This window comes from Spinacia oleracea, chromosome 4, assembly GCF_020520425.1.
Source record: "Spinacia oleracea cultivar Varoflay chromosome 4, BTI_SOV_V1, whole genome shotgun sequence".
Taxonomy (NCBI): Eukaryota; Viridiplantae; Streptophyta; class Magnoliopsida; order Caryophyllales; family Amaranthaceae; genus Spinacia; species Spinacia oleracea.
In genome coordinates, this window is record NC_079490.1 from 60,850,034 (window position 1) to 60,922,122 (window position 72,089).

The window sequence follows — 72,089 nt, forward strand, 5'->3', positions numbered from 1 at the left end:
GTTGCCGGAAACGGAAACATGGTACGTGTCGGAAAATATTATCGGAAATGGAAATATTGCCAGAATCGGAAATATTGCCGGAAACGGAAATATTGTCAGAATCGGAAATATTACCGGAATCGGAAAATAATTCCGGAAACGGAAATATTAAATATTTGTTCGAAACGGAAATTAATTCCGGAATCGGAAATATTAAATATTGTTCGTATCGGAAATGAATTCCGGAATCGGAAAATTTAATCGGAAGCGCATCGTACGAATAAGCATCGGACGAGGCCTGCCGGACGAGGCCCAGCACGAAGCCAGGCCATCGCCCAGCAAGCCAAGCGCGCCGCACAAACAGCCATGCCAGGCCCAGCGCAAGGCCAGGCCCAGCAGGCTGCGCGCAGCGCGCAGCGCGCACAGCACGCGCAGCGCGCAGCGCGCGCGGGCGCTGAGTGGGCTGCTGCTCGCGCGCACGCATGGGGCCCATCGTGGCTGCCGTGCGTGTGTGTGCAAGTGTTTGTGTTCATGCACGTTTCCTAAAACATGCAGAGTTCGGTTAATGATTAAATTCCTAATTCTATTTGATAAATTAATTAAGTTAGAGTTCTTGTAGGATTCTAGGTTTAATTAATTTGTATCTGAATAGGATTTCGATTCCCTTTCCATACCGCTATAAATATGAGGCTAGGGCTCACAATTTATAACACAAGTTTCAAAGTATTCAAAGTGAGTTTTTTGAGAGAAAAATTCAGTCACACATTTGCCTATAAAGTGCCGAAAATAATAGTACCTTAAGGGCGATTCTAGTTGGTCAATCTTAAGGCGGACCCGGACGTGCTGTGGACTATCTACGGAGGGACGACACTTGGAGTCCTAAAGACTTGTTCTTGTTCGGTTCGGGCGCAGCTAGGGAAGGCACGCAACAAAGAGTATGCATCTAATCTATGCTAAATGATTATGTGTAAATAATATGTTTTCCTGGGTTTATGGTTTTTCCGCATGATTTATGAATTGTCATATGTATCATAACCTAACAGTGGTATCACGAGCCCCTTATTATTTTCATAATCTAAATTGCATGAACATGGTTAAATATTACAAATTTGCAAGAATTAAAAGGGGTGATTAATTTTCGTAATTGTTAATTAATTGCAAATTGCGTTTATTTAATTATACGTACGCAGTTTTTCGGCAGTTTCTTCGTTACTCATCCGAATTGAGTGATTTTTGTGTCAATTCCGCATGTAAAAGGCATTCTAAAATTCGAAGCCCAACTATGACTTTTCGAAGGTTTTAGTTTTTCGAATGCAAAATTTCGTAAATTTAAGATGTTAAATTAAATATTTGCGATTCTTGTTGATAAATCTTGAATTTTTGATTGACCTACTGCATATGTTTAACAAGTTTGAATGCCTAGTCTTGTTAATTATGCAATCTAATTTGTAATTATGATTAATTTGTTGAAAATTAGAATAATTTAGAATTAATTTGATTTTCATAATTAATTGTAATTTAATTAGAAACCTATGATTAAAAACCACCATAAAAATTGTAAATTTACGATAAATTTTAAATTTTTATGACCTAGACTTGAATCCATAACAATCGGAAATCAATTGGATAATAAATTTTCGATTTTTCGCCCTAAAATTATGAAATTAATATTATTTATTAATTTGTCATTAATTTTAAATATAAATTTTAAATTTTTATGCGATTCGTTCATATAACTTGCACGCACAAAGCAATGGACGCTTCGTGTTATCCTTAAGGGGTGTTGCATAATGCGGGCATGCGACGACGAGCAAGGGAGCTCGTCGCCCATGCGGCACGAATGCAATGAGCAAGGGCGTAGTGCACGAGCACAAGGCAGCAGCCCTGCCTTGTGTCGTGTGCCACGACCAATGGACGAATGGGCATGGGCGTAGGGCGAGCCAAGGCAGTCGCGTGTGGGCAGCAAGCGAGCTGCGCCACAACGCGCGCTGCCTCGCACAAGAGCGCGCAGCCTCGCGCGCAGCGAGCGCAAGCTCGCGTGCCACGAGCGCTGCGCCTAGCATTGCTCGCACGCACAGCGAGCGATGTCGCCCGCCCAGCGAGCGATGTCGCGCGCCCAGCGAGCGATGGCTCGCGCGCCCAGCGAGCGATGGCTCGCGCGCCCAGCGAGCGATGTCGCGCGCCCAGCGAGCGATGTCGCGCGCGCACTGCGAGCGATAGCTCGCGTGCGATGAGCGCTGGCGCGCGCAGCGAGCACCAATGCGTGCGGAGGCTTGCGATAGGGATGCAGCAGCTATGCGACGAGCGCATGGGCTGCGCGCACATGGCCAGCAATGGCTGTGTGCGTGCGGCCCATGGGCGTGCAATGCGTAGGGTGTTTGCGTTACGATTAGATCGTTTTGAATGTTTAATTTGAAAATTTCAGTTCACGTAATTTTAATTAATTTTAAAATTAATAATTTAAATTATTTTCTTGGATTTTAATTTTGAATATTATAATTATAATAAATGTAATTTATTCTAATTATTTTACTAAAATTAAAATCATGAATTAATTTAAATGCGACTGAAATTAAATTAAACTTTTTGGATTCAATTATAAATTTATATGAGCTTTAAATTTTAATTAAATTTGTATGTTTCCGGTTAGACTAGAAATACATTTTTATGTTTAAAATTGGTAAAGCATATGAATTTATTGGTTTAAGTGGGAGCGCTTTTTAGTCATAAACTCTTGAGTAGGTCTACAAATCCTTAAGGTTAAAACAACTTGATTAGAATTAATAAGGACTGAATAATTGGTAGATTATTGGTGCCCTTGATTAATTGCTGCAAATGTTTACGTGATGCATAATGTGTTTTACTAACCAGCTATGTGGGCCATTCATGATAATGAATGGGTGAATGGTATATATTGTATATGTACTGTTTTGCAGGTTATGAAGTGACTAGTATGGCCCAAATAGGATAGAAAATATGGTCTGCGTACCATTAATTTGAATGTAATTGGTCTAAAGTACCAAAGTTATTTTTCAATTCAAAAATGGTCTGCGAACCATCAAATAGTTGTAATTAGTTATAGCTTATCCTATTTGAAGAAAATGGTGCCTCCCACGGAGATTTTCAAGACGGACTTTGAAGTCAAAGCTTCAAGATGAAGTCGGGCAATACTAGATCACAAATATCTTATGCATGTTTTAAGTTATTTATTGTTTTAAATATGTCTTAAAATGCATGAGATCAAAAGCTTGATTATGTTGCATGATTAAGGATTTTAGTTCACTTAAAATCTAACCAACATAGTAAGAGCCTTAAGTTCCAAACTTAAAAATTGAGTTAAAAGGTGCCATGCCAAAATATACACTTGCTTGGATATCCTTTACATCAATCTAGTAATAGTTTTCGCTCAGCGAGGTGTTACTTATTGGTCCTAAAGGGGCAAGGTACACAAATAATTGTGAGTACATGTTAGTTTTGGTGAAACTCAACGATATAAGTAAGGAGTCCTTTTATGTCGTGGCAAATTCGATAGGTTTACCTAATAAGTTCTTAGACGTACCTATCAACCAAGAATAGTTTCTAGACTATTAGCAAAAGGCTTTTGCTTACCTAAGATGTTCTAGGATTAAGTCGACAAACTGTGCTTAGTTCTTCAATGATTTTAGGATCTTGGAATCATTTTATTCACACCTGCCGGAACACATAAATTGAATAAAATGCTTAATAAACATTGAATTATGCATGTATGCTAGAATTTAAGTTTATTAAGAGAAACTGTGAATGGTTATTTATTTGTTTATTCTTTTCAATTGTAGTTTTTTAATATGGCAAACAACAATTCATTCAACATTCGATCAATTCTCGAAAAGGAGAAGTTGAACGGGAAAAACTTCCTTGACTGGCAAAGGAACTTGCAAATAGTTCTTATGCAGGAAGAAAAGGAGTATGTCCTAGATGAGGCGATGCCCGAAGCTGCAGGCGACGGGGTCACTCAGGCAGCCCTCAATCGTTGGATTGATGCCAACAAGGATGTGAAATGTCTAATGCTCGCCACCATGAGTGCGGATCTGCAGAAAACGTTCATCAACTCAGATGCTTTCACAATCATCAGTGAGTTGAAGAACATGTTCCAAGATCTGGCTCGAGTCGAAAGATTCGAGACTCATAGGCAAATTCTTGAGACCAAGCTTAAGAAAGGCGAGCCCGTAAGTCCACATGTTCTCAAAATGATTGGACTCATTGAGAATATGAGTCGGCTGGATCAGCAATTTTCTCAGGAAATGGCTATAGACACCATCCTCCATTCTCTTCATAGCGGGTATGATCAGTTCAAACTGAACTACAGTATGAATAGTCTGGACAAAACGCTCACTGAGCTTCACGGTATGCTGAAGACCGCTGAAAAGACGCTCAAAAGTGATAAGCAGGATGTGCTTATGGTGCGTGGGGGCAAGTTCAAGAAATCTGGAAAGAAGAGGAATGCTAAGAAAGGTGGCAACAAAGCCAGCCCAACTAAGCAAACTGGCGCCAAATCTGCAAAGAGAAAGGTCAGTCAACCCACTTCTGAATCCGAATGCTTCTACTGCAAGAAGAAGGGGCATTGGAAGAGAGATTGCTTGAAGCTAAAGGAAGATCAGAAGAACGGAACAGTCGTTCCATCTTCAGGTATTTTCGTTATAGACTGTATACTTGCTAATTCAACTTCTTGGGTATTAGATACAGGTTGTGGCTCACACTTATGTTCCAATCCACAGGGACTAAGAAGAAGTAGAAAGTTAAGCAAGGGTGAAGTCGACCTACGAGTGGGAAATGGAGCACGGATTGCTGCATTAGCTGTAGGAACTTACTATTTGTCGTTGCCCTCCGGGCTAGTTTTGGAACTGGAAGAATGTTTCCATGTTCCAAGTCTTACTAAAAACATCATTTCAGTTTCTTGCTTAGATGCTAAGGGATTTTCCTTTATAATAAAAGACAATAGTTGTTCGTTTTATTTTAAAGAGATGTTTTATGGATCTGCTAGATTAGTCAATGGACTTTATTTATTAGATCACGACAAACAAGTATATAACATAAATACCAAAAGGGCCAAAAAGGATGATTCATATCTCACCTATCTGTGGCATTGTCGATTAGGCCATATAAACTTGAAACGCTTAGAAAGACTTCAAAAGGAAGGAATTCTAGAACCATTTAACTTAGAGGATTATGGTAAATGCGAATCATGTTTACTTGGCAAAATGACAAAGCAACCTTTCTCTAAAGTTGGAGAAAGAGCAAATGAACTATTGGGTTTAATCCATACAGATGTATGTGGACCAATGAGTACAAATGCTAGAGGTGGTTTCAGCTACTTTATCACTTTCACTGATGACTTCAGTAGGTATGGTTATGTCTACCTAATGAAGCATAAGTCTGAATCCTTTGACAAATTCAAGGAATTTCAGAGTGAAGTAGAGAATCAATTAGGCAAGAAGATTAAGGCACTGCGGTCTGATATAGGCGGTGAATATCTGAGCTATGAATTTGATGACCATCTGAAAGAATGTGGAATTCTATCAGAATTGACTCCTCCTGGAACACCACAATGGAACGGTGTGTCAGAACGGAGGAACATAACCTTGCTAGACATGGTCAGGTCAATGATGGGTCAGGCCGAACTTCCATTAGAATTTTGGGGACATGCACTAAATACAGCTGCACTCACTATAAATAGAGCTCCGTCTAAAGCTGTCGAAAAGACTCCATACGAATTATGGTTTGGAAAGCCTCCAAATGTGTCTTTTCTTAAGATTTGGGGATGTGAAGTATACGTCAAACGATTAATTTCAGACAAACTTCATCCAAAATCTGACAAATGTATCCTTGTGGGCTATCCAAAGGAAACAAAGGGGTATTACTTCTACAATACATCTGAGAACAAAGTGTTTGTTGCTCGAGATGGTGTCTTTTTGGAGAAGGATCACATTTCCAAAATGACAAGTGGGAGAAAAGTAGACCTCGAAGAAATTCGAGTCGAACAACAAACTCTAGAGAATGCTCAAGATGACATTCAGGATGAAACTCAGAGATCTTTAGAAGAATCTGGTGAGAATCATGGTCAATCTAGAAATGTTACCCCGCGTAGATCGCAAAGATATAGATCTCAACCGGAAAGATACTTAGGTATTTTGACGAACGAGAGCTATGACGTTCTATTACTTGAAAGTGATGAACCTGCGACTTACAAGCAAGCTATGACGAGCCCTAGCTCCAAGCAGTGGCAAGAAGCCATGCAATCTGAATTAGACTCCATGTCTGAAAACCAAGTATGGGATTTGGTCGATTTGCCAGATGGCTACCAAGCCATTGGAAGCAAATGGGTTTTCAAACTGAAAAAGGACAAGGATGGGAAACTTGAAGTTTTCAAAGCTAGATTGGTCGCAAAAGGTTACAGGCAAGTCCACGGTGTGGATTACGATGAAACCTTTTCACCAGTTGCAATGCTAAAGTCTATTCGAATAATGTTAGCAATCGCTGCATATTACGATTACGAAATATGGCAGATGGATGTCAAAACTGCTTTCTTAAACGGCGTTTTAACAGAAACTGTGTTTATGACACAGCCTGAAGGTTTTGAGGATCCAAAGAATGCTAAAAAGGTATGCAAGCTAAAGAAGTCAATCTACGGATTGAAGCAGGCATCCAGGAGCTGGAATATACGTTTTGATGAAGCAGTCAGTGACTTTGGTTTCATCAAGAACGCGGACGAATCTTGTGTATACAAGAAGGTCAGTGGGAGCAAAATTGCTTTCCTAGTATTATATGTCGACGACATATTGCTTATCGGAAATGACATTCCTATGTTGAACTCTGTCAAGATTTGGCTTGGGAAATGTTTTTCGATGAAGGATCTAGGAGAAGCACAGTACATATTGGGCATCAAGATTTACAGAGATAGATCTAAAAAGATGATTGGACTTAGTCAAAGCACTTATATCAATAAGGTGCTTGATAGGTTCAAGATGGCGGACTCCAAGCGAGGCTACCTACCCATGTCTCATGGAATGACTCTAAGCAAGACTCAGTGCCCAAAAACACTTGATGAGCGTAGACGAATGAATGGGATTCCATATGCATCATTGATTGGTTCAATAATGTATGCTATGATATGTACACGCCCGGATGTTGCGTACGCACTCAGTGCTACGAGCAGATACCAGTCAGACCCAGGAGAGGCGCATTGGACTGCTGCCAAGAACATTCCGAAGTACCTGAAAAGGCACAAAGATGACTTCCTGGTCTATGGTGGAGATGATGAATTAATTGTTAAAGGCTATACGGACGCAAGTTTCCAAACCGACAAAGATGATTTCAGATCACAGTCTGGGTTTGTCTTCTGCCTCAACGGAGGAGCAGTAAGCTGGAAAAGTGCTAAGCAAAGCACCATTGCGGATTCTACAACTGAAGCGGAGTACATTGCTGCACATGAAGCAGCAAAGGAAGCTATATGGCTAAGGAAGTTCATAGGAGAACTTGGTGTAGTCCCCTCCATTAAAGGACCAATAGCCCTGTATTGTGATAATAACGGAGCTATTGCACAGGCAAAAGAGCCTAGACACCACCAGAGAGTCAAGCATGTACTTCGTAGATTTCACCTTCTACGAGAGTTCGTTGAAAGAAAAGAAGTCGAGATAAGAAAAATTGGAACTGATGACAACATATCAGATCCATTAACTAAACCTCTGCCGCAGGCGAAGCACAACTCGCACACTGCAGCTATGGGAATCAAGCATATTGGAGAATGGCTTTGATGTCTCTGTTTAATGTTTTAAAGTTTTAGAGTTTAAATCTTTGTAAAACATTATTGGTTAATCATTCACAATAAATGAAAAGAATTCATTTATCCATTTAATTTGTGGTTTATTAAATGATGAGTCCCTTCAATTTGACGATATATTCAAGATAGACTGTCAGGACCAGTCCTGTGACTAAGAAATGTCTATCAAGTGAACTTGAATGTCAAAGGTTGAAAATGGTCCCTAATCGGAGTTTTCTATAAAATTGGACGCATAGAAAACGTTAGACGATTAGAATGCAAGATGACTAGTAGTTCTGTTTCTTGAACTATGTGGACATGGCAATGTCATAATCATTTGCATAGATACTTACTTTGGGAAGACTAGTATCGGACAAGACCTATGAAACTTTACTGTAAGAGATGAAAGTCTATCATAAGTAAATTTCATTAAATTATTAGACACTAAATCCTCAATACCTGAGTGATTTGAAGATTACTTGTTTGAGAACTGGTTGCTTTGACGTTGACCAACCGTCGCACCGTAAAAGGAGGCTATAAAGGCAACGCTCAGGTAATCACCTATCAAACGAAGTCTAATCTCAAGATCGCAAGATTGGGATTGTCCTCCCATAAATCGGGATGAGATGCTTAAAAGTTGTACAAGGCCACTCGGAGAGCTAGAAACTGTGAAATGCATGGCCGTTCTGTTTATTTGATCAGTTGAACTCTGAAACCGAGGAACACCTCTGGACATAATAAGGATGACAACTCTTACCTTATGTTCAAGAGCAAGCATCGAGCGACAAAGGAATTAGGAAATGCACACTTGTCCCTAAGGACAAGTGGGAGACTGAAGGAAATAATGCCCTTGGTCCAAGTATGCATTCTATGTTAAGTCTAATAAATGCGGTTCAGTATTAATTAACAAGTTAATAATTCAGTGAGATCAAGTGAGCTGAATGCCTAGCTAGAGGCCGCTTCAGTTCAAGTGGAATTAATGATATTAATCCACAGCTTACTCTTGACTGAACCCGTAGGGTCACACAAATAGTACGTAAACGGATCAAGTATTTAATGGCATTAAATACTCCATCTATGAATATTCGGAACCAACAGATCTTGGTTTCAGTGGGAGCTAAGATCGTCACAGGCAAGGAATGAATACTCCGGAAACGATGATATTGCCGGAAACGGAAATATGGATCGTATCGGAAATATAAATATTATCCAAGTCGTAGATGTTGCCGGAAACGGAAACATGGTACGTGTCGGAAAATATTATCGGAAATGGAAATATTGCCAGAATCGGAAATATTGCCGGAAACGGAAATATTGTCAGAATCGGAAATATTACCGGAATCGGAAAATAATTCCGGAAACGGAAATATTAAATATTTGTTCGAAACGGAAATTAATTCCGGAATCGGAAATATTAAATATTGTTCGTATCGGAAATGAATTCCGGAATCGGAAAATTTAATCGGAAGCGCATCGTACGAATAAGCATCGGACGAGGCCTGCCGGACGAGGCCCAGCACGAAGCCAGGCCATCGCCCAGCAAGCCAAGCGCGCCGCACAAACAGCCATGCCAGGCCCAGCGCAAGGCCAGGCCCAGCAGGCTGCGCGCAGCGCGCAGCGCGCACAGCGCGCACAGCACGCGCAGCGCGCAGCGCGCGCGGGCGCTGAGTGGGCTGCTGCTCGCGCGCACGCATGGGGCCCATCGTGGCTGCCGTGCGTGTGTGTGCAAGTGTTTGTGTTCGTGCACGTTTCCTAAAACATGCAGAGTTCGGTTAATGATTAAATTCCTAATTCTATTTGATAAATTAATTAAGTTAGAGTTCTTGTAGGATTCTAGGTTTAATTAATTTGTATCTGAATAGGATTTCGATTCCCTTTCCATACCGCTATAAATATGAGGCTAGGGCTCACAATTTATAACACAAGTTTCAAAGTATTCAAAGTGAGTTTTTTGAGAGAAAAATTCAGTCACACATTTGCCTATAAAGTGCCGAAAATAATAGTACCTTAAGGGCGATTCTAGTTGGTCAATCTTAAGGCGGATCCGGACGTGCTGTGGACTATCTACGGAGGGACGACACTTGGAGTCCTAAAGACTTGTTCTTGTTCGGTTCGGGCGCAGCTAGGGAAGGCACGCAACAAAGAGTATGCATCTAATCTATGCTAAATGATTATGTGTAAATAATATGTTTTCCTGGGTTTATGGTTTTTCCGCATGATTTATGAATTGTCATATGTATCATAACCTAACACGAAGAACTTCGAGTCGAACAAAAAACTCTAGAGAATAATCAAGATGATATTCAGGTTGAAACTCAGAGATGTTTAGAAGTATCTGGTGAGGTTCAAAGAACAACTGGAATTGTTGCCCCGCGTAGATCTCAAAGGTATAGGTCTCGGCAAAAAAGATACGTTAGTATTTTAATGTCTGAGAGCCATGAAATTCTATTGCTGGAAAGTGATGAACCTATGACTTACAAACAAGCTATGACGAGCCCTAGCTCCAAGCAATGGCTAGAAGCCATGCAATCTGAATTAGACTCCATATTTGACAACCAAGTTTGGGATTTGGTCGATTTTTCAGATGGCTACCAAGCCATATGAAGAAAATGGGTTTTCAAGTTGAAAAAGAACAAGGACGTGAAACTAAAAGTTTTCAAACCTAGATTGGTTGCAAAAGGATACAGGCAAGTCTATTAGGATAATGTTAGAAATCACTGCATGTTACGATTATGAAATATGGCAGATGGATGTCAAAACCGCTTTCTTAAACGGCGTTTTAACAGAAACTGTGTTTTTGACACAACCTGAGGGTTTTTAGGATCCAAAAATGGTAAAAGGTATGCAAGATAAAGAAATCCATTTATGGATTAAAGCAAGCATTAAGGAGCTAGAATATATGTTTTGATGAAGCGGTCAGTGACTTTGGCTTCTTCAAAAACGCAGACGAATCTCGTGTATACAAGAAGGTCAGTGGGAGCAAGATTGCTATTCTTGTGTTTTATGTCGATAACATATTACTTATCGGAAATGAAATTCCTATGTTAAACTCTATAAATAATTGGCTTGGGAAATGTTTTTCGATGAAGGATTTAAGAGAAGCACTATACATACGACGCATCAAGATCTATATAGATAGATCCAAGAAGATGATTGGACTTAGTCAAAGTACTTATATCAATAAGGTAATTGATAGGTTCAATATGGCTGACTCCAAAAGAGGTCACCTACCCGTGTCTCATTGAATGACTCTTAGCGAGACTCAGTGTCCAAAAACACCCGATGAGCAAAGACGAATGAGTGCGATACCATATACATCATTGATTGGTTCAAAAATGTATGATATGATATGTACACGCCCGGATGTGTCATATGCACTTAGTGTTACGAGCAGATACCAGTCAGATCTAGGAGAGGCACATTGGACTGCTGCCAAGAACATTTTCTTCTGCCTCAATGGAGGAGCATTAAGCTGGAAAAGTGTCAAGCAAAGAACTATTGAGGATACTACAACTGAAGCAAAGTACATTGCTCCACATGAAGCAGCAAAAGAGGCAATTTGGCTAAGGAAGTTCATTGGTGAGCTTGGTGTAGTCCCCTCCATTAAAGGACCAGTAGCTCTATATTGTGACAATAATGGAGCTATTGTGCAGGCGAAGGAGCCTAGACACCACCAAAGAGTCAAACATGTACTTCTTAGAGTTCAGCTTCTACGAGAGTTTGTTGACAGGAAAGAAGTCGAGATAAGCAAGATTGGAACTGATGACAACATCTTAGATGCATTGACAAAACCTCTGCCACAAGCGAAGCAGAACTCCCACAAAGCAGCTATGGGAATCAAGCATGTTGGAGAATGGCTTTGATGTCTTTTAATATTTTAAAGTTTTAAAGTTTTGCATACTTTGTAAAACATTATGGTTAACCATTCATAGAAATGAATTAAGTTTCATTCTTCCATTTAATTTTTATGGTTTTATTAAATGATGAGTCCTTTAAATTTAACAAAATTCAAGATAGACTATCAGGACCAATCATGTGACTAAGAAATGTCTATCAAGTGAACTTGAATGTCAAAAGTTTAAAATGGTCCCTGGTCGGAATTTTTCTATAAAGGTGGGCGCATAAAAAATGCTAGACGACTAGAATGTAAGATGACTAGTAGTTCTGTTTCTTGAACTATGTGGACATGAGGTACATATTGAGACGGAACAATTGTGACGGTCTGACAAAGAGTCGCAGGGAGGTTCGGGGCGCGAATATTAATTTGTAAATTGCGACGCTTTATAGAGCCGCAAAATATTTTGACGTTTTATAGCGTCCCTATTTACAAATAAAGACACGTGGAACACACGTGTTTACGAGGACGCAAACCAAATTAATTTTGGAGAAAAAATCCCACCTAACTCTCTCTGTTTTTTGGCAGAATCCCGCCTAACTCTGACTCCACCTCCCACGTTTTTCTCAACCTCCCACCGACGTCCTTGCTGCGCTGTGACACCTAACCACCCTCGTCAAATTTCCCGACGAATTCGTCTTCTCTCCTCCTCACTTTCAGCACCATTAACGAATTCCTTGAATTTCATCTTCAACCTTTACGTTAGTATAGTAAAAGCTCTCAGTATAAGCTATCTCATCCTATAAATTCATGAAAAATCCCAATTATTGAATTTACAATTCGCCCAATAAATTCAAGATAAATTCGTTGCTCTCTCTTGTTTTTAATTGGAGAAATTCGAGCATCCTCTAGTTTCTTATTTGCTGCTTCGTCCTCAGTGTTGCCGGATAAATTCGCCAGGTAATTTTTTTTATATATAATTTTGTTGCCAAAATTTGTCGAAATTATATGCTTTATTGTTAATTTTAGAGGTTGTTGATTGTCTAAGTTATACAAGCTCCATGATGTGAAGAAGTTTTATTTTCCCATTGCTTGTCCTTTGCGTTAACTCCCAGGAAAAGGAGGCTTTGCATAGTAAATTTAGAGTGTTTGTTTGATTGCAGGATGATTTAACTTAATCCTGGGTTGGGGGATTGGGAGGTGGAACTAGAAAAATCTGATTAGTTTTCTAAAGAAAATTCGGTTATTATTTATTAAGCACGACATGGTATCACAATATTGTCAAGCCTCGCAGTGGTTGATAGTCAAGGCATCTAGAGCAGGCGGTTAGGGGTTTCGAATCCTAGTTCATGAATTAGAATTTTATTTTATTATTAATTCTAATTTCATTATATTTTAGTTCTTTTGGTTTCAGTGTATAGTAGCAGCAGCTAGTCTGTGCTTTTGAAATTTGTTTTTGTTTTGGTTTTTTATCTGTAAATTATAGGGTTAGGGGGTTTTGTTAAAGTTAGATTAGTTCAATTCTTTATAATTGAGTTTGTTTATTTGCATTCCTTCCTCTGGGCCTAATTTTTATTTTATTTAGTTATCTTTAATATTATTTCATAACACATGTGCACCAGATATTCAATTTTATCATATTAGGACGGAAGTATACAAGTGAATAGACTGTGTAGTGCCAGTGTTGTTGTGTCGTTGATAGCTTCTCCTTTGATGTAAAACAATCCTACGAATAATTTACCTGGAGGCAGTTGCTTAACTTAGTGGCAACATCCTTGTGAACAAATATTTCTCTTATTGATGACAAAGGCTGTTTATTTATGCATAGGTTCGGATCCTCTAGAGTTAGAAGAAAACTCTATCTAGTAGAGTTAAGAAACTCAATGCCCTTTTATTCGAATTAACAGCAATTGGTGCTCCACTAAAAAAATCTCGATCTTTCTCTCCTGCCCTTCCTTTATAAGTTGCGTTCATATATTGAACATCAAATCAATGTGAGCATGAATATGACAATATAGAGGCAGAGTTGTGCTTGTTTCCGTTTCATTGATATATTTATTCAATCTGAACATTACAAGCTTAGTGACGTCTTATAGGCGTCTTCACACACAAAATTTTAACCCTGATTCTACGATGACGTCACTTCTTTAGGCAGCTAATGTTAGAGGAAAAACAAAGAAATGTTGTCATTACATGACAGTGCACAAAATGAAATGCAATAAATAGAAATTGACAGAAAGAAGAATAATATAAATCGGCTTCTTGTAGTTCTTGTTGATGGTCTAACCACTCTCTTTGCAGCTTGGAAGTGAACATTTGTCGGTGAGTGCATGAACTGTGTATGCAATATCTAGCTGTGGTGGGGGCTTGCTTTTGATTCCATCTCATAGTAATAAACCTGTCTTATTCTAATTTTTTTGGACTCGTGTTTTACAATACTTAGAAGCTTTCCTTCACACCTAAGATTGAGTTTCAATGTTTTGAAAACACATGTCTTCATGTTCTTGAATAAGCATTGTGTTTTTGTAGCTTTCCTCTTAATGGTCAATGAAACAAAAGACGATGTTGTATTCAGAAACTAATGTCTTCATTGAATAATGAGCTGGTTGATTTTTATAGAAACGAATTTTGCTAATTCCTGGAATTTTATGGCACGTTAGTCTTAAATAATGAGTTGGATGATATTTGGTGTTTTTTTAAATTTGTTGAAAGTGCTGGATTGTTTGATGTCTCTTATTCTCGTGATGTTGAATTGCAAATGCTCGTTGCTCTGAATATTGTTCTTCTTATCTGCTGCTTTGATCGGATTTTCTTTTTGGTTCTGTTCTGCTAATCTGCTGCCAATATACTGTTAGGACCAATGCCTTGACTTGCTGTTGCTATTCACCGATTAAGTTAAAAATCTGAAAGAAAAAAATTGGATCTTTCTTTTGTATTTTCTGCAAAATCAACAATCACCTAGTTGTGATCAGATCAGTGATGATAAAATCAGTTCTGATCATATCACTTATGATCAATCCTGATCAGTACTGATCAGTACCGATCAAATCAGTTCTGAACATTGCTTCCCTATATTTGTTCATTTTCATGGAGCGCATTAGTGGTTGATAGTCAAGGCATCTAGAGCAGGCGGTTAGGGTTTCGAATCCTAGTTTATGAATTCAAATTTTATTTTATTATGGATTCTAATTTCATTATATTTTAGTTCTTTTGGTTTCAGTGTATAGTAGCAGCAGCTAGTCTGTGCTTTTGAAATTGGTTTTTGTTTTGGTTTTTTATCTGTAAATTACAGGGTTAGGGGTTTTGTTAAAGTTAGATTAGTTCAATTCTTTATAATTGAGTTTGTTTATTTTCTTTCCTTCCCCTGGGCCTAAATTTTATTTTATTTAGTTGTCTTTGATATTATTGCATAACACATGTGCACCAGATATTCAATTTTATCGTATTAGGACGGAAGTATACAAGTGAATAGACTGTGTACCGCCAGTGTTGTTGTGTCGTTGATAGCTTCTCCTTTGATGTAAAACAATCCTACGAATAATTTACCTGGAGGCAGTTGCTTAACTTAGTGGCAACATCCTTGTGAACAAATATTTCTCTTATTGATGACAAAGGCTGTTTATTTATGCATAGATTTGGATCTTCTAGAGTTAGAATAAAACTCTAACTAGTAGAATTAAGAAACTCACTGCCCTTTTATTCGAATTAACAGCTATTAGTGCTCCACTAAAAAAATCTCGATCTTTCTCTCCTGCCCTTCCTTTATAAGTTGCGTTTACATATTGAACATCAAATCAATGTGAGCATGAATATGACAATATAGAGGCAGAGTTGTGCTTGTTTCCGTTTCATTGATATATTTATTCAAATCTGAACATTACAAGCTTAGTGACGTCTTATAGGCGTCTTCACACACAAAATTTTAACCCTGATTCTACGATGACGTCACTTCTTTAGGCAGCTAATGTTAGAGGAAAAACAAAGAAAAGCTGTCATTACATGACAGTGCACAAAATGAAATGCAATAAATAGAAATTGACAGAAAGAAGAATAATATAAATGGGCTTCTTGTAGTTCTTGTTGATGGTCTAACCACTCTCTTTGCAGCTTGGAAGTGAACATTTGTCGGTGAGTGCATGAACTGTGTATGTAATATCTAGCTAGGGTGGGGGCTTACTTTTGATTCCATCTCATAGTAATACACCTGTCTTATTCTAATTTTTTTTGGACTTGTGTTTTACAATACTTAGCAGCTTTCTTTCACACCTAAGATTGAGTTTTAATGTTTTGAAAACACATGTCTTCAAGTTCTTGAATAAGCATTGTGTATTTGTAGCTTTCCTCTTAATGGTCAATAAAACAAAAGACGATGTTGAATACAGAAACTAAGGTCTTCATTGAATAATGAGCTGGTTGATAATTATTTTTGTTTTATTGAAACGAATTTTGCTAATTCCTAGAATTTTATGGCACGTTAGTCTTAAATAATGAGTTGGATGATATTCGTTGTTTTGGTAAATTTTTTGAAAGTGCTGGATTGTTTGATGTCTCTTATTCTCGTGATGTTGAATTGCTAATGATCGTTGCTCTGAATATTGTTCTTCTTATCTGCTGCTTTGATCGGATTTTCTGTTTGGTTCTGTTCTGCTAATCTGCTGCCAATATACTGTTAGGACCAATGCCTTGACTTGCTGTTGCTATTCACCGATTAATTTAAAAATCTGAAAGAAAAAAATTGGATCTTTCTGTTGTATTTTCTGCAAAATCAACAATCACCTAGTTGTGATCAGATCAGTGATGATCAAATCAGTTCTGATCATATCAGTTATGATCAATCTCGATCAGTAGTGATCAGTACTGATCAAATCAGTTCTGCACATTGCTTCCTTATATTTGTTCATTTTCATGGAGCGCATTAGTGGTTGATAGTCAAGGCATCTAGAGCAGGCGGTTAGGGTTTCGAATCCTAGTTTATGAATTCGAATTTTATTTTATTATGGATTCTAATTTCATTATATTTTAGTTCTTTTGGTTTCAGTGTATAGTAGCAACAACTAGTCTGTGCTTTTGAAATTGGTTTTTGTTTTGGTTTTTTATCTGTAAATTATATGGTTAGGGGTTTTGTTAAAGTTAGATTAGTTCAATTCTTTATAATTGAGTTTGTTTATTTGCTTTCCTTCCTCTGGGCCTAAATTTTATTTTATTTAGTTATCTTTGATATTATTGCATAACACATGTGCACCAGATATTCAATTTTATCATATTAGGACGGAAGTATACAAGTGAATAGACTGTGTACAGCTAGTGTTGTTGTGTCGTTGATAGCTTCTCCTTTGATGTAAAACAATCCTACGAATAATTTACCTGGAGGTAGTTGCTTAACTTAGTGGAAACATCCTTGTGAAAAAAATATTTCTCTTATTGATGACAAAGGCTGTTTATTTATGCATAGATTCGGATCTTCTAGAGTTAGAATAAAACTCTAACTAGTAGAGTTAAGAAACTCACTACCCTTTTATTCGAATTAACAGCTATTGGTGCTCCACTAAAAAAAGCTGGATCTTTCTCTCCTGCCCTTCCTTTATAAGTTGCGTTCATATATTGAACATCAAATCAATGTGAGCATGAATATGACAATATAGAGGCAGAGTTGTGCTTTTTTCCGTTTCATTGATATATTTATTCAATCTGAACATTACAAGCTTAGTGACGTCTTATAGGCGTCTACAAACACAAAATTTTAACCCTGATTCTACGATGACGTCACTTCTTTAGGCATCTAATGTTAGAGGACAAACTAAGAAAAGCTGTCATTACATGACACTGCACAAAATGAAATGCAATAAATAGAAATTGACAGAAAGAAGAATAATATAAATGGGCTTCTTGTAGTGATTATTGATGGTCTAACCACTCTCTTTGCAGCTTGGAAGTGAACATTTGTCGGTGAGTGCATGAACTGTGTATGCAATATCTAGCTGGGGTGGGGGCTTGCTTTTGATTCCATCTCATAGTAATACACCTGTCTTATTCTAATTTTTTTTGGACTTGTGTTTTACAATACTTAGCAGCTTTCTTTCACACCTAAGATTGAGTTTTAATGTTTTGAAAACACATGTCTTCAAGTTCTTGAATAAGCATTGTGTATTTGTAGCTTTCCTCTTAATGGTCAATGGAACAGAAGACGATGTTGCATTCAGAAACTAAGGTCTTCATTGAATAATGAGCTGGATGATATTTATTTTTGTTTTATAGAAACGAATTTTGCTAATTCCTGGAATTTTATGGCACGTTAGTCTTAAATAATGAGTTAGATGATATTTGGTGTTTTTGTAAATTTTTTGAAACTGCTGGATTGTTTGATGTGTCTTATGCTCGTGATGTTGAATTGCTAATGCTCGTTGCTCTGATTATTGTTCTTCTTATTTGCTGCTTTGATCGGATTTTCTGTTTGGTTCTGTTCTGCTAATCTTCTGCTAATATACAGTTATGAGCAAGTCCTTGACTTGCTGTTGCTATTCACCGATTAAATTAAAAATCTTAAAGAAATTAATTGGATCTTTCTGTTGTATTTTCTGCAGAATCTACAATCACCTAGTTGTGATCAGATCAGTGATGATCAAATCAGTTCTGATTAATTCTGATCATATCAGTTCTGATCAATCCTGATCAGTCCTGATTAGAACAGTTCTAATCAGTACTGATCAGATCAGTTCTGATCAGTACTCATCAGATCAGTTCTGATCAGTACTGTTCAGTGCTGATCAAATCAGTTCTGAACATTGCTTCCCTATATTTGTTCATTTTCATTGAGCGCATTCATGGTCATGAATTGATATGTTTATAATGTTTTCTGTTTAAGTTGATAACTTCATCTACTATATTTTTTAGATTTTAAATTCCTGATAATGTTGTTGTCCTTATATTTTTACCATAATTTATCAACATTATCAGGTTTCGCCGACCACACCTGTTCAAGGTTTCATGTGATTCTTTAGCGTTGTTCGTAGGTTCGTGCATAGGTTCGTGCATTGCTACACCGGTTCAAGGTTTCCTGCGAGTCTTTAGCGTTGTTCGTAGGTTCTTGCATCGGTTCATGCGTTGCATCTCCTCTTTGATACTAGAGGTATGTATACCATAAATTCTGTTTTAGGTTTTTTACTGGACAATTGTTATTTCCCTAATTTTGTATAGACAAGAGGGTGGGTTGCAACTCTGCAAGTTAGGTTTGTTAAGTGTTAGAATATAATTTCAGTGGCTTTACATTTCCTCAATGTCTAATACATATACAATGAGCATATACTGATGTTTATTGTACTATCTTAACTTACGTCAATCATGCAAACTAATTTAGGCTACTTTGACCAATCAATGATCAATTACAGTCAAAATATATTATATTTACAATTAATGGAATATATTGGCATATTGAAATTAAGATAGAGAATGCGAGATGGGTAAGAAGTTAGAGCCAGAAAGCTCTTGAGTCCTCTACTGATGTCAGTCATGTAACTACTCATTACTCATTAGCATTAGGAGTCGGAAGAAAGCTCTCGGTTGGAAAACAATAGTTTACCTAAATGCCATATGTTATATTTCTCTCTCTGTTTTTTTTAGATGAATAATATTTGAACTAAGATCGATGAGAGGAATAAGATTTGGGTCTGGATGTTATAGAAGGATAAACGGTGTTGGGGCAATTGAGGGTATTAAAATTAGACCATAAATGCATTCATTCACCTTACTCCCCTTTTCAGTTTAGTGTTTCAGTTCATTTTTGTAGTTATGGTTTTGCAATCACAGTGGAATCTGCATGACAATTCATCCAAGAGAAGAAGTCACGTAATATAATATGGTGGTTTTGTGTGGGTCATTCATATTGTATCCCTAGAAGTTTATTTGTCTGCTAATTGGTTCCTGATTTAATTTAGGTTAACGGGGGAATTTGATGGTTTGAAGTTTGATGGTGAGATTGGCGATAATTTTGAGAAAGAGGGAATTGAGTTATTAAGAATTGAGATTCGGGCTATAAGAGTCTGATCACTTATTTGGTTAATGTTAATTATTCAGTAGAATAACACAGGAAGTTAAAGTGTCTCTTCTAAGGTGAACCAAAATTTTAAGCTGCATTGAGATTTAGTTATTGAAGGGGAGTTATTTGCAACTGTAGAGTAGGGTATTTTTTCTTGATCACCGTGATGATTTTCTTGTTACATTATTTTTGTAAACTGGTATTTTTTACATAAAAGCTCCTTTCTTGTGTTACTGTTTCTTGAATGTACCTATACTTTTTCTGTTCACAGTTGGACTAAATAAATGTGTGATTGTCAATTCTCAGTGGGTTGCTATCTTTTCCTTCTTCGTATATATATTTTGGGGTTCATGCCTATATGTCATTGATCCCCTTCATTTCTAAAAGGGTTACCATCAGTATAACCTCTGGATAAAAAATTGTTGTAGAGCCTGAACACCATTATATCTAACTTTAGGATGCCTTCCTGTTTTTGGTTGAGTCAACACTGTGCTCTAACTGGAAAAGCAAGCAGTGGACAATTTGAGCAACAAAATTAGAGATAAATGAGCATGCATTTTGTTTTTCAGTTTTATTTGTCTGAATAGATTTCTGTTATATATATTATAGCAGAGGCCTATCTCACAAGATGACAATCGAGTCTACATGCTTTGTTCTTTCATACCAGAATGGATTGATAATTGTTTGGTATCGCATTTCAGTAGATTAGGGTTGTGATTCTGGTACACAAAAGTCATCCAAAGAGCTATTCTTATAAGATAAGAGATTTCAGGAGCACATAATGTTTTTCAAAGGAGAGTGATTTCTCCTGCTATAGTGAGACTGTTATAATACATCTTAGAGAGAAAATTGTAGAGAACTGCATTACTCCATACAAGAATCTATAAAATTGAAATGGAAAACTAGCATGGCACTCGATGAATGAAAATCAAAATAACAATAATAACACAACAGAAGCAAACCCCAATAAAATGCATAAATAGTGAAGTATTATATAGTACAGAATTGCTCGAAATTGTTCCTGTTTACTCCAAAGGTAATAATGATATCTAAAAATAATTGCTCGAAATTGAATGGTTTAGTAGTTTTTCTTATTGGAAGAATTGTTCAAGTGAAATGAATGTTGTTTGAGTGTTTAAATTCCGTTTATGGAGAGAAATGTATATTCTGGTTTTTGGTATCGAGTTTTGTGTCCATCTTGGTGAATTTATACGATACTGATTCTATGTCGTATGAAAATTTAACGGAGTTCTTATTTGTTAACTTGCACTATAAATTTTTATGAAATCTCTGGTATGGTGTTCTCAGTTGTGTTTTTCAGTGTTTTATTCACAGCAAAAGATAAGAACACAGGAGTAAAGTTTTGATTATTGGAGTTTGCCGTTTTCTAATTTATATATAAATGAAGGTTAACATTTGTAGTGCAGGCATATATTGTGTTTTCTACTGTTACTGTAATTCTAGTTGATCATCATATCGTGTTGGATGAATTAAGTCTTTGATGAAGAATTACTATGATACGTGCTTGCGGGTATGATGTTGGATTCATGCAATTTTATTGATCTTTTTGTTTTGGTAATGATGTTTGATTTGGGTGGTTTGTTGCTGTTGTTAGTATTTTTACAATTCTTTTCCATCATATCTGCAAGTTTTTTTGCGATCCTAGGAGCATGTTCAAAACTCCATGTAGTAGTCTCTAAGATAAGGTCCGTGCATTTAGAGATATTAGAGTAGGACAAGTCACTTGAGATGGATGGTTGATTCAATCTTGATATAGCTTTTTTAGAATTTGAACACACAATGACTTTTTGCCATCCTTTAGCAATTGCAATCTGGATGCCTTGTGAGATTGCCTAACGTTATAAGATACAATTGAGATATGATACAACCAAGAAATAATAATACAATCATATTTTGATTCTTTTTCATTGAGATTGTTGAGTTTATGAATGCAATTTTGTACCTATTTTATGATAAAAGTGAAGTTTTGTTTGGTTGCATATGTTGGGTTTTGCTTATTTGAAAATGCATGGGAATGTTTAATTTTTTTAACCTTTTTAGGTCTTTAATTAATTGTTGGAGCCGTACTGGTTGAAATAGTTACATGGAATTGGTTTTCCTCTGTTGTGACTGATTAAATTCCTAAATTGTATGTTTGGTAGGCGTTGTTCGTAGGTTCTTGCATTTGTTCGTGCGTTGCTACACCGGTTCAAGGTTTCCTGCGAGTCTTTACCTTTGTTCGTAGGTTCGTGCATCGGTTCATGCGTTGCAACTGCTCTTTGATACTAGAGGTATGTATACTATAAAGTCTGTTTTAGGTTTTTTATTGGACAATTGTTATTTCCCTAATTTTGTATGGACAAGGGTGGGCTACAACTCTGCAAGTTAGGTTTGTTAAGTGTTAGAATATAATTTCCGTGGCTTTACATTTCCTCGATGTCTAATATATATACTATGAGCATATACTGACGTTTATTGTGCTATCTTAACTTACGTCAATCATGCAAGAGTTGGGTCTTTTTATTGTATTCCTGTTGATTTAATTTCAAATATTTTGATATAATAGCTTCTAATTTGTAAGTAGGTATTTTTGTTAGCTTTGGCATTTTGTGTTGGTATTGTTTGTCTAATTACATTATCCCCACTGCATAATTTTGCTTAGTTGAATTACATTTAATTTTAGAAATTTTACCATAAATTCTGATTATGTGATGCCACGTTACTTAAGGTACTCTTACTCCTTTTAAAAAATGGATTTATAATGTTGTCTTCATGTGTAGTTGAAAGTATCACCTTGTGCGCTAAAATCACATGCTTTATTGTCCTTGCAAATTCATGTGAAGTTGAAAGTATCATCTTGTACGCAAAAAGAAAATATAATATGGAAGTGATAGAGGGTAATAACTTTTAGAAGAAGAAGATAGATAACAAATATTAGTCACTAATGAAGAATGATTAAACAAAAAATCATAAGTTATGGTATGAATTAAGAAGAGTTTTGTACGGAGGTGTTATGTGACTTAAATTAATCTCGTGTGATATATCAAGGTTCTAAGAATGATCATAATATTTTAATAAGTACATATAAAAATTTCCTATTCTACGACCGACGTATATTACTAATTACTCTACTAATTTCGTATAGATATGGATAAAAGTTGGATCGATCTACCCACTGGTCATCGTGAATATGTCGATGGTTGTATGGAATTTATTGAGTTTGCCAAGCAAGATCTAGTCCAAGGAAAAATTAGATGTCCATGTAAGAACTGTAAGGTAGAGAAATGGTTCTCCGTAAATGAAGTGGAGAGGCATATTTTGTTTAAGGGATTTTATAAGCCATGTAAGGATTGGATTTTTCATGGTAAAGGGGATACGTTTCAGCGTATGTTTGAGAGTGATGGAGGGATTACTAGTGAAGGATCCCTTGATAATCAAAGTGGGTTTGTAGGTTGAGATAATATGGGAGGGCAATTAAGATTAGCATTTAGTGTTAATATGCCTCCCAATTGCCCAAATTTAGAAGCACGAGAGGATGATGAATGGATTGAGGAGCCCGTGGCCTATGACACAGATGTAGAATATGATTATTCTACAATAAAAGAAGATGTGACATATAAGAAGTTGCTTGAAGCTTCTGAGGATAACTTATTCGAGGGGTGTATCAATTTTTCAAAGTTATCTTTTCTGTTACACTTGTTTCACTTGAAGTGTATGAATCACTGGTCCATAGAATCTTTCAATATGCTGTTGAAGCTAAGTCTAGATGAATTTCCTCAAATACTTGATTTTCCCTCTTCTTATTATTACAGTAAGAAAATGATAAAAGACTCGGGCCTTGGGTATGAAAAGATTGATGCTTGTCCGAATAATTGCATGTTGTATTGGGGTGAATGTTTAAAGAAAGACAAGTGTCATGTTTGTGGTACATCGAGGTGGACGAAAACTAAGGATAGGGGCAACGTTGTAAGTGATCAAGGTACGGATACTTGTAAGAAAGGTGTGCCAGCTAAGGTAATGCGATATTTCCCTCTTATACCGAGATTAAAAAGAATCTACATGTCATCAGAAACAGCAGAAGATATGAGATGGCATGATACAGAGCGATTGGGTGAAGATGATAAGAAGATTTTAAGGCATCCTTCAGATGGCTTAGCATGGAAGGCATTTGATGAGCGTCACAGAGATTTTGCATTAGACCCTCGTAGTGTTCGATTAGGTCTTGCGAGTGATGGTTTTTAATCCTTACCTGCACCACTTATAGTACGTGGCCAGTGATGTTGATTCCTTATAATCTTCCACCATGGTTATGTATGAAACCATCTTATTTCATTTTGTCCACGCTTATTCCGGGAAAATCAAGTCCCGAAAATGATATTGACGTGTATCTGTAGCCATTAGTGCATGAATTGAAATTGTTGTGGACAGGGGTTGAAGCTTTTGATGCTTTTGCCGGAGAGAAATTTAATTTGTGTGCGGCTTAGTTTTGGACTACTAATGACTTTCCCGGCTATGCAATGCTCTCAAGTTTGAGCATAAACGGTTACAATGCATGTCCTATATGTTTAGATTCCACGCCTTCTGATAGATTTGGGAGCAAGATTTGCTATTGTAGCTATAGAAAATGGTTACCTGCAGATCACCCATATCGATGTCAAGGTGACAAGTTTTGTGAGAAGTTTAGAACTAATGAGTGGGGTAAAGCCCCATCTCTTCCTAGCGGCACTGATATATTGAGGCAGCAAGAAAAGGTGAAGCATGTTTACGGAAAGTCGAAGGCACCACCGAAAAAGAGGCATAGAGGACATGATGATTACGATGATGTCCAAGATGAAAGTGACTTTGGTACCAAGAGAAGCATATTCTTTGATTTGGTGTATTGGGAGCATAATCTTCTAAGGCATAATTTAGATGTGATGCACATTGAGAAAAACGTGTCTGAGAATATTTTGGGAACTCTTCCTAGTATTTATAAGTGTAGAGATAGTAGGAATGATCGAGAAGCCCTTGAAGCATGGAGAATAAAGTCTCACCTTTGGCTAAGTACTAATCCTAACGGAGCTGAATGCATGCCTCCTGCTTCCTATTCTATGTCTACGAAGGAGAAGGAGAGGTTCCTAAATGTTTTGCAGAAAATTAAAGTTCCTGATGGATATTGATCTAACCTTTCTAGTTGTGTGAATATGAAGCAAAGGAAGTTGATTAACCTCAAAAGTCATGACAACCATGTTCTAATGCAGGATATCCTTCTCGTTGCCTTAAGGGCCTCTAAAGCTACAAAAGTTATTGACTTGTTGGCTAGATTGTCTTCCTTTTTCAAGAAGTTGTGCTCTACTACTATTGATCCAGATGGTTTAGATGGTCTTCAAAATGAAATTATTTTAACTCTTTGTGAGTTGGAAAAGGAGTTTCTTCCTTCATTTTTCACAATCATGGTCCATTTGTTGATTCAATTAGTGGAGGAGGTTAAACTTGGTGGACCAGTGCAATACAGATGGATGTATCCCATTGAAAGGTTAATATCTTACACATCTAAATTATATTCTTTTTATTAAATATTTCACATTTATTATATATTAAGTACAAATGTTTTATTTGAAAGGTACTTGTCCCATTTGAAATCACATGTAACCAATAATGCCCAACCTGAAGGATCTATTGCAGAAGGTTTCCTTTTAGAGGAGACAATTAGGTTTTGTTCGAGATATCTTCAAGGTGTTAAGACCATCTTCAACATACCTAAAAGGATGGATGATGACATTCCAAATCCCAATGATTACTTGTTTAATCCCGGTGGTCGAGTTATTGGGAAGGAGGTCAGCATTCGCCTTGATGACAAAAGCTTAAAACAAGCTCATCGCTAAATTTTGCTTCACTCTGATGAGATAAAAGGGGATCTGGAGTAAGTATTATTTTGGTTTTCTTTTGAATTATCAATTTTTATAATAGATGATTTTTAATTTTGTTCTTTTCCATGAAGTGAATTTTTAACCGAGAAACGTCAAATGACCTTACAAAATCCTGTCACGGAGAGTGATGAAAGTAACTGGATTATCAATGAATTTGGAGGGTGGCTGCAAAATAAGGTTACTTAAGTTCTTTTAATGTGAATAAATACTTCTTTTTTAAAAAAATGTATTTGATTTAATGATGTATCATCGCAGGTACATTACATAGATGCAACCACCGAAGATGGGAAACTAAGAAAAGCTTTGGCGGGTGGTTTGCATTCTTATGGTAGAAAATTAAAAGGATACATAATCAATGGATACAAATTCCTTTCCACGGATCGCGATTCTCGTCTTTTGACAAAAAATTATGGAATTATGGTCGAAGCGGATAGAGATGCCTACTATGGAAAAGTGAAAGATATCTATGAATTAGATTATTACGGAGATTACAAAGTTGTATTGTTTCGTTGTGATTGGGTAGACATTCATAGGGGTGTAAAAGCATATCCAAATGGCGGAGTATGTGTCCATTTCTCTAAATTGATACATTCTGGACGATTGTTGCAAGATGATCCATTTGTATTCTCATCTCAAGCAAAACAAGTTTTTTACATAGAAGATGAGATACAAAAGGGATGGTTGCATGTTGTTAAGAACAAGCCTAGAGATGTGTTTGATTTAGGGGATTCTTTACCAGTAGAGGAAGAGTGTGGGACCGATTGATCATGCTTATTTTTTATTGTTTTGCTTTGGATTTGTATTTGTTCATGACGTTGTGAGTCATATTGTTTAATCTTGTTGAATAATGAGTTTTATACTTAATCTATACTCACTTATTTTATTGTCTACTAATGTCCAAGTACCCTTCCTACTAGTTTCTTTGATGGTGATGCAGAGATTTTTATATTGTTATTCCGTGAAAAGGGGGCAATTTATCTTTATTTTTTGTGATTTCCCCCTTTTGTATTTGATTCGGTTCATTGTTGTTGCAGTGTTGTTGTAACTTTTCTTCCCCTTTTTGTTGCGCCTTTGGTACACAAGAAAATGTGTGTCAGGGGTGGGTTGGTCCATTATAACTAAACAATAAGGTTTACTGGGAAAATATTAATTCTTGTTTATATGCATCGGTGTTGGTTCTGAAAGTTTTACCCCCCTTTGACAAAGCGTATCTGTCAGAGTTTGCCAAAATATCATGCCTGGCTATCTAAGGAGAATCACACAGACAAACCTTGAATTTGTAAGATTAGTGAAATGTTGTGAGTTAATCATGAAATGACTCCAATGTAAAATATTGCTAAAAACAATTCACTAGATTTCATTGTTTATAACAGTAAACATCACTCCAGTAGTTTCCAGTATTACACAAGTATCAACACGTTACTTCTTTACTTCTATTTTACTTGGATAATGTTGATGTATTATTGGGGAATGCATGATATTCATGTGTCCCGGTGCATATTGACGTATACAAAATATTTGACTAAAATGCTAATCTTCCTTTTATTATTCAATTTATTAGGCCAAGAGATGACTTTTACTTCTTTGGGCTTAAAGACTTACATTTCTACATTTATGTTTCTGTATGTTTCGAGTTCTGCAATTCAGGCTTGATTCTCTCGTAGATGTTTGTGTTCTGCATTCATGTTAACAATTAACAATGTGTATCCACCTCTTCAAAGCTGCCATTTACTACTATACTAAGCTGCTGGATCACCCATTGAATCTTCTTTCTATGTCTTTTGACTTTGAGAATCATATGTGACCACCGACTTTATATAATTATAGCTAGCTTTTTTCAAGCTTCTCTAAGCTCATTTGTATTGTAATATTGATCCTTTTATCCCCTGTTTTCTCTCCTATGGAATGTATAACTCTCTTGATAATCATTTTCTTAAAACTACAGGCTTAGGATATTACTGATTTAGGCTCTCTGAATCAAGCAGCAAAGATCTTTATTCCAGGTATGGTTCCCCTCCTTTCTTTTCAAAACAGAATGGGGAATAACTAAAAAGGTAGCCAAATCATTTTGTTAATACATGTCAGACATGCAGCTGTTGCTTGATGTTGTTTTGCTGGTTCACAACGTCCTGATTTGTTTAATGACTTGTTTTAGATTGTTCTTTAGCTTTTGCCTGGTGTCATGAAAATATAAAAATATGATGAAAATATAAAAGACTTACATTTTTCCGAAGTCCGGCTATCTGGGCTATGATTTATAACTCGTATTAAACGTAACATTTTCAATAAAAGTCTATGATTAATTTACCTAGACAGTCTGACATAATATAAAATTGTTACCAAAAACATAAAGATTAGTGGGGAAGTAATTATTCTTTTGAGGTTGAAGAAGAACATGAGTAAGAGAGACGGTTTTAAGATTTTACGGTTGTACTTTTATTTCTCTTAATTTGAACTAAGGTTTTTGTAACTGTACTGCAACAGTCACCATCTGCAGCTGAACAATTTCATCCAACATTTTACTGAGTTTGTTAAGTATCATTAAGCCTAGACTAAGCGTAATCTTGGTTTATAAATAAGGATAAAGTAAAACCTAACCTTTAGTATTTGAAGTTCTTACAGATAACCTGGACTCGTTAGGATCTGAGAAAGAGGGATCTATAGAATTCAATTGCAATAGAGCTACAGTAAGCCATGTAGTTTGATTCTTGGACACCCTGAGCTGTTTCTCACTTTCTGATAATACCTTCAGTGCGTTACGGATCTTCTGCATATCTGTCTTGTTAGTTGTTTCCGTTCTGGTTTGCCTAGTGCATAGTGCTAATATCAACTGGCATGTCTCTCGTTGCTAGTTTATCAATAGTGGGAAAGCCCTCCTTCATTGCTCTATACATGAGGTTCTTGATTTTCGGGGATACCACCGCTTTCCATACCATATGCCATAGCCACTGTGATGTAGCTGGGTTCGAGGTACTGGCATTATGCTCCGTGCATTGTACTTCATGGTGATAGGCACTACATACTGTGAAATTGTCATTCCTTGTGTAGTCCCTTCACAGAATGTCAGGCTGCTCACTTCTTGCTACCCTCATTATTTTGATAGCTTCTTGTTCGTGCACCCAAAGTTGTGAGATCATTCCCTCCAAATGCCATCCATCACCCTCCTCATTCCACCAAGCTGCTACACACTCATTCGCATCCACATTCGTAGGGGCCATAGTGATAATTCGACCTCCAGGGAGATTTGGTAGCCACCTGAAGGTTAGTTGCATGTTTCCATAGTGTTAATATCTTCACTTTCTGATAATATCTTCAGTGCGTTTCCGTTAGTTGTTTCCTGTCTGGTTTGCCTTCTCTATCTTGTTTCGTGCTTATGCTTGTAATGTGACAGGTTATAATGAAACTTAATAAAGGGATGAACGGAGCAAAAGGCCTTCCAATATAAAGTTTTCAAGTTCCTTGAAGGTTTCAGACTTTTGAGTCTATGACTTGTATATTCTAGACTCTAGATCACTCGTGAGCTAACGACCAATTAGAGCCATGATGAATTTCTTTTTCTCAATTAGATTTGCACTTTGCTTCTATATATATTGAGTTTTCTGCTCATTGTAATTCTTGTTTATGCGAAAATGTTAAACTGATTTAACTTGAATGATTGTCACTTTGAGTGAATACCTATTATCCTATTTAGTGATTCATTCTTGTTGCAATTGAGTATGTTTAATGAACTTTTTATTCATGGATGATTGTGTTTCTTACTTTTTGAACAGGAACTAAAATATGAGTTACAGGACTAAAAGAACATTGGTACCTATTGACGAAGGGTCGAGCATTGCTGCATCCAAGTCCCCAAAATCTTCTGATCCATCCACCCAAAACTGGGGACCGTTCAGTCCTCCAACACTTGGAGTGTCACAGACATTTGGGACGGTATCACAACCAATTAAGCAACCAGTAGATGCTAAAAAAACCATGGTTGCACCACAATCATCCTTGCCTCGGCCTACTTCCATGGTTTCAAAGCCACAACTAAAGGCATTATCAAAACCATCCTTTACCCAGACAAAACCATCCTCTAACCCATTACAACAACCAATTCCGCCCACTCTTACAGGAACAACACAAAGTAGATGGTATAAAGGACCTAAGTTTCCCAATCTGACTGAAACTGCAACACAAAAAGCGTCAATACCAAATCCACAACAGCCTACTATGCAGCCTATGTTGCAGCCTTTCAAAGCTACCTTGCAGCCTTCTTTGCAGCCTTTTAAAGCTTTCCAACAGCCTCAAACAGCTACCAATCAGCCTCAAAAAGCTACCCATCAGCTTCACAAAGCTACACAGCAGCCTCAAAAAGCAACACAACAGCCGGTATCTTCTTTTACAAGAGTCAAACCACATTTAGAGAAAAGAGCATTTGTTGCACCTTTTGGAGCAACAAAACATGTGATGTCACAATCTCCTACACCACCAGACACCATGGCAATGAAAAAGAGAACCGGGAAGCTTGCTTATGGTCAGTTGCCTCCAACATACATGCATGTGAGTGAAAATGCATTTCAACCTCCGCGATCTCCTCCATCCAATCAGGTTGAGAGTGAAGTTATGCCAAATTACAACTGGGATGAATTTGAAGAATCAGCTTCTGAGAGTGAAAATAAATTTGATCAAGGAGAAGGAAGTGATACTGCTGTGAAGAAACCAACACTTCGACATCGAATCATTATTCCAAATTGGCCAGAATCGAGGGAGTTTGAAGAGAAGGAGGAGGCTATAGCTATAGGTAAACATGTCTCTACATCAAATATGCAAACTGTAAATTATCGATCTTGGTGATTTTTTAGTCTGATTTAGGTCCCGTGACAGATGCTGATGGAATACGACATCTGGTAAAGGGACTAATTCTGCCTCGAGACGTTTGGCATGATGCAAAGGGGTTCAAATACATTGTCAAGCTCAATGAATTCAACGAACCTATTCGAAAAGGAGGGAAGATCCTTGTGAGCTTCCTTGGAGATATTGCAAAAAATGATTCACTTTGTCTAGTGGGAGTCCTAAGTTGGCGTGCTGTGAACAATAAGTTAAAAACTAATGTTGTTACAATGATTGGGGTATGTGGATTTATTGTTCTTAACACTTATGTTAATTGTAGTTTTATTTTATCTTGGTTGCTTCGTTGGTTAAGATTTTTTGGTTGGTTTCTTTAACTGTTTAATTAGCTTTAAATTTGTTCTGTTTTCATATGTGTTCATCAATCAGTTGCCAGTTTTTTAGGTTTTTATTTGGTCATGGGGGTTCCGACCCAGGGTTAAGTTTCTGCAGAATCACTAAGTTCACCTAGCTAGTTCTGATCAGATCAGTGCTGATCAGATCAGACAGATCAGATCAGATCATTCTGATCTGATCAGAACTAGCTAGGCAAATTATTTTGTTAACATTGGTTTGCACCATAATCATCCATGCTTGAGTATTGGATTTCTCTTTCTACTTTACTGTTTACTAATGTGGCGTAACTTAATTTTTCCTTTTTTTTTTGAAGAAACATTTTGTGTTACCCGATGGACCTCTAGTTAACAAGGCACTAATGATGCGTATTGACAAACCATGGAACAATCATCGACACAAATTGAAGAAGATTTTTTTTGATCCAGTGATAAATCTCGAGAAGAGAACTATGCCAACGTGCCTGATGGAGTGTCCATTAGGAGTTGGACGGATTTGGTAGATTATTGGCTTTTACCAGAGGCCATGGTTTGTGACCCCAAAATATCCTAAATTTAGTAAGTTTTATTTGTTTCACCTATAAATGCTAACATTGGTTTCATGAAACTAGGAAAAATCTTAAATGGGAAAAAATGCTCGAGCATTACAAGGCAATAAGCACAACAGTGGTGCTACAAGGTTTGCTAATCGAAGAGTTGATATGGTATGCTTTTCAACCTAGATATTTGGTTTGTAGCATTTCAATTGCTATAGGTGCTAGTCTAAAATTCATAAACAAATAAGAGTAATATAAAAGTCTAAAATTCATAAACAAATAAGAGTAATATTTACTCGTATATGCATATCTAATCTTGCACATAAGGACATTCTTTAGTTTTCTAATGTTAAAGTAGAGAAATGTAGAAAAGTTGGTTATGCGAGCAAATGGAATTGAAAGCAGCAGCTGGGAAAATCTTCCTACTTTTCGTTTCTGTTATAAACCATGTTGCAGAAGTATACATTATGTGAATCTTCAAACGTTTTGGAGATAGTTGTCCTAGATTCTCATGAACTTAGAGCTTTTAGGATCAAGAAACGGGGTTACCTGAAAGTATTACTGTCAAATAAAGTCAACTTTTAACAGGAACTAAGAAGTATGATTCCGGAGGGTGGTCTGGGGATGGGAGCAGGTGCGCGTGGCTACTCCAAGTTTAAAGTAAAAAACATCAGAAAGCAGAGGCAATGAAGTCCATCTGCAGTGCACGAAGCTGCAAAAACTATTCAATTTAAACAACAAAGGCATACAAGGTAAACAAGAGAGCGCCTCAAACTGAAGCAGATTCGAAAACTTGAGCAGAAAGAAACAAAATTGAGGATGTGGAGGCATTCCAAACCTTTAAATTTGTTGACCAACAAACTTGGGTAATTAATGAAACATATCCTGAATTTTGATCCGCAATGAAATGTCAAGTGTCCATACTCAAGTCAAAAATCAGAATGTAAAACATCAAACTTAGGTATTTGAGGTCAAATGACGAGACGGAGTAACATAGTATTGCAAACATCTAACACGAAACATATATCAAAAACCAATCATCACATCAAGATAAGATTTAGTTGACACTTGCTACAGAACACGTTATAAACAATACTAAATTGTGATACCCTCATGCAAAGAGATAGAAAAGATGTCAGCATAACTTCTCAGTATCTGAAAGTTTGATTCTAATGCCAAATGTGAACTTAATCCACACTTATTCTATTACCCTGAAATAAGTTTGGTTTTATTCAATGTCCTAATGATGAAATCCCACATATTCAAGTTTCCTATTTTAGCTCCGTCCATCAACATATTTCAAGTCAAGTTTGATAGAGAGAGAGTCATATTAAAGAGATGACTGTATAATTTCTTTCCTTCCTCGAAATTTGCTGCTAGACTCCTTAAGACAACTGTTTAGCATGGTGTTCTTATAATATATAAATCTGTATCTATATGATCTTCAAATCTCCAATTGAATTTTCCACACTGGACTAGATCAAAATAGACCAATTAGCCATCAGTGTTTCTTATTTATTGTGAAGTAGCAAATGGATCAGATAAGGGTCTAATGAAAAGCACTAAAGCAGCTATCATTTATTTCCTAGGTGAGGCAACATACTCCTGAATTCCCCTTAGCCCGACACAAGCAGAGAGCTTGCTGATGTCACTGCCTCTGTTGCCGAATCTGTCACCCCTAGCAAAGTGGCAATGCACCCAGCAACCCTACTACGGGGATAACAACTCAAAGTGTTAAACAAATATAGTGATAGTCATTTTAAGAACTTCAAATTTTCAGTTTTCAAATTATTATTTTCCTGAAATTGCAGAAAGAGAAGAAAGGAGAGTTTAGCGAATTGGCATTTTTCAAATCAGTTTACGCCAAAGGAGATGGAAGCTTTAAATAGGGAACACTTCCTCATCAATTTGTGGTATCATTGCATTGAGCTAATTCTATAAATCAATCTTGTCTCTTGAAGTCTATTTATTTATTTCTTTAATTGTACATAGTATTCTTGGTTGATAGATTTTGAGTGATCTTTTCATATTATATAATAGGAGGATGCCAACAAAAAGGTCCAAGAAAACCTTGCGAGTTCCTCTTTGAAGGAAATAATGCCCTTGGTCCAAGTATGCATTTAATGCTAAGTCTAATAAATGTAGTTCAGTATTAATTATACAAGTTAATAATGCAGTGAGATCAAGTGAACTGTATGCCTAGCTAGAGGCCGCTTCAGTTCAAGTGGAATTAATAATATTAATCCACATCTTACTCTTGATTGAACCCGTAGGGTCACACAAATAGTACGTGAACGAATCAAGTATTCAAAGGATTTAAATACTCCATTTATGGATATTCGGAATCGACGGATCTCGGTTCCAGTGGGAGCTGAAATCGTCAAAGGCAAATTATGAATACTCCGGAAACAATGATATTGCCGGAAACGGAAATATGGATCGTATCGGAAATATAAATATTATCCAAATCGTAGATATTGTCGGAAACGGAAACATGGTACATATCCGAAAATATTATCGGAAATGAAAATATTGCTGGAATCGGAAATATTGCCGGAAACGGAAATATTGTCAGAATCGGAAATATTATCGGAATCGGAAAATAATTCCGGAATCGGAAATATTAAATATTTGTTCGAAACGGAAATTAATTCCGGAATCGTAAATATTAAATATTGTTCGAATAGGAAATGAATTCCGGAATCGGAAAATTAATCGGAAGCGCGTCGTACGAAATAAACATCGGACGAGCTTGCTAGACGCAAGGCCCAGCACGAGGCCAGGCCCGCGCCAAGCAAGCCCAGCGCGTAAGGCATCGCAGAAGCAGCCAAGGCACGCGATGAAGGAAATAATGCCCTTGGTCCAAGTATGCATTCTATGTTAAGTCTAATAAATGCGGTTCAGTATTAATTAACAAGTTAATAATTCAGTGAGATCAAATGAGCTGAATGCCTAGCTAGAGGCCGCTTCAGTTCAAGTGGAATTAATGATATTAATCCACAGCTTACTCTTGACTGAACCCGTAGGGTCACACAAATAGTACGTAAACGGATCAAGTATTTAATGGCACTAAATACTCCATCTATGGATATTCGGAATCGACGGATCTTGGTTTCAGTGGGAGCTGAGATCGTCACAGGCAAGAAATGAATACTCCGGAAACGATGATATTGCCGGAAACGGAAATATGGATCGTATCGGAAATATAAATATTATCCAAGTTGTAGATGTTGCCGGAAACGGAAACATGGTACGTATCGGAAAATATTATCGGAAATGGAAATATTGCCGGAATCGGAAATATTGCCGGAAACAGAAATATTGTCAGAATCGGAAATATTATCGGAATCGGAAAATAATTCCGGAAACGGAAATATTAAATATTTGTTCGAAACGGAAATTAATTCCGGAATCGGAAATATTAAATGTTGTTCGTATCGGAAATGAATTCCGGAATCGAGAATTTAATCCGAAGCGTATCGTACGAATTAGCATCGGACGAGGCCTGCCGGACGAGGGCCCAACACGAAGCTAGGCCATCACCCAGCAAGCCACACGCATCCAACAACACGCCAATGCCTCGACCAGGCCCAGCGCAAGGCCAGTCCCAGCCGAGGCTGGCGCGCGCGCACAAATGGGCTGCGGGCAGTGGGCCTGTGCGCCGTGCGCACAGCGTGGGCCGCAAGGCTTGCGCATGGGCGTGCCATGCTCGTGCGGTGCGTGTGTACGTGCTATACGAATCCTAAAGCTATTGGAATTCGTGCATAGATTAAATCCTAATCCTAAAAGATTAAATTAATTATTTAGAGTTCTAATAGGATTCTAATTAATTAATTAGTATTCTAACAGGATTCGAAATCCTTTCCAAGGTTCTATAAATATATGCCTAGGGTCATAAATTTATATACAAGTTTTCAAATATTCAAAGCTAGGATTTTTAAGCAGAAAAATGAGTCATAACTCTTGCCCATTTAGCCGAAAATAAGTAGTACCTTAAGGGCGATTCTAGTTGGTCAATCTTAAGGCAGATCCGGACGTGCTGTGGACTATCTACGGAGGGACGACATTTGGAGTCCTAAAGACTTGTTCTTGTTCGGTTCGGGCGCAGCTAGGGAAGGCACGCAACAAAGAGTATGCATCTAAACTATGCTAAATGATTATGTGTAAATAATATGTTTTTCTGGCTTTATGGTTTTTCCGCATGATTTATGAATTGTCATATGTATCATAACCTAACACGCGAGGCCCAGCGCAAGGCCAGGCCCAGCGCGCATGGCAGCTGGCGCGCCCATGGGATGCGAGCAGTCGTGGGCTGCAGCGCTGTGGGCTTCTCCATGCGCGCGCATGGCCAGCTCCCCTTGTGGGTCGTGTGCGTGTGTGTGTTGAAGTTCGTGCATGCATCAAATCCTTAAGCAATTAGGATTAGATTAAAAGATTAATTTCCTAAAGTTACTAGTTTTAATTAATGTCTAATTCTAATAGGATTAGATTACTTGAAACCTAGTAGACTTCTAATTTCATTATTCCTACCCTATAAACATGTGATGGCATTCACAATTTATGAACACATAATTTCAAGTATCCACATAGTTTTAAGGATTAAATCTAATATTAATTTGCCTCAAATTATTCGAATAACATAATACCTTAGGTGCAATTCTAGTTAATTAAATCTAAGGCGGATCCGAACGTGCTGTGGACTATCTACGGAGGGACGACACTTGGAGTCCTAAACTTGTTCTTGTTCGGTTCGGGGGCAGCTAGGGAAGGCACTCTTCACATGTATGTATCCTAAATTATGCTAATTGTTATGTGGCAATTAATTTGGATTCCTGGCTTTATGGTTTTTCCGCATGAAATATATATGATTTATATGTATCATAACCTAACAGTGGTATCAGGAGCCTCTAATTAATTCCATAATAAATTAGTTAACATGGTTCAATTTTATAAATTTGCAATGAATTAAAGGGGTGATTAATTTCGATTTTTTGTAATTAATTGCAAATTCGTGCGATTATTTAATTATATGTTCGCAAAATTTTCGGCAGTTTAGTCAATAATGGTCGGAATCGTATAATTTTATAGTGAATTTCGCATGTACACGGTGTTTTAAAATTTTGACTAAAATCAAAGATTTAATGCCGAACCCAGAATTCCCAAAGTCGAAGCCTAACTATGACTTTTCGGAGGTTTTAGTTTTTCTAACGCAAAATTTGTAATTTTTAAGATGTTAAATTAAATATTTGCGATTCTTGTTTGTAAATCTTGAATTTTTTATTGACCTACTGAATATGTTTAACAAATTTAAATGCCTAAGCTTGTTAATTATACAACCTAATTTTTAATTGTAATTAATTTGTTGAAATTCGAATAATTTAGAATTTGATTTGATTTTCATAATTAATTGACAATTTAATTAGGTATCCATGATTAAAAACCACTATAAAAATTGTTAAATTTGGTAAATTTTAAATTTTTATGACCTAGATTTTAATCCATGATAATCGGAAAATAATTTGAATAATAAATTTTCGATTTTTTGCCAAAAATTTATGAAATTAATATGATTTATTAATTTGTCTATAAATTTGAAATAAAATGTTTTGATTTTTTATATAATCCGCTCATGAATCTTGCACGCACAAAGCAATGGACGCTACGTGTTACCCTTAAGGGGTGTTGTATAGTGCGGGCATGCGACAACGAGCAAGGGAGCTCGTCGCCCATGCGGTACGAATGCAGCGAGCAAGACGAGTGGCAGGCGAGCACAAGGCAGTAGCCCTGCCTTGCGTCGAGTGCTGCGATGAGGCATGGGCGGATGGGCGAGAGGAAAGGCACACACGCGAGGCGAGGCTGCGCGCGGGCAGCGAGGGATGCCTCGCCCAGCAGCGAGCGCTGCCTCGCCAAGCATGCTGCTGCGCTACGAAGCCAGCGAGCAATGTTGCGCGCAAGCGTAGCTTGGCTTGCTGCGTTTGCGCGTGCATGGCTGCTGCTCGTGCCGTGCTGTGCGGTCACTCGTGTGGGGCGATGTTGCCTCGTGGACACGACGGGGTATGGCCTCGTCTTGTCCCGATTGATGCGCTTTGAATTTAATTTTAATTTTCAGTTGGAAAACGATTTTAATTAAAGTTAAAATTGGTAATTTAATTTTTTCTCGGAATTTAATTTTGGATAATTTAATTATTATAAATTTATTTATACTAATTAGTTTACTAAAATTAAAACCTTGATTAAATTTAAATTAATTAATTTAATAAACTGAAAATAAATTAAAGTATTCAAATAATTATTTATATGAGCTTTAATTTTTAATTAAATTTGTATGTTTCCGGTTAGACTAGGAAATACAATTTTATGTTTAAAATTAGTAAAGCATGTAAATTTATTGGTTTAAGTGGAAGCGTTTTAGTCATAAACTCTTGATTAGGTCTACATTCCTTTAAGGTTAAAACAACTTGATTAGAATTAATAAGGATTGAATAATTGGTAGATTATTGGAAGCCTTGATTAATTGCTGCAAATATTTATGTGATGCATAATATGTTCTACTAACCAGCTATGTGGGTCATTCATTGATAAATGAATGGGTGAATGGTATATTGTAAATGTACTGTTTTGCAGGCTATGGAAAGTGACTAGTATGGCCCAAATAAGATAGAAAATATGGTCTGCGTACCATTAATTTGAATGTAAAATTGGTCTAATGCACCAAAGTTTTTAATTTAAAAATGGTATGCGTACCATCAAATAGTTGTAATTAGTTTAAATTATAGCTTATGCTATTTGAAGAAAATGGTGCCTCCCATGGTGAAATCCAAGACGGAGTTTCCAATCCATTTTCAAGACGGACTTTGAAGTTGAAGCTTTAAGATGAAGTCGGGCCATACTAGATCACAATTATATCTTATGCATGCTTTAAGTTATTTATTGTTTTAAATATGTCTTAATTATGCATGAGATTGTGGCTTGATTATGTTGCATGATTAAGGATTTTAGTTCACTTAAAATCTAACCAACATAGTAAGAGCCTTAAGTTTCAAACTTTAAAAATTGAGTTAAAAGGTGCCATGCCAAAATAAACTTACTTGGATAACCTTTACATCAATCTTAGTAATAGTTTTCCGCCTAAGCGAGGTGTTACTTATTGATCCTAAAGGGGTATGGTACACAAATAATTGTGAGTACATATTAGTTTTGGTGAAACTCAACGATATAAGTAAGGAGTCCTTTTATGTCGTGGCAAATGAGATAGGCTTACCTAATAAGTCCTTAGACGTACCTATTAACCAAGAGTAGTTTCTAGACTATTAGCAAAGGCATTGCTTACCTAAAATATTTTAGAATTAAGTCTAAATACATAATGTGCTTAATTATTCAATGATTTAAGGATCTTGGAATCGTTTTATTCACACCTGACAGAACACATAATTTGAATAAAATGTTTAATAAATGATAAATTATGCATGTATGCTAGATTTTAAGTTTATTAAGAGAAACTGTGAATGGTTATTTATTTGTTTATTCTTTTTCAATTGTAGTTTTACTATGGAAAACAACAATCAAAACATCATCATGGGTCTTGAGCTTATGGTCAAGCTGAACCTAACAAATTTTCTTGAATGGGAACCTAATCTAGTTGAAGTACTCAGACTCAATGGATTTGAGTATGTAATGCTCAATCGAATGCCAAGCTACTATGCCAGAGAATGACCCCTGAAAGACATGCTGCCTGGGATGCGGATCTCAAAAAGATTATGAGTCTCATGCTGAACAATATCCCTGATGAATGGGCTAGGAGGTTTGTAGCTTACGAACCTTTTATGCTCATCAAGAATCTGAGGGATATCTGTCGTGGAGACACAGAGGATAGGGACCTAAATGTCCATGAGTTGATTGAATCAATGTCAGGCCTGAAGGTTAGTTCTCATAACAGATGTTTTAGGATGGAAGTGTTAGGTTATGATACATATAAAAGAATATAAATCATGCGGAAGAAACCATAAACGCCAGGATTCCAAATTAATTGCCACATAACAATTAGCATAATTAGGATGCATACTCTTTGTAGCGTGCCCTCCCTTGCTGCGCCCAAACCGAACAAGATCAAGTTTTTAGGACTCCAAGTGTCGTCCCTCCGTAGAAAGTCCACAGCACGTCCGGATCCGCCTTAAGATTGACCAACTAGAATCGGCCTTAAGGTTCTAAAAATATTCGGCTATTTGTGGGCAAGTGTATGACTGAATTTTTTCTCAAATTCTTACCTTTGAATACTTCAAACTCGTTATAAACTCGTTTTAATACTTCAAGATCTCATATTTATAGGCTATGGAATAAGCAATCGAATCCTACTAGGATACGAATTAATTAAATTAGAATCCTAGCAGAACTCTTATTTTAATTAATTTATCTTTTAGCATTAGGAATTTAATCATCAAACGAATCCTATACGCTTTAGGTTTCGTATGTGAACACAAACACACACGCACGCAAAGCAGCCCACGAGGGGCACCATGCGCGCGCGCGCGAAGCTCGAGCAGCGACGCAGCCTTACTCGGCCACGATGCCCACAAGGCTACCTGCCCCCTTTGGCGCGCGCTGGGCCCGCCTTGCGGTGGGCCTGGCGCAGCCTTAGGCTGGGCGTGTGTGGCGCGCTATTGCCTTGCTGGACGCGGGCCTGGCTTCGTGCTGGGCCTTCGTCTAGCAAGCTCGTCCGATGCTAATTCGTACGACGCGCTTCCGATTAATTTCCCGATTCCGGAATTCATTTCCGATACGAACAATATTTAACATTTCCGATTCCGGAATTAATTTCCGTCTCGAACAAATATTTAATATTTCCGTTTCCGGAATTATTTTCCGATTCCGATAATATTTCCGATTCTGACAATATTTCCGTTTCCGGCAATATTTCCGATTCCGGCAATATTTCCATTTCCGATAATATTTTCCGATACGTACCATCTCTTCGTTTCCGGCAACATCTACGACTTGGATAATATTTATATTTCCGATACGATCCATATTTTCGTTTCCGGCAATATCATCGTTTCCGGAGTATTCAATTATTTGCCTTTGACGATCTCAGCTCCCACTGAAACTAAGATCCGTCGATTCCGAATATCCATTAGATAGAGTATTTAATGCCTTTAAATACTTGATCCGTTTACGCACTATTTGTGTGACCCTACGGGTTCAGTCAAGAGTAAGTCGTGGATTAATATCATTAATCCACTTGAACTGAAGCGGCCTCTAGCTAGGCATACAGTTCACTTTATCTCACTGAATTATTATCTTGTTTAATTAATACTGAACCGCATTTATTAGACTTACCATTAAATACATACTTGGACTAATGGCATTATTTCCTTCAGTCTCCCACTTGTCCTTAGGGACAAGTGTGCATTTCCTAATTCCTTTATCACTCGATGCTTGCTCTTGAACATAAGGTAAGAGTTGTCATCCTTATTATGTCCAGAGGTGTTTCTCGGTTTCAGAGTTCAACTGATCAAATAACCAGATAATCATAGCTATGATTCATCTGAGCACGGCCATGCATTTTACAGTTTCTAGCTCTCCGAGTGGCCTTGTACAACTTTCAGCATCTCATCCCGATTTCTGGGAGGACAATCCCAATCTTGCGATCTTGAGATTAGACTTTGTTTGATAGGTGATTACCCGAGCGTTGCCTTTATAGCCTCCTTTTACGGTGCGACGTTTGACAACGTCAAAGTAAGCAGTTCTCAAACAAGTAATCTCAAATCACTCAGGTATTGAGGATTAGTGTCTAATAATTTAAATGAAATTTACTTATGATAGATTTTCATCTCTTACAGTAAAGTTTCATAGGTCTGTCTGATACTAGTCTTCCGAAAGTTCAAGAAACAGAACTACTAGTCATCTTGCATTCTAGTCGTCTAATGTTTTCTATGCGTCCATTTTTATAGAAAATTCGTAGATAAAATGTCATTTGCAACTCATCAATTGCAACTCACGCAAGTCATACAGGCTGCAACATGGGTTTGGTCAACGCAGGTCAATAATTAAATGAGCTACTTGCACCGATTTTATTGACCCCGACCAATGGCTGCAAATGCGAAGATTTTAAGGGAGTTTGATGAAGGGCTAACTCGAGGTCAATACGATTCTCATCTGAGTCTGTGCCACAGAGATTTCTTATGGAAATTTGTTATATATGTCTAACCTGCCTGGTTATCTAACATTTTGCAGTATCTTTTGGGTTCAAGTCAGCTTACGACTACTACTTGCATTCAAGCAGTTCCGATTCAATTAAGCATGTTTGTACACCATTGCTTTGTATTCAGGTAGTATTTTATTAACAACCCATGCCCTTCATCTGCATATGTCAAGCTCTTGAAATTTTCAAAAACATAAATCAAAACAACCGAAAAGTGTTGGGTATCTGAATTTTCTATTAACATTAAACAAATCAACATTGGGTTTATGAAACCTTAGCTGCAAATCTGCAATTGCAAAGTACAAGCATTGTACTTGTATGTATCAGTGACAAAGAAAGCATATTAGGAATGTATATTCTCTGTCGAACATATAAAGCTTGAGCAAAGTTGAATGAGGACCGAAGGATTACTCTTTCAATAACGGACTTGATAAACAATCTCAAATATCATTGCTTGCATGATTTGCAGGCTGCTAATGATCCCATTGCACCAGCCAGGGGAATTCCTCGCAAAGATATTGATCGAGGTTCGTGATATTCTGCTTATTTTTGTTTATGTTTTAGTTCTGATGCTTAATTCTTTTAAATAAAAAAGTGTACATCCTATAAAAAACTAATATAACATGTAATTAGTTTAAAATGATCATTAGGCTTATTAGTTCAAAAATGGGAGCGAAAACGTCTCATTTTAGCCTAAATATGTCCATAACGACCCAACAAGCCTAAAACGTGCATAACCATATTGGAACTAGTCTTATATGCACGCGATGCGTGCGAGATAACATCAGAACTTTAAATTGTTTTATTACAACTAATCACCAAAAATAATAATAGATTATGTAATGTATATCAATCTCATTATGTATAGCATATATGATATCTATGTATAGGATATCAATCAAGAATAATCAGCCATAAGTGGCGCATAATTAGCTATATTTTTGCTGTAAATTAGCGATATGATTGCTGCTTATCATGGAAGAATATTGCCTTGTACATTGTAAATTTATAATCCTAATCTATAAATGCAAAGGATACTGAGTTATCATTTCTTACAAATAATATGCCACAAAATTTGTGGCTACAATTCTTGGACCACAGTATTAAATGCTAGAGGGTCTCCATAACTGGATGTGGCTTCACTTCTTAGAACACAACTCAATTTACTTTTAGCTTACGCTTGAGTAAGAAGTTGATCTGAATTTCTTGACTCCCCTCTTTGGTCAAACGTCTTCAATGGTGTAAGCGAATGGTGCAGAAGTATAGCAATGATTTACAACTACTACTGGAATCGTCTTTACCACCTTTTGATTCCATTAGAACATTCACTCTTCACTAAAGAATGAAACCAGAAATCATATGTCAGCAAATATTGAAAAAATATTAGGAGTACTTCGAATAAAAACATCAATCACGCTAAATCATACGTCACCTTGCAAACTCGAAAACAGGAATTTATGAACATCAATCGCAGGCCCGTTGATGAGGGAGTTCAAGAAACCCAACTGCATAGGGCCCAAAAATTTTAAAGGTGTTAGGTTAAAAAAAAGGGCCCAAAAAAATTTACTACATCTATTATACCTGACATTGGAAAGCTGCATTCTCTTTTATCTTCCTAATGAGGAAAGTCAGCTTCCTCATTGTTTCTCACGCCATCACCATCAATCTTCCATCTTCTTTGCTCTTCCATTTTCTCCAACAATTCTACTTCAAATTACTAAAATAAAGCAATCCAATTTTCATTAATCTCCCAATTATCAATGGAAAGTTACAGAATTTTCTTAATCTCATATTTCTAAACAGGAAAATATTTAATGTATAACTTCTAAGCATCCTAATTTTTTTGGAAATGGTTGATTGTTCTCCATTACAGGAAAATACTACATTAAATACATTATTTATTTTACCCCAGTGATGAGAAACATTTGGGGGAATTGATTTTTAGATGTTTATAGCCATTTCTAAACAGGAAAATATTTAATGTATAACTTCTAGGCATCCTAATTTTTTTTTCTAGTAATGTATAATTTTTAAACAGAAACACCACATTCAATTACTTGCCTTTAAAACAATGTTTCAACAATTTCTTGCTTCCGACTGCAATTAATAACAAAAAACTTAAATGGAACAAAAACAACCAAAGAAATCAGATTTACAGAATTAAAACTCAAACAACAGAAAATTACAGCCAAAATTATCAAATACATAAAGAGATTGCATGCATAAAATCCTAGATGAAAAATCCCTAAACAATTTGCATGATATCAAAAATACACAAACTCTAGGTCCAAATCAAACAATCAAACAAAAACTATAAATAACAACGATTGAAACAGAATAGTTAAAATCAAATCTAAGATCAAAAACAGAAAATAAATAGGATCGAAGAAACTTACAGATAAATGGAAAATCAAGGAATGAACCAAAACCAATATCTCCAACCAACAACCCAATCATCCAGAAAACAAAGACCCCGGAATAATTACGAAATAATTGAAACGCAAATCATAGGAGAGAGAAAATTGAGGCAAAGGATTGGAGGATATGATGAGAAAATTGCGTGAGATTGTTGGTGGTAACGGTCGGGAGCAAGGAGAGCCGACCAGTCTGATGGTGGCGATGGCGTTGATCAGCGACGGCTAAGCAGGAGGAGAGAGAAAGTATGAGAGAGATACTGTACGCTTAAACAGAAGAAATTTTAGGGTTTTGAATGAAAGGCTGGGGTTTAATTAGAGGTGGGGGTAATTTCGTCAATTCACAAGGGACACGAAAAGTCATTTTACTCTTTAGCCCTCAGCTGTTCCTTTATATAATAGAGATGAGTCTTAGAAAGTTTAAACAAAGCATATAAAACATGTAATTAGTTTAAAATGAATCATTAGGTTCATTAGTTCAAAAATGGGAGCGAAAATGTCTCATTTTAGCCTAAATATGTCCATAACGACCCAACAAGCCTAAAACGTGCATAACCATATTAGAATGAATCTTAGAAAGTTTAAACATAGCATATAAAACATGTAATTAGTTTAAAATGAGTCCATAGGTTCCTGAGTTCGAAAATGGAAGCGAAAATATATCATTTTCGCCTAAATGTGTCTGTAACGACCCAACAAGTCTTAAACGTGCATAAGTTGATTGGAATGAGTCTTAGAAAGTTTAAAAATAGCATATAAAACATGTAATTAGTTTAAAATGAGTCCTTAGGTCCTTTAGTGCAAAGTTGGGAGCGAAAATGCCTCAATTTGGCCTAAATATGTCCAATAACGACCCAACGAGCCTTAAACGTGCATAACTAGATTGGAATGAGTCTTAGAACGTTTAAAAAAAGCATATAAAACATGTAATTAGTTTAAAATGAGTCCTTAGGTTCATTAGTTCAAAAATGGGAGCGAAAATGTCTCATTTTTGCTTAATTTTGTCCATAACGACCCAACAAGCCTAAAACGTGCATAACTAGATTGGAATGAATCTTAGAAAGTTTGAACAAAGCATGTAAAACATGTAATTAGTTTAAAATGAGTCCTTAGGTTCATTAGTTCAAAAATGGGAGTGAAAATGTCTCATTTTAGCCTAAATATGTCCATAACGACCCAACAAGCCTAAAATGTGCATAACCATATTGGAATGTGTCTTAGAAAGTTTAAATAAATCATATAAAATATGTAAATAGTTTAAAATGAATCATTAGGTTCATTAATTCAAAAGTGGGAGCGAAAATATCTCATTTTAGCCTAAATATGTCCATAATGACCCAACAAGCCTAAAACACGCATATCCATATTGGAATGAGTCTTAGAAAGTTTAAACAAAGCATATAAAACATGTAATTGGTTTAAAATGAATCATTAGGTTCATTAGTTCAAAAATGGGAGGGAAAATGGCTCATTTTAGCCTAAATATGTCCATAACGACCCAACAAGCCTAAAACGTGCATAACCATATTAGAATGAATCTTAGAAAGTTTAAACATAGCATATAAAACATGTAATTAGTTTAAAATGAGTCCATAGGTTCCTGAGTTCGAAAATGGAAGCGAAAATATATCATTTTAGCCTAAATGTGTCTGTAACGACCCAACAAGTCTTAAACGTGCATAAGTTGATTGGAATGAGTCTTAGAAAGTTTAAACATAGCATATAAAACATGTAATTAGTTTAAAATGAGTCCTTAGGTCCTTTAGTGCAAAGTTGGGAGCGAAAATGCCTCAATTTGGCCTAAATATGTCCAATAACGACCCAACGAGCCTTAAACGTGCATAACTAGATTGGAATGAGTCTTAGAACGTTTAAAAAAAGCATATAAAACATGTAATTAGTTTAAAATGAGTCCTTAGGTTCATTAGTTCAAAAATGGGAGCGAAAATGTCTCATTTTTGCTTAATTTTGTCCATAACGACCCAACAAGCCTAAAACGTGCATAACTAGATTGGAATGAATCTTAGAAAGTTTGAACAAAGCATGTAAAACATGTAATTAGTTTAAAATGAGTCCTTAGGTTCATTAGTTCAAAAATGGGAGTGAAAATGTCTCATTTTAGCCTAAATATGTCCATAACGACCCAACAAGCCTAAAATGTGCATAACCATATTGGAATGTGTCTTAGAAAGTTTAAACAAATCATATAAAATATGTAAATAGTTTAAAATGAATCATTAGGTTCATTAGTTCAAAAGTGGGAGCGAAAATGTCTCATTTTAGCCTAAATATGTCCATAATGACCCAACAAGCCTAAAACACGCATATCCATATTGGAATGAGTCTTAGAAAGTTTAAACAAAGCATATAAAACATGTAATTGGTTTAAAATGAATCATTAGGTTCATTAGTTCAAAAATGGGAGCGAAAATGTCTCATTTTAGCCTAAATATGTCCATAACGACCCAACAAGCCTAAAACGTGCATAACCATATTAGAATGAATCTTAGAAAGTTTAAACATAGCATATAAAACATGTAATTAGTTTAAAATGAGTCCATAGGTTCCTGAGTTCGAAAATGGAAGCGAAAATATATCATTTTAGCCTAAATGTGTCTGTAACGACCCAACAAGTCTTAAACGTGCATAAGTTGATTGCAATGAGTCTTAGAAAGTTTAAACATAGCATATAAAACATGTAATTAGTTTAAAATGAGTCCTTAGGTCCTTTAGTGCAAAGTTGGGAGCGAAAATGCCTCAATTTGGCCTAAATATGTCCAATAACGACCCAACAAGCCTTAAACGTGCATAACTAGATTGGAATGAGTCTTAGAACGTTTAAAAAAAGCATATAAAACATGTAATTAGTTTAAAATGAGTCCTTAGGTTCATTAGTTCAAAAATGGGAGCGAAAATGTCTCATTTTTGCTTAATTTTGTCCATAACGACCCAACAAGCCTAAAACGTGCATAACTAGATTGGAATGAATCTTAGAAAGTTTGAACAAAGCATGTAAAACATGTAATTAGTTTAAAATGAGTCCTTAGGTTCATTAGTTCAAAAATGGGAGTGAAAATGTCTCATTTTAGCCTAAATATGTCCATAACGACCCAACAAGCCTAAAATGTGCATAACCATATTGGAATGTGTCTTAGAAAGTTTAAACAAATCATATAAAATATGTAAATAGTTTAAAATGAATCATTAGGTTCATTAGTTCAAAAGTGGGAGCGAAAATGTCTCATTTTAGCCTAAATATGTCCATAATGACCCAACAAGCCTAAAACACGCATATCCATATTGGAATGAGTCTTAGAAAGTTTAAACAAAGCATATAAAACATGTAATTGGTTTAAAATGAATCATTAGGTTCATTAGTTCAAAAATGGGAGTGAAAATGTCTCATTTTAGCCTAAATATGTCCATGACGACCATACAAACCTAAAACGTGCATAACCACATTGGAATGAGTCTTAGAAAGTTTAAACAAAGCATATAAAACATGTAATTAGTTTAAAATGAATCATTAGGTTCATTAGTTCAAAAATGGGAGCGAAAATGTCACATTTTAGCCTAAATATGTCCATAACGACCCAACAAGCCTAAAACGTGCATAACCATATTAGAATGAATCTTAGAAAGTTTAAACATAGCATATAAAACATGTAATTAGTTTAAACTGAGTCCATAGGTTCTTGAGTTCGAAAATGGAAGGGAAAATATATCATTTTAGCCTAAATGTGTCCGTAACGACCCAACAAGTCTTAAACGTGCATAAGTTGATTGGAATGAGTCTTAGAAAGTTTAAACATAGCATATAAAACATGTAATTAGTTTAAAATGAGTCCTTAGGTCCTTTAGTGCAAAGTTGGTAGCGAAAATGCCTCAATTTGGCCTAAATATGTCCAATAACGACCCAACGAGCCTTAAACGTGCATAACTAGATTGGAATGAGTCTTAGAACGTTTTAAAAAAGCATATAAAACATGTAATTAGTTTAAAATGAGTCCTTAGGTTCATTAGTTCAAAAATGGGAGCGAAAATGTCTCATTTTTGCTTAATTTTGTCCATAACGACCCAACAAGCCTTAAACGTGCATAACTAGATTGGAATGAATCTTAGAAAGTTTGAAGAAAGCATGTAAAACATGTAATTAGTTTAAAATGAGTCCTTAGGTTCATTAGTTCAAAAATGGGAGTGAAAATGTCTCATTTTAGCCTAAATATGTCCATAACGACCCAACAAGCCTAAAATGTGCATAACCATATTGGAATGTGTCTTAGAAAGTTTAAACAAATCATATAAAATATGTAAATAGTTGAAAATGAATCATTAGGTTCATTAGTTCAAAAGTGGGAGCGAAAATGTCTCATTTTAGCCTAAATATGTCCATAATGACCCAACAAGCCTAAAACACGCATATCCATATTGGAATGAGTCTTAGAAAGTTTAAACAAAGCATATAAAACATGTAATTGGTTTAAAATGAATCATTAGGTTCATTAGTTCAAAAATGGGAGTGAAAATGTCTCATTTTAGCCTAAATATGTCCATGACGACCATACAAGCCTAAAACGTGCATAACCACATTGGAATGAGTCTTAGAAAGTTTAAACAAAGCATATAAAACATGTAATTAGTTTAAAATGAATCATTAGGTTCATTAGTTCAAAAATGGGAGCGAAAATGTCTCATTTTAGCCTAAATATGTCCATAACGACCCAACAAGCCTAAAACGTGCATAACCATATTAGAATGAATCTTAGAAAGTTTAAACATAGCATATAAAACATGTAATTAGTTTAAAATGAGTCCATAGGTTCCTGAGTTCGAAAATGGAAGCGAAAATATATCATTTTAGCCTAAATGTGTCCGTAACGACCCAACAAGTCTTAAACGTGCATAAGTTGATTGGAATGAGTCTTAGAAAGTTTAAACATAGCATATAAAACATGTAATTAGTTTAAAATGAGTCCTTAGGTCCTTTAGTGCAAAGTTGGTAGCGAAAATGCCTCAATTTGGCCTAAATATGTCCAATAACGACCCACCGAGTCTTAAACGTGCATAACTAGATTGGAATGAGTCTTAGAACGTTTAAAAAAAGCATATAAAACATGTAATTAGTTTAAAATGAGTCCTTAGGTTCATTAGTTCAAAAATGGGAGCGAAAATGTCTCATTTTTGCTTAATTTTGTCCATAACGACCCAACAAGCCTTAAACATGCATAACTAGATTGGAATGAATCTTAGAAAGTTTGAACAAAGCATGTAAAACATGTAATTAGTTTAAAATGAGTCCTTAGGTTCATTAGTTCAAAAATGGGAGTGAAAATGTCTCATTTTAGCCTAAATATGTCCATAACGACCCAACAAGCCTAAAATGTGCATAACCATATTGGAATGTGTCTTAGAAAGTTTAAACAAATCATATAAAATATGTAAATAGTTGAAAATGAATCATTAGGTTCATTAGTTCAAAAGTGGGAGCGAAAATGTCTCATTTTAGCCTAAATATGTCCATAATGACCCAACAAGCCTAAAACACGCATATCCATATTGGAATGAGTCTTAGAAAGTTTAAACAAAGCATATAAAACATGTAATTGGTTTAAAATGAATCATTAGGTTCATTAGTTCAAAAATGGGAGTGAAAATGTCTTATTTTAGCCTAAATATGTCCATGACGACCATACAAGCCTAAAACGTGCATAACCACATTGGAATGAGTCTTAGAAAGTTTAAACAAAGCATATAAAACATGTAATTAGTTTAAAATGAATCATTAGGTTCATTAGTTCAAAAATGGGAGCGAAAATGTCTCATTTTAGCCTAAATATGTCCATAACGACCGAACAAGCCTAAAACGTGCATAACTTGATTGGAATGAGTCTTAGAAAGTTCAAACAAAGCATATAAAACTTGTAATTAGTTTAAAATGAGTCCTTAGTTTCTTTAGTGCAAAGTTGGGAGCGGAAATGCCTCAATTTGGCATAAATGTGTCCTATAACTAGCCAACGAGCCTTAAACGTGCATAACTACATTGGTATGAGTCTTAGAAAGTTTAAACAAAGCATATAAAACATGTAATTAGTTTAAAATGAATCTTTAGGTTCATTAGTTCAAAAATGGGAGCGAAAATAATGGTATTCAAGTCACTCTATGCCTATACAGCCGTCTATACATTATGATTTACTAATAAGACCCAGTGACCTTATTATAAATTAGTTTCGAGTAATTAATACCAAGTTTTTGTTTTTTGAAGGGTTATGTACAAATAGAAATGCCATATTCCGATGAGGAGTTAGAAGAAACTCGAGAACAATGGGCAAATTATTTTAAGGACAACTATTTGATGGATGCCGAATGAGGTTGTTGTCTAGTTATGTTATGTTTTATGTTTTTGTTATGTGTTGGATATGACGTTGGATGCTACTTGGAGCATATATATGGTTGTTGGAACATATATGTATGTTATGTCTTATATACAGGTCTTTATAAATTCCCGTTTTGTCCGGGTATCGCAAACTACAAGGGAAATTATGGCAAATTTTTTGCAACCTATTAAACTATTTATAATGTTTTTATTATAATTTTTTGTCAAAATAATAAGATTGTCTAGGGATAAATATATAAATATGCATCTGATCGGAGCTATTATATTTATTTATTTATTTTATAAAAAAAGAATTAATTGCAGCGCGTGTACTAGCACTGAGCTGCAAAATGACAACTAATCGCAGCGCGTATTTCTCAACAAGGCGCTTCAACTACTTTTTATTTACAACTTATAGGGGTCGAACCGCGCGGCAACTAATACATTATTTACAACTTGTACAGTTCTACCCGCGCTGCAATTAACCTATTATTTGCAACGTCTATGTCCGCTGCAAAAAAACTTATGGTATTTGCAGCCCTCACAATTGCAGCGCGCGAAAACGCTACAAAAAGCCTGTTTTACCCGCGCTGCAAATGTGATTGTTTCTACTAGTAACTCCGACCATGGACCATTTTCAACTTTTGACATTCAAGTTCACTTGATAGATATTTCTTAGTCACAGGACTGGTCTTGACAGTCTATCTTGAATATATCGTGAAATTGAAGGGACTCATCATTTAATAAACCACAAATTATATGGAAAAATGAATTCTATTCGTTAATGTGAATGATTAACCAATAATGTTTTACAAAGTATTTAAACTCTAAAACTTTAAAAGAATAAATAAGGACATCAAAGCCATTCTCCAATATGCTTGATTCCCATAGCTGCAGTGTGCGAGTTGTGCTTCGTCTGCGGCAGAGGTTTAGTCAATGGATCTGAGATGTTGTCACCAGTTCCAATCTTGCTTATCTCGACTTCTTTTCTTTCAACGAATTCTCGTAAAAGGTGAAATCTACGAAGTACATGCTTGACTCTCTGGTGGTGTCTAGGCTCCTTTGCCTGTGCAATAGCTCCATTATTATCACAATACAGAGCTATTGGTCCTTTAATGAAGGGGACTACACCAAGTTCACCTATGAACTTCCTTAGCCATATAGCTTCCTTTGCTGCTTCATGTGCAGCAATGTACTCCGCTTCAGTTGTAGAATCCGCAATGGTGCTTTGCTTAGCACTTTTCTAGCTTACTGCACCTCCGTTGAGACAGAAGACAAACCCAGACTGTGATCTGAAATCATCTTTGTCGGTTTGGAAACTTGCGTCCGTATAGCCTTTAACAATTAATTCATCATCTCCACCATAGACCAGGAAATGATCTTTGTGCCTTTTCAGGTACTTCAGAATGTTCTTGGCAGCAGTCCAATGTGCCTCTCCTGGGTCTGACTGGTATCTGCTCATAGCACTTAGTGCATACGCAACATCCGGGCGTGTAAATATCATAGCATACATTACTGAACCAATCAATGATGCATATGGAATCCCATTCATTCGTCTACGCTCATCTAGTGTTTTTGGGCACTGAGTCTTGCTTAGAGTCATTCCATGAGACATGGGTAGGTAGCCTCGCTTGGAGTCTGCCATTTTGAACCTTTCAACCACCTTATTGATATAAGTGCTTTGACTGAGTCCAATCATCTTCTTAGATATATCTCTGTAAATTTTGATGCCCAATATGTACTGTGCTTCCCCTAGATCCTTCATCGAAAAACATTTCCCTAGCCAAATCTTGACAGAGTTCAACATAAGAATGTCATTTCCAATAAGTAATATGTCGTCGACATATAATACTAGAAAAGCAATTTTGCTCCCACTGACCTTCTTGTATACACAAGATTCGTCTGCGTTCTTGATGAAACCAAAGTCACTAACTGCTTCATCAAAACGTATATTCCAGCTCCTTGATTCCTGCTTCAATCCGTAGATTTATTTCTTAAGCTTGCATACCTTTTTAGCATTCTTTGGATCCTCAAAACCCTCAGGCTGTGTCATAAACATAGTTTCTGTTAAAACGCCGTTTAAGAAAGAGGTTTTGACATCCATCTGCCATATTTCGTAATCGTAATATGTAGCGATTGCTAACATAATTCAAATAGACTTTAGCATTGCAACTGGTGAAAAGGTTTCATCGTAATCCGCACCGTGGACTTGCATGTAACCTTTTGCAACCAATCTAGCTTTGAAAACTTCAAGTTTCCCATCCTTGTCCTTTTTCAGTTTGAAAACCCATTTCCTTCATATGGCTTGGTAGCCATCTGGCAAATCGACCAAATTCCAAACTTGATTTTCAGACATGGAGTCTAATTCAGATTGCATGGCTTCTTTCCATTGCTTGGAGCTAGGGCTCGTCATAGCTTGTTTGTAAGTCGCAGGTTCATCACTTTCAAGTAATAGAACTTCATAGCTCCGTTCGAGATCTATATCTCTGCGATCTACACGGGGTTACATTTCTAGATGGTCCTTGATTCTCACCAGATACTTCTAAAGATCTCTGAGTTTCATCCTGAATGTCATCTTGAGCATTCTCTAAAGTTTGTTGTTCGACTCGAATTTCTTCGAGGTCTACTTTTCTCCCACTTGTCATTTTGGAAATGTGATCTCTTTCCAAAAAGATACCATCTCGAGCAACAAATTAAACACATTGTTCTCAGATATATTATAGAAGTAATACCCCTTTGTTTCCTTTGGACAACCCACAAGGATACATTTGTCAGATTTTGGATGAAGTTTGTCTGAAGTTAATCGTTTGACGTATACTTCACATCCCCAAAAGAAAAGACACTTTTGGAGGCTTTCCAAACCATAACTCATATGGAGTCTTTTCAACAGCTTTAGACAGAGCTCTATTTATAGTGATTGCGGCTGTATTTAGTGCATGTCCCCTAAACTCTATTGGAAGTTCGGCCTGACCCATCATTGATCTAACCATATCTATCAAGGTTCTATTCCTCCGTTCCGACACACCGTTCCATTGTGGTGTTCCAGGAGGAGTCAATTCTGATAGAATTCCACATTCTTTCAGATGGTCATCAAATTCATAGCTCAGATATTCACCGCCTCTGTCAGACCGCAATGCCTTAATCTTCTTGCCTAATTGATTCTCTACTTCACTATGAAATTCCTTGAATTTGTCAAAGGATTCAGACTTATGCTTCATTAGGTAGACATAACCATATCTACTAAATTCATCAGTGAAAGTGATAAAGTAGCTGAAACCATCTCTAGCATTTGTACTCATTGGTCCACATACATCTGTATGGATTAAACCCAATAGTTCCATTGCTCTTTCTCCAACTTTAGAGAAAGGTTGCTTTGTCATTTTGCCAAATAAACATGATTCGCACTTACCATAATCCTCTAAGTCAAATGGTTCTAGAATTCTTTCCTTTTGAAGTCTTTCTATGCGTTTCAAGTTAATATGGCCTAATCGACAATGCCACAGATAGATGGGATCTGAATCATCCTTTTTGGCATTTTTGGTATTTATGTTATAAACTTGTTTGTCGTGATCTAATAAATAAAGTCCATTGACTAATCTAGCAGATCCATAAAACATATCTTTAAAATAAAACAAATAACTATTGTCTTTTTTTGAAAAGGAAAATCCCTTAGCATCTAAGCAAGAAACAGAAATGATTTTTTTAGTAAGACTTGGAACATAGAAACAATCTTCCTGTTCCAAAACTAGCCCAGAGGGCAACGAAAAATAATAAGTTCCTACAGCTAATGCAGTAATCCGTGCTCCATTTCCCACTCGTAGGTCGACTTCACCCTTGCTTAACCTTCTACTTCTTCTTAGTCCATGTGAATTGGAACATAAGTGTGAGCCACAACCTGTATCTAATACCCAAGAAGTTGAATTAGCAAGTATATAGTTAATAACGAAAATACCTGAAGATGGAACGACTGTTCCGTTCTTCTGATCTTCCTTAAGCTTCTAGCAATCTCTCTTCGAATGCCCCTTCTTCTTGCAGTAGAAGCATTCAGATTCAGAAGTGGGTTGGCTCACCTTCTTCTTTTCAGATTTGGTGCCGCCTGGTTGCTTAGTCTGGCTGGCCTTGTTGCCACCTTTCTTAGCATTCCTCTTCTTACCAGATTTCTTGAACTTGCCCCCACGCACCATAAGCACATCTTGCTTATCACTTTTGAGCATCTTTTCAGCGGTCTTTAGCATACTGTGAAGCTCAGTGAGCGTTTTGTCTAGACTATTCATACTGTAGTTCAGCTTGAACTGATCATACCCGCTATGAAGAGAATGGAGGATGGTGTCTACAACCATTTCCTAAGAGAATTGTTGATCCAGCCGACTCATATTCTCAATGAGTCCAATCATTTTGAGAACATGTGGACTTACGGGCTCGCCTTTCTTAAGCTTGGTCTCAAGAATTTGCCTATGAGTCTCGAATATTTCGACTCGAGCCAGATCTTGGAACATGTTCTTTAACTCACTGATGATCGTGAAAGCATCTGAGTTGATGAACGTTTTCTGTAGATCTGCACTCATGGTTGCAAGCATTAGACATTTCACATCCTTGTTGGCATCAATCCAACGATTGAGGGCTGCCTGAGTGACCCCGTCGCCCGCGGCTTCGGGCATCGCCTCTTCCAGGATATACTCCTTTTCTTCCTGCATAAGAACTATTTGCAAGTTCCTTTGCCAGTCAAGGAAGTTTTTCCCGTTCAACTTCTCTTTCTCGAGAATTGATCGGATGTTGAATGAATTGTTGTTTACCATAGTTAAAACGACAATTGAAAAAGAATAAACAAATAAATAACCATTCACGGTTTCTGTTAATAAACTTTAAATTCTAGCAAACATGCATAATTTATCATTTATTAAGCATTTTATTCAACTTATGTGTTCCGGAAGGTATGAATAAAATGATTCCAAGACCCTTAAATCATTGAAGAATTAAGCACATTATGTATTTAGACTCAATTCTAAAATATTTTAGGTAAGCAAAGCCTTTGCTAATAGTCTAGAAACTACTCTTGGTTGATAGCTACGTCTAAGAACTTATTAGGTAAACCTATCGCATTTGCCACGACATAAAAGGACTCCTTACTTATATCGTTGAGTTTCACTAAAACTAACATGTACTCACAATTATTTGTGTACCTTACCCCTTTAGAACCAATAAGTAACACCTCGCTATGGCGTAAAACTATTACTTTGATTGATGTAAAGGTTATCCAAGTAAGTGTTACTTTGGCATGGCACCTTTAAACTCAATTTTTAAAGTTTGGAACTTAAGACTCTTACTATGTTAGTTAGATTTTAAGTGAACTAAAATCCTTAATCATGCAACATAATCAAGCCATAATCTCATGCATAATTAAGACATATTTAAAGCAATAAATAACTTAAAACATGCATAAGATATTAGTGTGATCTAGTATGGCCCGACTTCATCTTGAAGTTTCAAGTTCAAAGTCCTTCTTGAAAATGGATTGGAAACTCCGTCTTGAATTTCACAATGGGAGGCGCCATTTTCTTCAAATAGGATGAGCTATAATTAAACTAATTACAACTATTTGATGGTACGCATACCATATTTAAAAGCAATAAAATTTGGTACTTTAGACCAATAATACATTCAAATTAATGGTACGCAGACCATATTTTCTATCCTACTTGGGCCATACTAGTCACTTTTCAATAACCTGCAAAACAGTACATATACAATATATACCATTCACCCATTCATTATCATGAATGGCCCACATAGCTAGTTAGTAGAATATGTTATGCATCACATAAATATTTGCAGCAATTAATCAAGGGCACCAATAATCTACCAATTATTCAGTCCTTATTAATTCTAATCAAGTTGTTTTAACCTTAAAGGAATGTATATCTAATCAAGAGTTTATGACTAAAAATGCTCCCACTTAAACCAATAAATTCACATGCTTTACTAATTTTAAACATAAAAATGTATTTCCTAGTCTAACTGGAAACACACAAATTTAATTAAAATTTAAAGCTCATATAAATTTATAATTGAATCCATTTAATTTATTTTCAGTTGAATTAAATGAATTTAAATTAACTCAAGGTTTTAATTTTAGTAAAATAATTAGTGTAAGATTATTCAAAATTAAATTCCGAGAAAACAATTTAAATTACGAATTTTAAAATTAATTAAAATCGTTTCCGAACTGAAAATTCAAAATTAAAATCAAAGTGTATCAATCGTAACAAGACGAGGCACTTGGGCTTGCGCCCAAGCCCCGTCGAGTGCACGAGGCAGCAGCGCCCCTCGACTGATCGCATAGCCATGGCACGAGCAGCAGCAGCCACACGCAAACGCAGTAAGCCAAGCCACGCTTGCGCGCAGTATGCTCGCTCGCTTCGCATCAGCTGCCTTGGCGAGGCATCGCTCGTTGGGCGCGAGCAATTGCTCGATGGCGAGGCAGCGCTCGCTGGTGCGCGGAGCAGCCCTCGCTGGGTGGCCTAGCTCCCGCTCTTGCGCGCGCGCGCCTCGTCTTGTTGTGCCACGCTCCATCGCCCATCGCCCATGCGCGCAACACACATGCCCAGGCATCATTGCCTCGCGCGCGCGCCACGCTTTGTTGCTCCCTGCATTCGTACCGCACGGGCGACGAGCTCCCTTGCTCGTCGTCGCGTGCCCGCACTATACAACACCCCTTAAGGGTAACACGTAGCGTCCATTGCTTTGTGCGTGCAACTTTTATGAGCGAATTTCATAAAAATTTAAACTTTTTAATTCAAAATTAATGACAAATTAATAAAACATATTAATTTCATAATTTTAGGGCGAAAAATCAGAAATTTATTAATCAATTAATTTCCGATTATCATGGATTCAAATCTAGGTCATAAAAATTTAAAATTTATCATAAATTAACAATTTTTATGGTGATTTTTAATCATGGATACCTAATTAAATCGTCAATTAATTATGAAAATCAAATGAAATTCTAAATTATTCGAATTTCAACAAATTAATTACAATTACAAATTAGGTTGTATAATTAACAAGCTTAGGCATTCAAATTTGTTAAACATATACAGTAGGTCAATCAAAAATTCTATATTTAACAACAAGAATCACAAATATTTAATTTAACATCTTAAAATTACAAACTTTTGCTTTCGAAAAACTAAAACCTCCGAAAAGTCATAGTTAGGCTTCGAATTTGGGAATTCTGGGTTCGGCCAAAAATAAGTAGTATTTTTGACAAAATTTTAGAATGCCTTTTACATGCGGAATTGACACAAAAATCACTCGATTTCGTTGAGTAACGAAGAAACTGCCGAAAAACTGCGTACATATAATTAAATAAACGCAATTTGCAATTAATTAACAATTACGAAAATTAATCACCCCTTTTAATTCTTTGCAAATTTGTAAAATTTAACCATGTTAAGCAATTATTATGGAATTAATTAGAGGCTCGTGATACCAATGTTAGGTTATGATACATATAAACACATGTTCAGGTCCTTCGCACTAAAGAAAGGGTGGGCGTTCCAATAAGGTTCCATGTAGACCATATGCTTTCATTGTTTGATCGATTAAGTCTGCTAGGAACAACAATAAGCGAAAGGATGGCAGTCTCTATCTTGCTTAATTCACTGCACAGTGGGTTTGGTCGCTAAGTGAACCAAGAGAAGAAACAGTTGCAGAGTTTGTTTACCTGGTCAAAAAGGCTGAGATAATACTCGACTGTGAAGCTAAGGATTTACGCAAGGCTAAAGGGAGACCCTTCAAGAAAGGTGGAAAGTCCAAGGGCAATGCTGAGTCAAGAAAGAAGACAAAGCAGGACAAGTCCACATCAATCTGTCTTTATTGTGATGCAATTGGCCATTACAAGAGGGAATGTCCAAAGCTTAAGGAAGATCAGAAGAACGGAATAGTCGTTCCATCTTCAGGTATTTTCGTTATAGCCTGTATACTTGTTAATTCAACTTCTTGGATATTAGATACAGGTTGTGGCTCACACTTATGTTCCAATTCGCAGGGACTAAGAAGAAGTAGATGGTTAAGCAAGGGTGAAGACGACCTACGAGTGGGAAATGGAGCACGGATTGCTGCATTAGCTGTAGAAACTTGTTATTTGTCGTTTCCCTCTGGGCTAGTTTTGGAACTGGAAGAATGTTTCCATGTTCCAAGTATTATTAAAAACATCATTTATGTTTCTTTCTTAGATGCAAAGGGATTTTGCTTTTTAATAAAAGACAATAGTTGCTCGTTTTATTTTAAAGAGATGTTTTATGGATCTGCTAGATTAGTCAGTGGACTTTATTTATTAGATCACGACGAACAAGTTTATAACATAAATACCAAAAAGGCCAAAAAGAATGATTCAGATCTCACATATCTGTGGCATTGTCGATCAGGCCATATAAACATAAAGCGCATTGAAAGACTTCAAAACGAAGGAATTCTAGAAACATTTGACTTAGAGTATTATGGTAAGTGCGAATCATGTTTACTTGGAAAAATGACAAAGCAACCATTCTCTAAAGTTGGAGAAAGAGCGACTGAACTAGTGGGTTTAATCCATACAGATGTAAGTGGACCAATGAGTACAAATTCTAGAGGTGGTTTCAGCTACTTTATCACTTTCACTGATGGCTTCAGTAGATATGGTTATGTACGTCTACCTGATGAAGCATAAGTCTGAATCCTTTGACAAATTCAAGGAATTTCAGAGTGAAGTAGAGAATCAATTAGGCAAGAAGATTAAGGCACTGCGGTCTGATAGAGGCGGTGAATATCTGAGCTATGAATTTGATGACCATCTGAAAGAATGTGGAATTCTATCAAAATTGACTCCTCCTGGAACACCTCAATGGAACGGTGTGTCGGTACGGAGGAATAGAACCTTGCTAGACATGGTTAGATCAATGATGGGTCGAGCCGAACTTCTAATAGAATTTTGGGGACATGCACTAAACACATCTGCACTCACTATAAATAGAGCTCCGTCTAAAGCTGTTGAAAAGAATCCATATGAGTTATGGTTTAAAATCCTCCAAAAGTGTATTTTCTCAAGATTTGGGGTTGTGAAGTATACGTCAAACGATTAATTTCAGAAAAACTTCAACCAAAATCTGACAAATGTATCCTTGTGGGCTATCCAAAGGAAACAAAGGGGTATTACTTCTACAATACCTCTGAGAACAAGGTGTTTGTTGCTCGAGATGGTATCTTTTCGGAAAGAGATCACATTTCCAAAATGACAAGTGGGAGAAAAGTAGACCTCGAAGAAATTCGAGTCGAACAACAAACTCTAGAGAATGCTCAAGATGACATTCAGGTTGAAACTCAGAGATCTTTAGAAGTATCTGGTGAGAATCAAGGACCAACTAGAAATGTAACCCCGCGTAGATCGCAGAGATATAGATCTCAACCGGAGGTATTTTGACGAACGAGAGATACGAAGTTCTATTACTTGAAAGTAATGAACCTGCGACTTACAAACAAGCTATGACGAGCCCTAGCTCCAAGCAATGGCAAGAAGCCATGCAATCTGAATTAGACTCCATGTCTGAAAACCAAGTTTGGAATTTGGTCGATTTGCCAGATGGCTACCAAGCCATAGGAAGCAAATGGGTTTTCAAACTGAAAAAGGACAAGAATGGAAAACTAGAAGTTTTCAAAGCTAGATTGGTTGCAAAAGGTTACAGGCAAGTCCACGGTGTGGAATACGATGAAACCTTTTCACCAGTTGCAATGCTAAAGTGTATTCGGATAATGTTAGCAATCGCTGCATATTACGATTACGAAATATGGAAGATGGATGTCAAAACCGCTTTCTTAAACGGCGTTTTAATAGAAACTGTGTTTATGACATAGCCTGAGGGTTTTGAGGATCCAAAGAATGCTAAAAAGGTATGCAAGCTTAAGAAATCAATCTACGGATTGAAGCAAGCATCAAGGAGCTGGAATATACGTTTTGATGAAGCAGTCAGTGACTTTGGTTTCATCAAGAACGCAGACGAATCTTGTGTATATAAGAAGGTCAGTGGGAGCAAAATTGCTTTTCTAGTATTCTATGTCGACGACATATTACTTATCGGAAATGACATTCCTATGTTGAACTCACTCAAAATTTGGCTTGGGAAATGTTTTTCGATGAAGGATCTAGGAGAAGCACAGTACATACTTGGCATCAAGATTTACAGAGATAGATCTAAGAAGATGATTGGACTCAGTCAAAGCACTTATATCAATAAGGTGCTTGAAAGGTTCAATATGGCAAACTCCAAGCGAGGCTACCTACCCATGTCTCATGAAATGACTCTAAGCAAGACTCAGTGCCCAAAAACACTAGATGAGCGTAGACGAATGAGTGGGATTCCATATGCATTATTGATTGGTTCAATAATGTATGCTATGATATGTACACGCCCGGATGTTGCGTATGCACTCAGTGCTACGAGCAGATACCAGTCAGACCCTGGAGAGGCACATTGGACTGCTGCCAAGAATATTCTGAAGTACCTGAAAAGGCATAAAGATGATTTCCTTGTCTATGGTGGACATGATGAATTAATTGTTAAAGGCTATACGGACGCAAGTTTCCAAACCGACAAAGATGATTACAGATCACATTCTGGGTTTGTCTTCAGCCTCAACGGAGGTGCAGTAAGCCGGAAAAGTGCTAAGCAAAGCACCATTGCGGATTCTACAACTGAAGCGGAGTACATTGCTGCACATGAAGCAGCAAAATAAGCTATTTGGCTAAGTAAGTTCATAGGTGAACTTGGTGTAGTCCCCTCCATAAAATGGAGCTATTGCACAGGCAAAGGAGCCTAGACACCACCAGAGAGTCAAGCATGTACTTCGTAGATTTCATCATCTACGAGAGTTCGTTGAAAGAAAAGAAGTCGAGATAAGCAAGATTGGAACTGATGACAAAATCTCAGATCCATTAACTAAACCTCTGCCGCAGGCAAAGCACAACTCGCACACTGCAGCTATGGGAATCAAACATATTGGAGAATGGCTTTTATGTCCTTATTTAATGTTTTAAAGTTTTAGAGTTTAATACTTTGTAAAACGTTATTGGTTAACAATTCACATTAAAGAATAGAATTCATTTTTCCATTTAATTTGTGGTTTATTAAATGACAAGTCCCTTCAATTTGACGATATATTCAAGATAGACTGTCAGGCCCAATCCTGTGACTAATAAATGTCTATCAAGTGAACTTGAATGTCAAAAGTTGAAAATGGTCCCTGGTCGGAGTTTTCTATAAAGATGGACGCATAGAAAACGCTAGACGACTAGAATGCAAGATGACTAGTAGTTATGTTTCTTGAACTATGTGGACATGGAAATGTCGCAATCATTTGCATAGATACTTACTTTGGGAAGACTAGTATCAGATAGACCTATGAAACTTTACTGTAAGAGATGAAAATCTGTCATAAGTAAATTTCATTAAAATTATTAGACACTAATCCTCAATACCTGAGTGATTTGAGATTACTTGTTTGAGAACTGCTTACTTTGACGTTGTCAACCGTCGCACCATAAAAGGAGGCTATAAAGGCAAAGCTCGAGTAATAACCTATCAAACGAAGTCTAATCTAAAGATCGCAACATTGGGATTGTCCTCCCATAAATCGGGATGAGATGCTGAAAGTTGTACTAGGCCACTCGGAGAGCTAAAAACTGTAAAATGCATGGTCGTGCTCAGATGAATCATAGGCTATGATTATCTGTTCATTTGATCAGTTGAACTCTGAATCCGAGAAATACCTTTGGACATAATAAGGATGACAACTCTTACCTTATGTTCATGAGCAAGCATCAAGCGACAAAGGAATTAGGAAATGCACACTTGTCCCTAAGGACAAATGCGAGACTGAAGGAACTAATGCCCTTGGTCCAAGTATGCATTTAATGCTCAGTCTAATAAATACGGTTCAGTATTAATTATACAAGTTAATAATTCAGTGAGATCAAGTGAACTGTATGCCTAGCTAGAGGGCGCTTCAATTCAAATGGAATTAATAATATTAATCCACAGCTTACTCTTGACTGAACCCGTAGGGTCACACAAATAGTACATGAACGGATCAAGTATTTAAAGGATTTAAATACTCCATTTATGGATATTTAGAATCGACGGATCTCGGTTCCAGTGGGAGCTGAAATTGTCAAAGGCAAATTATGAATACTCCGGAAACGATGATATTCTGGAAATGGAAATATGGATTGTATCGGAAATATAAATATTATCCAAGTCGTAGATGTTGCCGGAAACGGAAACAAGGTACGTATCGGAAAATATTATCGAAAATGGAAATATTGCCGGAATCGGAAATGTTGCCGGAAACGTAAATATTGTCAGAATCGGAAATATTATCGGAATCGGAAAATAATTCCGGAATCGGAAATATTAAATATTTGTTCGAAACGGAAATTAATTCCGGAATAGGAAATATTAAATATTGTTCGAATCGGAAATGAATTTCAGAATCGGAAAATTAATCGGAAGCGCGTCGTACGGAATAAACATCGGACGAGCTTGCTGGACGCAAGGCCCAGCACAAGGCTAGGCCCGCGCATAGCAAGCCCAGCGTACAAAGCATCGCAAGGCCCAGCGCATGGCCAGGCCAGCGCGCATGGCAGCTGGCGCGTCCATGGGCTCCGAGCAGTCGTTGGCTGCAGTGCTGTGGGCTTCTCCGCGCGCGCGCATGGCCAGCTCCCCTTGTGGGCCGTGCGCGTGTGTGTGTTGTAGTTCGTGCATGCATCAAATCCTTAAGCAATTAGGATTAGATTAAAAGATTAATTTCCTAAAGTTACTAGTTTTAATTAATGTCTAATTCTAATATGATTAGATTACTTGAAACCTAGTAGACTTCTAATTCCATTATTCCTACCCTATAAACATGTGATGGCATTCACAATTTATGAACACATAATTTCAAGTATCCACATAGTTTTAAGGATTAAAAATAATATTAATTTGCCTCTAATTATTCGAATAACATAATGCCTTAGGTGCAATTCTAGTTAAGTAAATCTAAGGCGGATCCGAACATGCCGTGGACTATCTACGGAGGGACGACACTTGGAGTCCTAAACTTATTCTTGTTCGGTTCAGGAGCAGCTAGGGAAGGCACGCTTCACATATATGTATCCTAAATTATGCTAGGTGTTACATGGCAATTAATTTGGATTCGTGGCTTTATGGTTTTTCCGCATGAAATATATATGATTTATATGTATCATAACCTAACACTCTTCTTCAAAGCCCGTAATTGAAATTGAGAATGCTGTCTTTAATGAGCTCATGTATAAAGGTGAAGTACCTAAACGTCCTCTGAATTATGGATTTGGTGTGAAGCAAAGCAACATCTTTGGAGTGGAAGGTTTGCTGAGGAAAGAAGGGTCAAGCTAAGTTAACAACAATACTATGGAAGTGGAGAACATGAAAGGTGAAATATCAGTTGTCAAGAAGAAAAATGAGGACCTTGCGCAACAAAATCAAGTTTTGAATACCAAGTTCGAAGAAACAACACAATCATTTAAAATGATTACTTCTTTTTTGGGACAAGTTTTGAAGGAAGTACGCAAAGGGAATGTTTCATCAAACCTTTAGATGGTGCGGAATCAGCAATACATATGGTTAGTTATTTCTGGAAATTATTCTGATTGAGCCTCATGTATCATTACCTGAAATGTGGAATATCTAATTTACTTATTAAAATGCTTTTTGTAGATTACTGATGATTCTGGTGGCAATGGTGACAACCAGGCCGAGACATGAGACTTTGAAACTATTGCCAAATGCAAGGTAATTTCATATGGAATTAATTAACTGCGTTTCATGCTTTATAGATAAACTTATAGCTGAAACAAGCTTTATAGTTGTCGATTGTTTATGGATGATGGTAAGATTAGAAGGTAGATGCTTAGATTTAGGATTATCATAATAAGGTATTATGTTGATATTAGCTGAAACACGAGTTTGGTGTTAGGTTTGGGTTGTTAAAAAACTATGGTTTATGTTAGTTAATTTATGATGATCCTTCTGTAACGCGTAAAGAAAACACAATGTTAAATGTCAATCCAAGACAGCAGAGACTCCGACTTACTCTTCTGATAAAACCTCATTCGAACTCTGACCATGAGTGAGAGATAAGTCTGAAATCAACTACTATAAAAAGTTTTAGTTGCGCATAGAAATTGCTCATAGTATAAGCTTGTTTTCTGTTTTTGTTCTGTTCACTCATAGTACTCGTGTTTGGTCTGTTTTTGGTCTGTTCACTTATTTTTGGTCTGTTCACTCATAGTACTCGTTTTTGGTCTGTTTTTTGTCTGTTCACTTATTTTTGGTCTGTTAAAAGTGTTGTGGAGGATATTTGAGAAGCTTTTCACATATTTCCGTGAATTTTGAAAAATTTAAAGTACTATGACCTGTAGGCCTAGTCGAAGTTTGGGATAGTTTCTACCTAAATCTTTCCCACCAATATAGAGCACAAAGGAGTAAACATGGGATAAAAGTTCACTACACACATGCATTCTAAAACTAAGAAGTCAAAAGACATACTAAATTCAGCTCCAAACAATCTTCCAACACTGGATATCCTACAAAAGTCGCGGCTAGCCCATTTACCCTGCAAACTTCTTCCTCAAAAGGCAAAATACATAAAACGTGGTCTACGAATTGAGATAGACACTTGAGTCTTGCTTCACCACCTCTCCATGCCCAGAACGATGGTGCGACATATTGGAAATGCATAGGACTGTCTAACTGTTGAACACTATAAGAAGCTGCAAATGGAATTTGTCTAAATTTCTATTACCATATTAATTAACAGAAAAAATTAAGATAATTTGAACTCCAAGTTATACCTCGTAGCTTTTTGAGGAAACGGAAAGAGAAACCCTTTGCGTCAACTGTCACAACAACGTGCGGTTTAAACAAGAAAGCTGCTTCCACTGTTTCCTTCAGCCTTACCTGCAATTTGATAACCAAAACATTAGAACCAAATCAAAACTTATAAAGTGAGTCGTTTTTATTTGGCAAATGAGCAGACATATAGAAAGTAGTGTTATACATACTCTAATCATGTAAAGATATGGCAACAACTCCAAAATCCCCATTACAGCATGATCTTCCATGGGAAACAGAGATCGCAAACCATATTGAGACATCTTTGATCTGGATGAAAGATAAAAAAATAATTTAAGCTAGAATCAGGATGGGACACATGAGGCAGCTTAATTGCTGGAAAAACCTCTCGTAGCACTCTAATGACAACTGGTTGGGAAGAAATATAGATCACAGATTCACAATCCATCTTAGAAATGGGAACGTATTACAAATGCACACATAAACAAACATACACACACACAAGCATGAGGTTGGTAAAGTTACTGAACCCACAAAACGTTTTCACTTTAAAGTGACACTAGATATTTCCATGTTTCAACTTTTATTCATAGAAAGAGGAATATAATCGAGACTTTACAAGACTCTAATAGAATGTGGTGTACAGACCAAACTCAAGTGAAAGAGTTGGTACTTTCTTACTGGAAATCACTGTTCCAAGAAGAAGTGTGCAACAATAATAGAATCCAATTACTAGTTGACTATTTTCCAAGATTGAGTGCTAAGGAGCTGGAGGTTATTAACAGAACTTTTTCATCGTGTGAAGGTAAAGCGGCTCTCAAGAGTGTGGAGGCGGGCGAGCACGAAGTCCAGATTTCAGCCAGTAGGAAGTGCCTTATTAAACAAAATAGTATATAGAGAAAGTCCTTCAACATAGCTTAAATTGACCCTTCAGAGACAAAGACTTCCCAATATCTCAATGAATAGGGCACAGCTTAACCAATTCCAATTAGCTAACTTTCAAGGACTTACATAACCACTTGCAAACTTCAGTCTAGAAGGAAATCACATCGTCCTCAAAACATCAAACATATTAGCAGCTTTTGCTGAACATTACTATTACCATCTCTTGCATTCCAAATAAGAGACCACTTGAGAATGCTAATCATATTCTTATCTCCACATTCTTTTTAAATTTCTCCTTTTTACTTTCTTTTTTAGTTTTAGATAATGCAAATAGACACTTCTCATAAACTACTCTAAGCCGTTGTAGAGTGAGAGGGCACACTACAAACGGAACTTCCCTCTCGAATTTGAAAGCTTACACTTCATGTAAAAAGACTACAGCTGTTTTGTACTTGTAAACAAAATGTATCATGTATCATGAAAACATAACTTCATCTAGTTGGTTATTTCATAAAGAGTTACCTTTTTCAAGAAATACATCTCAATATAGAACTTCTGACTGGTGTCATCAATGAGTAATCTCTCCAGACTTTGAGAGACTGTCAGCAAGCTAAAAGGTATTAGGCATTCAGAATCTGCCGCTACTGCTGAGTCCTGCTGTTGTAGCTGCTGCTACTGCTGAGTCCTGTTGTTGCAGAGTTTTGCAGGTTCGCAGTCAGTCAGGCATATTGTTCTGCTCAGGCTAGCTTGTTGTTGTGCAGTTTCTTTTTCAGCTTGTTGTTGTGCAATTCTTTTGTGCAAGCCTTGTGCTGTTCAGTCTGGTTCTGCTATGTAGCTTGTTTGGCTGGTGTCTTTTTTTTTGGTTTTCAAATGTGCAAGCCAGCTAATTAAAGAAAGTCACAGTTTAGGAGTTTACACAACAAGTTAATGAACATCAGTTTGGCTGGTGTCTTTGTAGAATGTTTTGGTTTTTTTTTGTTTTTGCTTGGGTGCGGGCTGTGCTCCCTTAGCTTTTGTTTCCCTTGTTGTTTTGTGTTGGTTGTTGTTTGGGTTTCTACCTTTGGTAATTAAGTTCACTAATTTACCAAATATATATATATATATATATATATATATATGTATATTCATTGTTCATGTCTATATTTCTAATAGTCATGCATTTTTCCCTTGATTAGTAGTTGGTATTATTTTGAGAAGACCACTAGTAGTTAGGATGAAGCTGGTTAGGATTACTGTTAATTTTTGATTTTATGGAATTTTCATCATACTTCATATATATTTGACATTAAATTTTCTTTGCAGATTATTGATGATTCAGGTGGTAATGTAGATCAAGAGATGAACAAGTTATCTTGAAGCTAAGCTAGCATAAAGATAGGTTTACTTGGTAATTAGTTTGTTCGTAGCTAGGAAGTTGTTTTTATTTAGTTTTGGATTTTCTTGAAGAAAAAATAATAATGCTAGTTAGAAGTTATTTTTGTTTCAAAATATCTCTTTTATTTCAGTTTGACTAGACTCTGCGAATTAATTTAATGTATAGATGATTTTTATCACTTTTTCTAAATTAACTACGTTATCGCTAAGTACATATGAATCATATCATAACGTTTATATATATTTCTTTAAGATAATTTACGTAGTAATTAGTTAATACTTGTATTTGATTATGATTATCTATATATGGTCGATATATATTTTTATAGATAATTCATGATTTTAGATTAAAAAAATATGATGCGAATTGTGACGCTCCAAAGTGTCTAAATTATTGTGTATTAATATGATGCAAATTGTGACTCTCCAAAGGGTCTAAATTATTTTGGAGGGAATGAGGAGAACTCGCACGAAAGTAAACACATAGGGACACTAATAAGAGTCTATATATTTCGGGTGTCTAAAGCGTCTCTATATGGTTTATAGTGGCATAGAAATGTGTCTATAAGCGTGCAAATAGTGACGCTTTTTACAGTCTAAATATTGCGACTATCTATAGAGTCCCTATATCCCAAATAGCGGCGGCGAAATACATCGATATTTTGCAAATTGTGACGCTCTAAAGCGTCGGTGAATAGCGGCAATAAAAATAGCGACCCTCTTCGAAAGCGTCGCTATGTGAAATAGCGACACTCTTTACCGTCGCAATTTGTCCTAAAAAGTGTCACAATGTGCCGCATTTTTTTGTAGTGGTAATGTCATAATCATTTGCATAGATACTTACTTGAAAAGACTAGTATCGTACAAGACCTATGAAACTTTACTCTAAAAGATGAAAATCTGTCATAAGTAAATTTCATTATCTTATTAGACATTAATCCTCAATACCTGAGTGATTTGAGCTTACTTATTTGAGAACTGGTTGCTTTGACGCTGTCAACCATCGCACCGTAAAAGGAGACCATAAAGGCAGTGCTCGGGTAATCACCTATCAAACAAAGTCTAAACTCAAGATTACAAGATTGGGATTGTCCTCCCATAAACCGGGAAGAGATGCCAAAAGTTGTATAAAGGCCACTCGGAGAGCTAGAAACTTAAAAATGCATGGCCGTGCTTAGATGAATCATATGCCATGATTATATGTTTATTTGACCAGTTGAACTCTGACAAAGAGAAATACCTCTCAACGTAATAAGGATGACCAGTCTTACCTTATGTTCATGAGAAGGCATCAAGTGACAAAGGAATTAGGAAATTCACACTTGTCCCTAAGGACAAGTGGGAGACTGAAGGAAATAATACCCTTGGTTCAAGTTTGCATTTAATGCATTTAATGCTAAGTCTAATTGTAACAGCCCGCTCTTAACGAGCTGCTAAGTAAAATTACTTAATAGCATTAATCAAACTTATCTCTTAACCAACAAGGAACTAATCCATGAAATTCAATAACTCTTCATATTTAGCTTAAGAATATTCACACAAAAACTATTACAACCTTATATATGAAATTCAGCTAGCATATATCGCTTTTTGCACTCGCGATCCCTGATTCAACTTCCAGCATTAACTAAACCTGCAAAATCACGAATAGGAATCTGCCCCCACCAGGACAGGTTCAAAGAACAAAGTCAAGGAAACTGATAACACATTGCCCAACCTGAAACTCATTTTAGTGGCTTAAAACATAATTTCGTGAGTTAATTTATTTGTAAGGTAAAAACGATTTGATCCGATCAAAAATCATATTTCAAATTTGCAAGAACTTAAGTCATTTCACATAACATCTTTAATCATAACTGTAGTATTCGTGATTGATTAAATAAATTAAGCAAAGGTTTCAGACTTATTCACTAGGTGTTCAAAAGATGTTCATAGCATAAGAAGTCTTCAAATCCACAATTCAACATAATCAAACCTTAACACATACCGGAAAAGTATCCATCATGGATTCACAATTCGTCTCTCATGATTTTAATGACGAACATAAGCTAAGTACAAACACATCTCGAACATAATAGCCACTAATGATTCTCCATACTGAATCTCTCATACCAATACACATATATATTCTCTCAAAGCCATTGGAACTTCGATTCGTATCGATCTCGATAATTTATTTTTGAAATTGTATCATAATACTAGTATAAACTTTTCAAAAGAGTAACTATAAGTTATTGATATTCCAAAACTATAAATTTTCCAAAAATACTTCTTATAAATGATAAATAACGTATCAAAATCACACTTCGAATTTCGCAAACAATATATGTTTGATATTTCAAAACACATAAACATACTTATTCTTTCACAATATTTGCTTATTCCAGCAAATTCTAACATGTTTGTCTTTAAAACTTATAAACTAACTAGGGGAAGAGAACACGAATAGAGATGGGTTGAAGAACCACTGTCTCCAAACTTTTAGGGGTCGTCACCCACCTTTTCACACAAGCTTGCAAGACTTTTAGGACATGTCCCCACACAGATGTACATATGTACATTTACACAGATGCACAGATGTGCATTTACAAAGATCACACACAAATACACAAGTGTTGTTCATGGCCGTTGTTAACGGCTTCTTCCCCACTAAAACACATTTGAAAACTCATTTAATAAATTTAAGAAATATAATTCTTCAAAGGCTTATATCACAAACCAAATCACATCTGAATTAACACAATTAAACAAAATTGAAAATATTGTCACAATGATACTTATTCAATTTGACAGATCCATTCAAAAGATTTGCTTAAAGATCATAATAGCTTATCCAAAGATTTTTCACAAACTCTGTATACATAAATCTTGAAAACAAGATAACCTAAGCACCTATATGTTATTCGGTTCGCTTGAAAGCACTCGCATATAGTTAAAATCCAAGATATATAGTCGAAATCCTTAAGCTTGTCAGGAATTATACTCATGAATACAAAGTAGTAAACTCAATATTAATCTATTGATATATTCTCGGTCCCAAAACGCAAATATTAAGTTTGTAGCACAAAGATCACCATTTCAAATTACTCCAACCTTTAGTCACAATAGTATAATAAACTCAAACCCTTATTATACTATGAAACATTCATAACTCCAAGTATAATAACCAGGCCAAAATCTTCCTTATCTAACTCCAGTTGCATATAGGTTATACCCAAGTTAGCGTAATAGCTCAATTAAGACTAGTCAACTTAATTTTCTCTTGATCGTGCGTGGTTACATACTCAACACTGTAATTTAGATCTTAAAATAATTCTCATTAAGAATAAAGTATAAAATGATGTGTAAATACACAATACAATCGTATCAAAAAAAATATATATATCATTTATATTATTTTATCTTAGTCAAAGAATAATCTTAAACTTTTAAATTCAAACATACTCTTTACAGAAACCGTGTAAAGATCTCAAATGAAATAATTTAATAAACATTGAGCTTCAAAACTCGATAAATGATAACTTGGTAAACATAGGCCATAAATCATAATTCAGAAAATTAAAATACATTATATATTGAGTAGCTCAAAACTGGATTTTTAGAAGATCAATTAGTTTATTTTTATGGTTACCCAATTCATAAAACTTATTTCAAAAAGCCATTCACGTTGTAACCAATCCTTATCATCATATTCGAGTTAGAATTATACAATAACTAATATGTTAGTAAAACTACCGTTTAGTGATAACGTTAACTATAACATAAAGAAAATATTTATCTTATAGATCTTATTATAAAATTATATCGCTCAAATAATAGTTCAAGATAAACAAAAGAATATAGAGGAATATATCTACCGCTTATGATTCAACCGATAGTCCCTGCTAAACCTTATTAATCCCAACATAGGTTAATATTTATGAGTCACACTCATAGTTCCCTAATCATGTACTCCGTACCTTATTTCATAATTTGTCATATCTATAGCTTGATTACCCATAATGATATTCAACTGTATTTTCCGAAATGCACTAAATATACTGAAGCTAACATGAGCCGACTTAGAGTATGGAATTCCGATTACATTACAACCCATATTATTCTTAATAAATATATGTATCTTTATAAATCTCACATGGGTCACATCCTCCAACTATGTAACCAACCCTTAATAAATCTCGCTACCAAGTCTTCACAAGTCTCACAATCAAATTGACACAAGTTTCATTTTCAAATGTATCAAAATGTCTCACGATCAAAATTTCAAGTCTCAAAAAATCGAGCTTTCACAATCCTCATGTTTAAATCAATTGAGATATATATAGATTAAAAACACAAATATTAAAATCATTGAAATTCTATAAATATAATGTTCATATTCACATCTTATATAGGATTTCCAAATCACAATATTATAAGTAAAACTTAAATCGAAATTCATATTGTTAAACGTAAAATCACATTCTTAAAATAAAGATAACACAAGCCATAAATTTTCATCAAAGTGGATGGACAATGTGTACCTTAAGCATGCGACAATAATACTCCAAGAGTATGATCTCAGGTTCATAATCCGATCATCAACACCAATTTCATGATACCCATCACTCCTTTGCTTGAACTCCCAA

The 72,089-nt window shown here is 36.2% G+C and overlaps 2 protein-coding genes and 1 long non-coding RNA gene across 3 annotated transcripts; 1 reads left to right on the top strand and 2 right to left on the bottom strand.

Annotated features, from left to right (window-relative positions):
• Positions 1–23,103: 23,103 nt before the first annotated feature.
• LOC130471570 (uncharacterized) lies at positions 23,104–24,800 on the top strand. Its single transcript, XM_056841772.1, has 2 exons — positions 23,104–23,875; positions 24,211–24,800. Exons 1-2 carry the CDS (start codon positions 23,104–23,106, stop codon positions 24,798–24,800), a joined length of 1,362 nt encoding a protein of 453 aa, XP_056697750.1.
• A 17,550-nt stretch (positions 24,801–42,350) lies between these two features.
• On the bottom strand, positions 42,351–44,203 carry LOC130459763 (uncharacterized). The gene is made up of 4 exons (XR_008919360.1): positions 43,903–44,203; positions 43,088–43,223; positions 42,939–43,011; positions 42,351–42,841 (listed from the first exon to the last, which is right to left on the bottom strand). It is a non-coding gene; the product is annotated as an uncharacterized lncRNA (long non-coding RNA).
• A 20,672-nt stretch (positions 44,204–64,875) lies between these two features.
• Positions 64,876–65,650, bottom strand: LOC130471571 (probable lipid-A-disaccharide synthase, mitochondrial). The gene is made up of 4 exons (XM_056841773.1): positions 65,559–65,650; positions 65,412–65,511; positions 65,202–65,307; positions 64,876–65,120 (listed from the first exon to the last, which is right to left on the bottom strand). The coding sequence occupies exons 1-4, from the start codon at positions 65,648–65,650 to the stop codon at positions 64,876–64,878; spliced, it is 543 nt and encodes a 180-aa protein (XP_056697751.1).
• Positions 65,651–72,089: the final 6,439 nt, after the last annotated feature.

Excerpts from the sequence above, each read along its gene's own strand:
- LOC130471570 (XM_056841772.1), top strand. The coding sequence starts at position 23,104 with ATGGGAGGGCAATTAAGATTAGCATTTAGTGTTAATATGCCTCCCAAT. Across the intron at positions 23,876-24,210 it reads ATTAGGTCTTGCGAGTGATG|ATTCCACGCCTTCTGATAGA; the intron begins GTTTTTAATCCT and ends CTATATGTTTAG.
- LOC130471571 (XM_056841773.1), bottom strand. The coding sequence starts at position 65,650 with ATGGATTGTGAATCTGTGATCTATATTTCTTCCCAACCAGTTGTCATT. Across the intron at positions 65,308-65,411 it reads CATATCTTTACATGATTAGA|GTAAGGCTGAAGGAAACAGT; the intron begins GTATGTATAACA and ends ATCAAATTGCAG. Across the intron at positions 65,121-65,201 it reads TTTCCTCAAAAAGCTACGAG|CTTCTTATAGTGTTCAACAG; the intron begins GTATAACTTGGA and ends TTCCATTTGCAG.